General features: G+C 47.5%; 2 protein-coding genes across 4 annotated transcripts; both read right to left on the minus strand.

The window, feature by feature from the left end:
• Window positions 1-1,351: 1,351 nt before the first annotated feature.
• Window positions 1,352-35,961, minus strand: LOC115656167 (dimethylaniline monooxygenase [N-oxide-forming] 4-like). Of its 3 annotated transcripts, XM_030572553.1 has the most exons (10): window positions 34,718-35,961; window positions 34,463-34,507; window positions 26,320-26,457; window positions 18,992-19,171; window positions 18,302-18,464; window positions 16,772-16,917; window positions 15,509-15,708; window positions 12,836-13,188; window positions 12,323-12,395; window positions 1,352-4,054 (listed from the first exon to the last, which is right to left on the minus strand). In XM_030572553.1, the coding sequence occupies exons 3-10, from the start codon at window positions 26,449-26,451 to the stop codon at window positions 3,625-3,627; spliced, it is 1,677 nt and encodes a 558-aa protein (XP_030428413.1). In that variant the 5' UTR covers window positions 26,452-26,457; window positions 34,463-34,507; window positions 34,718-35,961; the 3' UTR covers window positions 1,352-3,624. The 3 variants fall into 3 exon arrangements, with proteins under 3 accessions (XP_030428413.1, XP_030428412.1, XP_030428414.1); XM_030572552.1 differs by lacking the exon at window positions 34,463-34,507; XM_030572554.1 differs by lacking the exons at window positions 34,463-34,507; window positions 34,718-35,961 and having other exon boundaries at window positions 26,282-26,356.
• Window positions 35,962-36,046: 85 nt separating this feature from the next.
• LOC115656168 (dimethylaniline monooxygenase [N-oxide-forming] 1-like) lies at window positions 36,047-51,516 on the minus strand. The gene is made up of 9 exons (XM_030572555.1): window positions 51,385-51,516; window positions 49,647-49,813; window positions 46,488-46,676; window positions 45,161-45,323; window positions 43,248-43,390; window positions 42,182-42,381; window positions 40,015-40,370; window positions 37,204-37,276; window positions 36,047-36,846 (listed from the first exon to the last, which is right to left on the minus strand). Exons 2-9 carry the CDS (start codon window positions 49,776-49,778, stop codon window positions 36,504-36,506), a joined length of 1,599 nt encoding a protein of 532 aa, XP_030428415.1. The 5' UTR covers window positions 49,779-49,813; window positions 51,385-51,516; the 3' UTR covers window positions 36,047-36,503.
• Window positions 51,517-70,662: the final 19,146 nt, after the last annotated feature.

The following is a 70,662-nucleotide window of genomic DNA, read 5'->3' on the forward strand; positions in this document are numbered from 1 at the left end:
CTCTGCTGTTTCTTTTATGTCGTTGAAGGAAATTGCCACAGGAAAGCAGGTCTCTTTAAGGAGATCAGGGACTACAGTATTACCTTTTTTGTTTGTTTGTTTTGGAACAGCTGTATCCATTCTGCTAAGGCCCAATCATGCAGATTTGAGGGCCACCATCTTGACTGACACTAGGGATCTCCATAGCTGAAAGGATAAGTGTCTACAGTTTAGGCCTTGAGCTAAAGAGCCAGGTTCTTTACCTGAGAGCTGTAACAGATCTATAGCCTCTGTGGATCGAGATCCATTCCACACACTGACCAGGGGGTTACACAGATATTTACTGCCAGGAATGATGTTTACTACTTCTCATAGACATTGTCTTCAGTGGAGATTTAACAGGCTGTGAACTGCAAGTCATTCACGCCCTTCAGACCTGCCACACCACAAAGCAGTCACCAAACCTGAAGGAGAGGGCAGGCCTGGAGTTAGCTTATGTTATGTTTTGCTAACACCAGGTGACTGCAATGAAAATACACAGCCACGCCCGGTAACAACAGTAATTGGTTAATGGTCCACCAATCTCTTCCCACAAGCCTCTGGGAACCAATCCCATCTCCTAATGTATAAAATGGGGTATAAGGATAACCCAGGGAATTATAGATCAGTCAACTTAACTTCTTATCCACAGTAATAATGAAGCAAATAAACAATCAGTTTGTAAGCACCTAGAAGAAAATAAGGTAAATAACAGTTAACATGGATTTGTTAAGAACAGATCATGTCAAACTGACCTAATATCCTTCTTCGACAAGGTAACAAGCCTTGTGGATGGAGGGAAGCAGTAGATGTCATAACTTGACTTCTAGAAAGCTTTTGATACTGTCTCCCATGACCTTCTCCTAAGCAAACTAGAGAAATATAACCTAGACAAATCTACTATAAGGTTGGTACAGAACTGGCCGGAAAACCGTACTCAGAGTAGTTATCAAGGGTTCACAATCGAGCTGGAAGGGCATATTGTGTTGGATCCTGCTGATTTCTGTCCTGGGTCTGGTTCTAGTCAATATGTTTATAAATGATTTAGATAATGGCACAGAGAGTACACTGATAAAGGTTGTGGACAATGCCAAACTGGGGTTGGGGGGTGGGGTTGCAAGTACTTTGGAGGATAGAATTAGAATTCGAAATGATTCTGACAAAGTGGTCTGAATTAAATAGGATGAAATTCAGAAAGGACAAATGCAAAGTATTCCACTTGAAAGGAAAAATCATTTGCACAAATACACAATAGGAAATGTCTGCCTAGAAAGGAGTACTGCAGAAAAGGGTCTGGCAGTTATAGTGGATCACAAACTAAACATGAGGCAACAATGTACACTGTTACAAAAAAAGCAAACATTCTGGGCTGTATTAGCAGCAATGTTATAAGCAAGACATGAGAAGAAATTTTTCCACTTTACTCAGCACAGATAAGGCCTCAACTATAGTAATGTGTCCTGTTCTGGGCACCGCATTTCAGGAAATGTGGATTGTAGTGAAGCAGAGTGCCCTCCTTCTGAGGCTGATGGAGAGGAACCACTCTCTGCCCCCTATTGGGCAGAGTTAGACAAGTCTCGCCTCTGTGCCAGAAGCAGGGGAAAGGAATGGGAAATATAAGAGGTAGGGTCTCTAGTTCAGGTGGGCCAGAGCCAGGGAAGGAGTCAGATGTCTCTGCCTTATGGCCAGCTCCTGGACCAAGGACTGAGCTGTGCCAGTCTCTGCCCCAGAGGAGAACCCCGAAGGAAGGGAGCTTCCGAGACTGCTGCCAGATGATTACCCCAAGAAAATTGAGGATCCATGAGCAACGGAGCCCTATAGGCAGGGGTAGGAAGTAGCTCAGGGAAGCCAGAAATTAATCCAGTTGTGTGGCCAGAAAATGAGTCAATGTTTTTCAGTAACTGCTTTGCTGACGTAGTGGTGGGACCACCCACCACTGTTAGAGGCCTGGGCTGGGACCTAGTGGAATGTGGTGGGCCCAGATCCCCTCAGGGGGGGTGGTGGCTTAGTCACCTGAGGTCAGCAGGCCTACTCACATAGGCTAAAGACTGCCTATTGCTCTGCCCACCCAGAGCCCCAGACAGTGTTTGCTGCCTGCTCCAGCGTGAAGATTGTAGCTAAAGGATCAGAGTTCTTAGACTGTCAGTTGCTGTCTGCCCAAGCCAGGAGGCCTTGGGCTAAAGACTGCTTGTTGCTTTGCCTGTCCTGAAATTCAGAGCCCTAGTCGGCTAATTGACACCCTTACTGACATAGTGAGACGGAGTAGCCTCCCTCTGAGCCTGATGGGGAGGGACAGCCATAGAATCACTACATGGACAAACTAGAGACTGTCCAGAGGAGAGGAACAAAAATCATTAAAGGTCTAGGAAACATGACCTATGAGGAAAGATTGAAATTAATGGGCTTGTTTAGTCTGGAGAAGAGAAAACTGAGGAGGGACATATTAGTCTTCAAGTATGTACAAGGTTGTGATAAAGAGGGGGTGATAAATTGTTTTCCTTAACCACTGAAGTCAGGACAAGAAGTAATGGGCTTAAAATGCAGCAAGGAAGATTTAGGTTGGACATTAGGAAAACTTCTTAATTGTCAGGGTGGTTAAGCACTGAAATAAATTACCGAAGGAGATGATGGAATTTCCACCACAGGAGGTTTTTAAGAACAGGTTAGGCAAACACCTGTCAGGGATGGTCTAGATAATTCTTAGTCCTGCCTCTGTCCAAATAACTGTAAAATGCTACTATAATCAGAATGCTAAAGATTTGCATCCTGTTTGTATTGTTGGACATTTATTGTATTTATTTATTTTGTGTATGCAATTTGACCAAGCCAAGTCACAGTGTTCTTATCAATGATGTTCAAGGCTTGAAGACCTCCAGGAAGTTGAGTCATCTGGCAGTCCTCAACAATATGTATCATGGTTTACGGCTGCCCATACTGACATAATGGACTGTCTATAAATGCCACCGAAATTCTGCTGTAGCACAAATTCCATGTCCAGTACAAAACCAATTCAGAAGGCTCCATTGCCTTTGTGGTAAATCAAACCCAGGTTAACGCTGAGTGGGGTATGAAACAAGATAATTATTTGTTGGAAATAACTACATACGGTGCAGGGCACCAGGGAGTGTGGCTCATCGGCTAAGGTAAGCACTACACCTGGTAGCAAGCACACAATGGGAAAGAATCAGAAAATGAAAGTGATTAGAAACTTATCTATACAACTTCTCTCTGTACAAAAGAAAAGGTGACTAGTCTACTTTCATAATCCAAGACAAACAATATGTAATCAGTAAACAAGCAGGGTCAATGGTGAAAGACAAATGAAACATCTGACATCTCAATTGTAATAATCTGAGGCATTGATTGAGTTGGCAATCCCTATAGTCTCTGTTGCTCTCTCTGGCTCTGCATTGTCTGGGCTTCCTCATCCAGCAGTTTACCTCAGGGCCAACTTCATATTAGTGGGAGAGCAAGTGTGTGTATTCGCAAAGTGCCGAGGCCAGGGGTGGTTTCTGGTGTCAATCTGATTGGGATGAGCTGGGCTGGAAGCGTCTGAATTTTTTTGGAACTGATGAATGGTTCCAGCTTAGAACCTTCACCAGCTACTCAGAGCCCTCCTTTCATAAAGCCCATTTTACATATGGGAAAAACACCTAATCTTACCCTGGGGAACCACAGCTGAGGGGAATATTTACAAATAAGTAAACCAGCACAAAGGAGTGCAGGAAGGCCAAGAATTGTAAGCCACTGGAAAACCAAAGAGTGATTGGAAGAATCATTGATGACTCGAGTTCTCAGGGGCTTCACAGCCCTGTGCCATTGGGTCAAGATGGTGTTCCTGGCTCCTACCCATTTTCCTGGTCCAGCCAGGCGATACTGGCAAGGAGTGCATGGGCCAAAGAAAACTTCCAGGGCCAGCTTGGGATCCTTCAGGAAGAGAAGCAGCACGTTGGGTTTTACACCAACACATGATGCAATTTCATCCATGTAGCCAATGTAACTCGTCTTGATTTTGCCCTCCTTGTTGGAAAGACCCCTTCATTAGGAAATAAAACAAAAAGGTTATTGTATTTCTGTGTAAACCCAAAATGCATGACTGAAACTCCTTCCGATTTCCCTGATTCATACAAAGCTCTGTGCAGAGCAAATGGTCAGATATACAAACCATTAAAGACATGGCTATAGAATAACACTGAAAACATAATGCCATCATATACATAATTTTATGCCCTTCATCTTTGTCATAAACATACAGCTACGGGTAGCATAAAATCCCTCCTTTACCTGTAAGGGGTTAAGCTCAAATAACCTCATTGGCACCTGACCAAAAGGACCAATAAGGGAAGAAGATCCTTTCAAATCTGTGTGGGGAGGTTTTTGTTTGTGCTCTCTTTGTTCTTTCCTGGCCAGAGAGGGACAAGGGCAGGAAAAGAGCATCTCCTAAACCCCTGCCTGAAATGAGCATCTAAGATTACAAAAATTGTAAGTAAGCAGGAATTGCGTTAGATTATCTTTTGTTTTAGCTTGTGAATTTTCCCTATGCTACGAGGGAGGTTTATTCCTGTTTTTTGTAACTTTAAAGTTTTGCCTAGAGGGGAATCCTCTGTGTTTTAAATCTTATTACCCTGTAAAATTACCTTCCATCCTGATTTTACAGAGGTGCTTCTTTTACTTTTTTCTCTATAATAAAGTTCTGCTTTTAAGAACCTCGTTGGTTTTTAGTGTCCTAAAAACCCAAGGGTCTGGTCTGTGCTCACCTTGTTTACCTGTTTGGTTGGTATAATATTCTCAAGCCTCTCCAGGAAAGGAGGTGAAGGGGCTCGGAGGGATATTTTGGGGAAACAGGAACTCCAAGTGGTCCTTTTCCTGAATCTTTGTCTAACTCACTTGGTGGTGGCAGCAATACTGTCCAAGGACAAAGAAGAATTTGTGCCTTGGGAAAGTTTTTAACCGAAGCTGGTAGAAATAAGCTTAGGGTGTCTTTCATGTGGGTCCCCACTTCTGTACCCCAGAGTTCAGAATGGGGAGACAACCCTGACAATCTTGGTTCTGTTTTGGCCACCTTGTCTGAAAAAGGGAGCAGCAGAAATAAAAATGATCCAGAGAAGGGCTATGAAAGTTAAGAGGGTTCCCCTCTGAGGAGAGTTAAAAAGATAAGGGACCATATCCTTCCACCTCTATCTCCTTGCTTTGCTCTGCTCAGGTCATTTGTCACTAGTTCATTAAGAGCTAGACTGAGATCATCTACTCGTCTCACAAGAGTTCACCATCAGCCATTAGTTAGGTGATTTTTTTGTCTCGATCACTAACTTGATCTTAATTTGAACCAGCGCCCAGGCAATGAGATTGTGAGTAGATGTGACAGTCACTGGGATGTGGAACACATCCTCACTCTTTCTGCATTAGGCCTTGTTGTCATGATATAAAAAAAGAGGTGTGTTAACTCACTGGAGTTAGTGAAGAGCTTGTCTTCACTGCAAAGTTCACTTGAGTTATTACTCAAGTGTTGCTTCTCACTTGAGTCCTGTTTGTGCAGGAAGTGCGGTGATGCTTTTAACTTGAGTTGGTTAGTCCCTATAGGCTAAAACTCATCTTAGTAAACTTGTCATCTGCTAACACAACTACTCTGTGGTGTGGATGCAGGCTAGCTCCCCTCAAATGCTGATAGTCCAGTGCCTTCCCACAATTCCCCTGTGTGTTCACACAGGACAGACAATTCTTCCACAATTCACAGAGCAGCTCAGCTTACTGCAGCACAAAGATATGTTCCCAGAAGTCATTGTGCCATGTATAGGTGTAGCTTCTGCCAGTCTAGGGCTGCAGCAGCACAGGGAGCAGCACAGTGTGGAGACTCAGGGTATGTCTACACTACGGGATTATTCCAATTTTACATAAACCGGTTTTGTAAAACAGATTGTATAAAGTCGAGTGCACGCGGCTACACTAAGCACATTAATTCGGTGGTGTGCGTCCATGTACCGAGGCTAGCGTCAATTTCTGGAGCATTGCACTATGGGTAGCCATCCCGTAGCTATCCCATAGTTCCCACAGTCTCCCCCGCTCATTGGAATTCTGGGTTGAGATCCCAATACAGGATGGTGCAAAAACGGTGTTGCGGGTGATTCTGGGTAAATGTCGTCACTCAGTCCTTCCTCCGTGTAAGCAACGGCAGACAATCATTTCGTGCCCTTTTTCCCCTGGATTGCCCTGGCAGACGCCATAGCATGGCAACCATGAAGCCCATTTTGCCTTTTGTCACTGTCACCGTATGTGTACTGGATGCTGCTGACAGAGGCGGTACTGCAGCGCTACACAGCAGCATTCATTTACCTTTGCAAGGTAGCAGAGATGGTTACCATCCCTATTGCACTGTCTGCCATTGTAAATTGGCGATGAGATGATGGTTATCAGTCATTTTGCACCGTTTGCAATTGGAAATTGGCGATGATGTTTATCAATCATTTTGTACCGTCTGCTGCTGTCATGGGTGCTCCTGGCTGGCCTCGCTGAGGTCGGCCGGGTGTGCGTGGACAAAAATGGGAATGACTCCCTAGGTCATTCCCTTCTTTATGTTTTGTCTAAAAATAGAATCAGTCCTGCCTAGAATATGGGGCAAGTCTACTAGAGAGCCAGAGAGCACAGCCGCTCCGGGTCAGAGCCCCAGAGATCCTGCAGAAATGATAAGCTTCATGCCATTCTAGGAGATGCCCCTGCAACAACCCCACCCATTGCTTCCCTCTTCCCCCAACCCTCCTGGGCTACCGTTGCAATGTCCCCCCATTTGCATGATGAAGTAATAAAGAATGCAGGAATAAGAAACACTGACTTTTTAGCGAGATAAAATGAGGGGGAGGCAGCCTCCAGCTGCTATGATAGTCCAGGCAGGACATTAAAGGATGAGGGGGAGAGGAGCACAGCCTCCTGCTGCTATGATAGTCCAGGGAGTACAGAATCTTTTCTTTAGACACAAAAGGGGACAGGGGGGAGGGGGGGGAAGAGCTGACAGAGCTCAGGCTCCAGCTGCTATGATGAGGACAGTTACCAAGCATTTTGTACCATCTGCCAGGAATGACGGAGTCATTCCCATTTTTACCCAGGCACCCATGGCTGACCTCACCGAGGCCAGCCAGGAGCACTCATGGGATGATGACGGTTTTCCACCATTTTGTACCATCTGCCATAGGGAAGGGAAGGGAAGGGGATGCTGCTGTTCAGCGCTGCAGCATCGCGTCTACCAGCAGCATGCAGTAGACATACGGTGACATTAAAAAATGGTAAGAAATGATTTTTTTCCCTTTTCTTTCACAGGGGCAGAGGGGGGGTAAATTGACGAGATGTACCCTGAACCACCCTGGAGAATGTTTTTGACCCTACAGGCATTGGGAGCTCAGCCAAGAATGCAAATGCTTTTTGGAGACTGCGGGGACTGTGGGATAACTGGAGTCCTCAGTCCCCCATCCCTCCCTCCATGAGCGTCCATTTGATTCTTTGGCTTTCCATCACGCTTGTCACGCAGCACTGTGTTGAGTCCCTGCTGTGGCCTCTGTCTATCATAGCCTGGAGATTTTTTCAAATGCTTTGTCATTTTGTCTTCTGTAATGGAGCTCTGATAGAACAGATTTGTCTCCCCATACAGCGATCAGATCCAGTATCTCCCGTACGGTCCATGCTGGAGCTCTTTTTGGATTCTGGGACTGTATGGCCACCCATGTTGATCAGAGCTCCACACTGGGCAAACAGGAAATTAAATTCAAAAGTTTGTGGGGCTTTTCCTGTCTACCTGGCCAGTGCATCTGAGTTCAGATTGCTTTCCAGAGTGGTCACAATGGTGCACTGTGGGATACCGCCCGGAGGCCAATACCATCGATTTGCGGCCATACTAACCCTAATCCGACATGGCAATACCGATTTCAGCACTACTCCCCTAGTCGGGGAGGAGTACAGAAACCGGTTTAAAGAGCCCTTTATATTGATATAAAGGGCCTTGTTGTGTGGACGGGTGCAGGGTTAAATTGGTTTAATGCTGCTAAATTCGGTTTAAACACATAGTGTAGACCAGGCCTGAGGCTGCCTTCTTACTGGCTTGTGCTGGAGGGCCCAATCATGGACATGCCAGACTGGCCCTTGTGTGACTTCGGCAATGGAGCACCCGTGCGGGGCGGGGGAGGGGGGAAGTGATGTATTCTCTTTGCCTGCATGGAGGGAAAGCCATTTTCTGACTCTCCTGGTCAGAAGCCTAAAGCTGACTCAGAGGCCCCACACTGCTCCAGGAAGCCTGAACAACCATAAACTGTGGCAACTCTTAAAAGCTGGAAGACAACAGAGCCCACAGGCCCCTGCTGCACTGGAGGCTGGAAATCAGATGTGGCTTGATTCGCGTGGGACGCCAACCAGCCAACTGTGAAATTGCCCACAGCGATGCCAGCGTGCCCCTTGATCTCCAGCCACACTGCGCGAACCGGGCCCACAGAAATTTTGGGAATAGCCATTGTTGTAACACAGGTCAGGGATCCATTTTAGTGCCATCCCCAAGTGTGTCTCCTGTTCTCCTCTCCTTCTTTTAATTCCCCCTTTTCCTGTTCCAGGAAACGAACAGTTGTCATTCTTATCTGGGCATCGTTACTACACTAGTTAGCTTATTCCTACAGGTCCTAGCAGTGTGGTCACCTTTACCCCCAGCCAGTAGGTGGAGACACCATTCATCAGGAACCAGATCTCATTGGTCCCAAAGGGGTGTGTGTCAAAGAGTACCCAATGAGGGAGGACCAAGCCCTCCACTGCCTTTGGAGATCGGGAGTGCACCAGAAGGGGGATTACAATGCCTGAGCACAGAGCCAATGTGATGACAGCAGCTAGTGGGTTATTTCAGTGTGGCTGCTCTCACTCAAGCCAGGCTAACTTGAAAAGAGTAACTCCAATGCAGATAACTCTGCCGTGAAGACACACTCTAACTCGAGGGGAAATGCTAGTGAGGAGAAGGCAGGTTTTAGTTTTCACCTGTGGCAGCAGGTCAAATTAAAGTTTAGGTTTTAAGTGTAGCTCAACCTGTTAACTCATGTGAAAACTACAAACTTCCTTATAAGAACATAAAGGCCTTACTGGGTTAGACCAATGGTCCACCTAGCCTAGTATCTTGTCTTCTGACCATAGCCATTGCCAGCTGCTTCAGAGGGAATGAACAGAACAGGCAATCATTGAGTGATTCATCCCTTGTTGTCCACTCTCAGCTTCTGGCAGTCAGAGGTTAGGGACACATGGCTAATAGCCACTGATGGACCTACGATTCAGGAACTTATCTAATTCTTTTTTGAATCCTGTTATAGTTTTGGCCTTCACAACATCCCCTGGCAACAAGTTCCACAGGTTGACTGTGCATTGTGTGAAGAAATACTTCCTTTTATTTGTTTTAAAACTATTTATTTCATTGGGTGACCATGTTTCTTGTGTTATGAGAAGGAATAATAACACTTCCTTATCACTTTCTCCACACCAGTCATGATTTTATAGACCTCTATCATATTACTCCTTAGTGATCTCTTTTCAAAGTTGGAAAAGGCCCAGTCTTATTAATCTCTCCTCAGATGGAAACTGATCATTTTAGTTGCCTTTCTCTGTACCTTTTCCAATTCTAATATTGTTTTTATCTTCACTAGGATTTTGCCTTGAGTTTGCTCTTGCTTGAATTAAGAACACGCCTTTTTTTTGTAATGAAACAAGGCCTCAGTCCTTGTGAAGGGGAGACAATTGTTGAGTTGATGGGTTTTGAAGGTCATAGATCAAAGTCTACAATGCCCAAGCAAATGGACCTTTAAAGATCATTCTCAGTGTCATGGATAGTTTATATTTTATGGTTCTCTCTAAGCCATGGGTGGCGCATGACTCCTGGATTTGGGGAGGCTGGGCCTGAGTGCCAGAAGCTCTCTAGAACTGGGTGGGCCACCGGTGCCCCGACTGTGGCTCCACGTCCTGCTCCGCCCTGAGGCTTGGCCCCAATCAGCATCCTCCCCTCGAGGTCCCACCCACATTCCACTCTCCCCTAGGCCGCATTCCTGCTCATTTCCCCTCCTCTAAGCCTTTCCCCCTGCCACTCACGTCTTTCTACCCCCTCCTTCAAGAGGCTCCCCCACCACTAGAACCTCTATCCACTCGCTCCCCTGAGGAGCTCCCTTCCCTGTGCCTCTCTGCTTCTCGGGGGCAAAGAGGCATGAACAGTGGGTGGGGGGCCATGGGGGTAGGGGAGAAGAGGCACAAGAGGCAGGCTGCGGGGAAGAGGTGGAGCGGGGATGGGAAGAGGAACAATGTGGGCAGGGTCACAGGGTAAGAGTAGGATGTGGGAGTCAGGGGTGGCTCCAGGCCCCAGCATGCCAAGTGCGTGCTTGGGGCAGCAAGCTGCGGGGGGCGCTCTGTCAGCACCATGAGGGCGGCAGGCAGGCTGCCCTCAGCGGCTTGCCTGCAGAGGGTCTGCTGGTCCCGCGGGTTCGGTGGACCTCCTGCAGGCATGCCTGCAGAGGGTCCGCTGGTTCCGCAGCTTTGGCAGTAGCCGTGGGACCAGCGGACCCTCCGCAGGCGCACCTGTGGGAGGGCCACTGAAGCTGCAGGACCAGCGGACCCTCCGCAGGCAAACTGCCGAAGGCAGCCTACCTGCTGTGCTTGGTGCGGCAAAAACCCTAGAGCCACCCCTGGTGGGAGTAGGACCTCAGGTGGAGCGTGGGTGGGGCCATGGCCCGGGTGCCCTTTCGGTCATAGCGCTCCAGAGGCAGCAGGCTAGTGGCATGCCTCCAGAGGGAGGCGCACCACAACCTGTTTGGGGAGGCTTAGCTTCCCCTGGCCTATTATACCTGCTGCCTATGCTTTAAGCCCATGAGAAGATTTTTGTTGTCTTTTCTTCCCTGCCACTTTCTCCCTGAGCTGGATTCTAGGTACAGAGAGGGAAGCAGTGAGAATTGCAGCATAGCCAGAAAAGCACAAGGACCAGAATGGGCATCCTGGAGCTCCAGCATGGTCATGAAAGGAAATTCCTTTGGAACTTAAATGGAGTCAGCTGATGGGATCCCCCCTCCAGAACTAAGGTGTGGTTACTAGAGGGACACTTTGTATGCAGTGTTATAATTGCCAGAGGATCACCCTGCAATCCTGGCAGACATTGTTTTAACAGGCACTAGTGTAGAATGCTGCACACACTGTTCTACCAGCAGCCTCATCAACAGGCCTGCAGTCAGAACTATTTCAGTTTTATAATCAGTGGTTGACTCTCACTCCTGTTTCCCCTGAACTAGAAAGAAGGGGAATCTAGGCACAGGAAACAGCTGCCATTCTTTTTAGCCACAAGATGGTGCCACAGCTCTAGAGAAAAACATTAACTTCAGGGTTAGAGCCGGATCAAATAAATCCCAGACTGTGCAAAGCTCACCTGGTTTTGTTCTGTTGCAACTTGAGACTTGGTCCAAGTTTGTCAAAAAGTTTGTGATCCCTTTGAGCTCATTTGGATCTGGTTCCCAGTAGAAATGGATCTATTCTGAGTGCTGTTGTGTCAAACTGGTGCCATTTCTGGGTGGTTTTGAATCTGTGTGAAACTCAGTTTCATTCAGTTTCAAAAACTTAGAAGAGGGCATGAATGAAACAAAAGAAATGTTTCAATGAACCCTTGTGAGTCCAGCCCCTCTCTATTCAGGAGCGTTTGTTAATGGCATTCTAGGGTCTTGTTAGCCATAGAAATGCATATGTCTCCCTGCGATCGGAGGCGTCAGTGTAGGATGTGTGGAGCTGGTACCAGTAGCAGTCAAGCTGCAGCAGCATGGGCTTCAGCGCAGTCTGTACAAGCCAACCTGGCACCCTGGATACCTACTTGGGAGGCTAACCTGTGCTGCTGCAGCAGATTACAGCTAACACGGTATGTCTACATGTCCTGTATTCACACCTCCGACTCAGTGGAAGGATGGTCCAGTGCTTAGAGTGTTAGTCTAGAACTTGAGAGAACTGAGTCCCTGTTCCTGTACAGACTTTCCATGTGAGTTTGGGAAAGACACTTGGTTTCTAGGGCCCAGATCCTCAAAGGTATTTAGGCCCCTTACTTCCTGAAAGGTCTAGCTGAGGTGCCTCAGTTTCCCCATCAGTAAAATGAGGATAACAGTATTGCCTTGCCTCACAGCATTGTGGTGAAGATAAATACAGCAACGTACTGTGGGCACTCAGAGTCTCTGGTGATAGGGATAGATAGAGGGGCTACCTTCCCCTGTTCAGCAGTGATATTACTGACTGGAGCACCACGCCCTGAATATGGAATAGAATAAGTAGCATTTCATACTGTTTAATTAGATGCTGCTGCTTCTTGGCAACTTCAGCCATCATCCTGCTGGCAGGAGGGAGCTGATTCAACCCTGGGAACATAAGAGAAACATACTAGTGCTTTGCACAGATTATCCCAAAGTCCTCAAACCAATCAGACCACTATGAGCTCCTTCACTGATTACATCGGAGGCTGGACATATTTAGCAAGAGCTGACCTAAGTATTAAAGGCCAAATCCTCAGCTGGCGCAAATCAACACCACTCCACTGAAAAAAGCAGAGCTAGGTGAGTTTACACAGCTGAGGCTCCAAATCATGTGTCGCAGAGAAGCTAATGTGTTAATACTTTGTGGAATTTCTGCTCTGTCTAGGGTCACGTTGACTGCATGACTCACATTCTACTAATGGCAACACGGGAGGTGGGAGGGGCTAGCTGAGACTGTACACAGGGGCCAGATCACATGGCCGTGGTTACACTGCTATTTTTAGCGCACCAGCTAAATCAAAGCTAGCGTGTGTTTGTCTGCCTACCTTTAAAGACCCTTGTGGCCCAACGAGCCTGGAGTTCTGTTCCTGTCATGATGGAGCCTGTTAGCTCTATAAGGCCTAGGACAGCCAGCGTCGGCTTCTCCAGAGGGGGTGGGAAGATGTATTTGTAAAGGGCGTACTTGCTTCTGCAGTTGTTGCGAACAGACTCTTCAAGGAAGGGAAAAGAGAAAGTGTATCCAGTAGCAAAGACCACCATGTCGATGTTCTCCTCTACGGTCCCATCTTCAAAGACAGCTGAGCTTTCCATAAACTCCTCCACATTTGGTTTTACCACAACTGTACCGCAGAGGATGCAGCTTGGCAGCTCATCATTCACAGTTAAGCTTAGGTTTGGACTGGCATATAGAAGGAAGGGAGAGAGAGATTGAGTGCAGTGTTTGCTCTGACATGGAGTATGATAAAGAACCAAAGCAGACCTGGAATTCTGGCTATACTACAATGAATTGTGAGGCGTGGAAGAGCTAATGGGGGAAGACCAGACATGGAGCACGTAGGTGCTCAGGGGTGAGGTGTGTAGATGGGGAAATGTGGATGGAACTTGCCCTGTTCTGTGGATAAGCAGAAGCAGTCAGAATCCAGAGCTGTCTGTCCAGTACCAGCTGGGACTACCATTTGTTGGCTAGATTCTCTCTTGCCCCAAGGTGTACTTCATGTAGAAGAGGATGGAGAATGGTTGTGGCTGATATAGCTTCCTGATCCTCAAGGCGCTGTGGCATAAGTTAGAGCAGCCTAATTTTGCTGTAATTCATGACAGCTGGGTCTGATCCCTAGGCACCACACTGCAACTGGGCCAGGAGGAACAGAGCTGTGCTCCACCCAACCTCAGGGGTGAAAGTAACTTAAAGGACTTACCAGTACTCCGGCGTCCTTGAGAGGGGGCGTGGCCTCTACCAGAAGAGGCAGGGCCTTTAAATCCCCTGACACTTTGAATCAGGATTTAAAGGGCTTGGGCCTGGGGCTGTGGTAGCAGCAGTTGGGAGCGCCGGGCTGTTTAAATCACCCCCAGAACTACCAGCTGCAGAAGCGGCTGGGAGCCCTGGGGGTGATTTAAAGTGATCGGGGCTCCAGCTGCTGCTACCACAGCGGAGCCCCGGGCACTTTAAATCACCATAGGAGGCCTGGCCTCTGGGGGAGCTTTAAAGGGCCCAGGGCTCCACTGCAGTAGTGGCAGCCAGAGCCCCTGGCCCTATAAATCACCGCAAGAGCCCTGCTGCCGCTACCCCAGGGCTCCAGCAGCAGGGCTCGGGTGGCGATTTAAAGGACCCCGAAGGGTAGCGGCGGTGGGAGCCCTGAGCCCTTTAAATCACCACCCAAGCCGCGCTGCCAGAGCCCCGGGGTAGCAGCAGCAGCTGATTTAAAGGGCCCAGGGCTCCAGCTGCCGCTCCCATCCTGGGCCCTTTAAATAGTTCCCACGGCTCCAGCGGCTATTTAAAAGGTCTGGGGCTGTGGCAGCCGCTACCATCCTGGCCCCTGGCCTCTGGCAGGCTCCAGGGACAATTTAAAGGGCCCAGGGCAGTAGCGGCTACCAGAGCCCCGCACCCTTAAATCGTCCCCGGAGCCCTGCTGCTGGAGCCTTGGGGAGGTGGTGGCAGGTCTCCAATGGCTATTTTAAGGGCCAGGGCAGTAGCAGCTGCCGCAGCCCTGGATCCTTCAAATAGCCACCAGAGCTCCACCGCCGCTACCCCAGGGCTCCGGGGACGATTTAAAGGGCCCAGGGAGGTAGCTGCTGGAGGGGCTTACTTTCACCTCTGCCCAACCCCCAGCCCACCTGGGTTGTGGGTAGGATGGTCAGTGGAGAAGCTGGCTGTGCTGGCTTCATACCCACTGAGAGTCAGCTGGCCAGGTGTAGTCAGCTTCCATCTTCTTCATGCTGCTCAGGCTGTGCAGAGGAGAATCTAGCCTTACAATGCTGTTTTTCTTGTCGATAGTAATGTTTCTTTGAGTGGAAAGCTGAGCCAGCAACTCATGTCATGTAGACAACCAAACAGCGCTCAGAACTTAGCGATCCTAAGTTCCTGTCACTGACCTAGGCTGAATTTGAACCAGTCACCTAGATGCTAAAGGGTCTTTGTCAGCCTCCTGAGTAGGGTGGGCAAATCACTCATTTTTCAGTTTGGAGGTTGAACAGAAAAATCGGAAAAAAAAAATTGGTTCAGGTTGAGCTGAAACAATTTTTTTTTCCTCAACAAAACAAACCTCATCCCAAAACGGCCCCCGAAACATAGTTTTGGATTGAACAAAACGTTTTGTTCAACCTGAAACAATTGTTTTCATTTTGTATTTAGTATGAGAGGGCTTAAATGTTTTTAATGTTCTTTTTGCATTGAAAAAACTGTTTGCATAAAAAAATTCACCTAGCTCTACTCTTGAGCTATCCAGTCTCCTGCCTTCTGTAGGGTAATGTTCTAAGTCCTTAAATTATAGATCCAGTCAGTTCCACTGTTATCCAGAAGGGGCAGCTGTCAATCTTACTGGGAAGGATCAATTCACACAAAGGTATGACATGGAAACAAATGTGAAAAATTGCCACCATTGGCAGATAGGTGTCAATCCCTAAACTAGAACTGCCTCTGAGCAAGGCAATGTAGGGCTTTGCTAGTCTGTAATTATTCCCCAAATGAAACGGGAGATTTACACAGAAAACAAAGAAAGCACCTTTTCTGAGGAATCAAGCCATAATTTGCATGGTCAAACCATGTATTGAACTTCTTCAGCCTTAGCCATCTCATGAGGGCTGATGGGAGGAAGTTTTCGAGACAGTTGTGAAAGCGAGTGGTGAGCATCATGTCAACAGGGAAGCCATGGTCTGAAATACGACTAATCACCCATGTGCCACTTCTGGTGCTGAGAAACACCTGGAAAATAATTGAGGCCTGAGAAACGTATTGCCTGGGAATTTGGGTTCCGTTTTTTGTTCCCACTGTCAAATCATATCTTGCATGTTTGCTAGGAGGCCTTCAGCATGGAAGGGTAAAGAGCGAACCAGAATATCCCAAGATCAGGAGATTGGGGCAAGGAACCAGGATCCAGATGAACAAGTCAGTTCACAGTGTCTCTCTCTCTGGCTCCTAGTGGCTGCAAAACCACCAATTTATCTGCTGAACTGATTTGCAAAACAGTCCAGGAAACTGAAGTGTATCTTTTTATAGCTTTTGATCTGAACCTCCGTGCACTTTGCAATGCCTAATCTCAGCATGTCCTCGGCTGCTAGTTTGTTCATGCCATTCTAATATTGCCTGGCATCCTTCCTGAAGCACTTTCCACGGGTAGTAATTAGGGTTTTTGAAGATCTCAAGATACTAGCTATGTTTCCTGACTTGGGGGATGGGTGGGAGAATAGTCCCAGGTCCTACTCATGAGTGCAGGACTATCAGTGAAACCTTTTCAACATCCTGCTTTCCATTTCTTTCAAAGAAGGCTCCTTGGCAGCCTACATGAAGGATTTGGGGGCACATCTAGGACCTGAAGGTGCCAGGTTGCATGTGGCTGATCTGGAAACAGCAAAGCTACTTTGAAAATGGAACTGGGTAGGTGGAGACCAGTGTGAGATGGAGCAAAAATGGATGGTGGAATTAAAGGAAGAAAACTGGCAGGGAGGGGATGACTGGTGGTTACAGGAAGAGGTGCTTTCTGTCCAGGAACCTCTGATCTACTTAGAATTCTTTGCCAATTGCATATGTTCCGCTTTCAAAAGGGTGGCATGTGTACTTGGGACAACTCAATATACAAGTAGTAACAGTAGATATTGTAGTTATAGTGTTCAGAGAGAAACCACAATCAGCATGGCTGGTGCTCCCCAGGATTTGATCTGCCTTTGCTTGTGGTCTGTTGGACTATTATTATAGCCACCCCAAAGTGACACTGTGTGTGCATGAGAAACTCAGACTCCCAAATCTCTACACCATCCCAGAGCTGTACCTGAGCAGCCACCCGACTGATCTCCACGGCGATATCTCCTCCAGAATTCCCAACACCGAGCACAAGGACTCTCTTCCCTTGGAAACTGGCAGAGTCTTTGTATTCCCAGCTGTGGAGGTACTGGCCTCTAAAGTGATTTTCTATACCTGTGAAAAAAACAGGGAGCATCTCCTGCTATTAGATAAATGTGCTTGTTTCATTGAGACAATTCCACCTGGACAGCATTGCTTTTGACCCTTAATTCCAGTTTAATTACTTTAATCTTCCCACTTCGTGTCCACCATTTTTCCTTAATGTCAGATTCAAGTGCACTTGAGATCAATAGGAGTCTTGACTTCACTGGGTGATGTGTGGAGCCTGAATACTCTGAGAGGATCCAATATCCTATCCTCTGGGCCCATTGGTTTTTATTCCTATGTCAAGAAAATGCCATCTTTTTAAATCTGGAGTTGCTAATATGATGACATCAATGTTTCATTTTCCTCATGCTCCTCTAGTGTGGAGTAGGTTCAGCTCAGGCATGGGAGTTTGCAGAGATCATGAAATATATACAAATAATAACAATGAATTGTCTTAGCTTACATATTAGTATCAGAGGGGCAGCTGTGTTAGTCTGTATCCATAAAAACAACAAGGAGTCCGGTGGCACCTTAAAGAAAAACAGATTTATTTGAGCATAGGCTTTCATGGGTAAAAAACCCCACTTCTTCAGATGGAAGTGGTTTTTTTTTTACCCATGAAGCTTATGCCCAAATAAATTTGTTCGTCTTTAAGGTGCCACTGGACTCCTCATTGTTTTTCTTATATATTAGTGCTTTCCATCATCATCTTTCAGAATATTTTGCAAATTCTGTGCTAGGTCCTCAGCTGATATAAATCATCATAGCTCCATGGACTTCAATAGCTACACCAATTTACACCAGCTGAGGATCTGGCCCTCTAGATTTTCATCTTGTCATGAGAGAAGGTGCCGCCAATTGCCTTCCTTTAAGGGGCTCTGAAGCCTCCCCCCCCCACCCTCCCCCGGGGATTCTAAGGGTGGGGCTTCCCAAAGTGAGGCTGGCAGAAAACTCAGGGAAAATGGGTCAGACTGATTTTCTCCTTAGTTGCAAAGCTATACGCTTTCTCTCTGTAGATCTGGGAAGTTGCGTATTAGCTCTACTCAGCTATGTCATACTCAGGCAGTCAGTTTCAGTTTATGCTTCACCTGCATCACATTAAACCACCCTCACAGCTGGGGCTAATTAATAACCTCATTGGCAGTCTCATTAGCGAGGCAAGGGCTGAAAGGACCTTAGGAATAAAATACCCTCTTACTACAGAGACCATCTCTTCTAGGCAGATCAGAAGGACACAGGCAGGGCACTGTAGGGAAGCACACAGGGAGTCGTATTCCAGTCCATATGTGAATTCACATTATTCACTAATGCTGGAATTCATCCCGCCACAGACGGCTTCACCAGGGCTGAATTTCACCCCACGTGCCGTGCGGCTTTCTGTAATAAATTCAACCGTAAATGCAGGACTTACCAGGGAAAGAATCCAGTGGTAAATGGGGCTCTGCATAATGGCCACTGCAAACCATAACAGCGTCAAAAACGGCCGACTCAACCGTCCCATCAGTCTCAGTGACAACATCCCACTGGCCAGTGGTGGAGAAATCTGGGCGTTTCCTTATACTTTGAACTGTGGTCTTACAGGAAACCACATGAAAATCAAAACATTATTATGGATTGTTCTTTATAGTAAACCGGTTCCGTGTGTGAACGGTTAGACTCAGATCCCCGAAGATACTTGGGGTCCTAAATCCCACTGGGAGTTAGGCATCTACCGACCTTTGAGAATCTGGGCCTCAGTGCTCAGGTAAGCATGGAGGTACAGATATTTCTTTCTTCTGTAAATATGCAAGACCCCTGCTCCAGCCCCTTTGCCCCAAGATAATGATGCTAAGGAGCTGAAAAGGATAGCTGAGGAGTGTGACCTGTCACCAGCCACCATATATTAGGGCAGCCTTGAGTCTCCTCTCACTAGCAGTGGGGGTCAGACTGCCAGCCTGGCTAACTCCAGGATTCGGGGAGCACAAAGGTGACATTAAATGTTCAGCCGTCTTTGTCCCCACACCTCTTTGGGTCCTGCACCAAACGTTGCTTGGCCAGACCTGAAGGCCTGGCATGTCAACTGCAGCACCGCACACACACAAACCTTTGACTCCCTTCTTACCTTAAAGCGTATGTATCTGAGAAGGCCGAAGTGCTTGGCGTACATTCTGAAATACTCCAGGAGCCTGGAGTGGTTCATGTAGTTGGGGAAATCCTCTGGGAAGGGGAAGTCGCTGAAACACATCATCTCCTTGGAGGTGTTGGTTATCACTGATCTGTAGACACAGATCCTCCCCGCTTCCTGTGTCAAATGCAAAATATGCAACCATGTTTTCCAAAAAAGACTGACTGAGAGGGGTTTACTTGATTTGGTTCATCAGAGCAGGGTTAAACAGCCCACTGGTACACAGAACAGACACATGGGTCCTGCACCATCACCTCCAGACTTGTCTACACTGGGAAGTTATTCCAGAATAAGGTGAACAGGGGCTGCTAACAGGGAGTTTCGCAAGGGAGTTTAGAAGGGGAGTAGGAAGGGAGCGGGGGTCCCTTGTCAGTCCTATCCGTGACCCGTTAGTCCCTTGAAAACCTATAAATCAGACTACATCCAAAACCTTTCTCTTTAAAGCAGAGCAGAGCGGACAGGGAGCTGCAGACAGGGGAGTTTGAGAGGGAGTTTGACAGAGGAAGGCTTACGATGGTTAGGAAGACCCGCAACACCTGTGGCAGCACTGCTTCTGTCTTCTCCACCTGCACCTGTAGCCAGACAGAGCACCAGAGCATGGATGCTTCTACCCAGATACTGGTGTGGTTTTGCAAAGACTGTAACTTGCAATTTCCACTTACTAATATCCAGGTTGGTGGGAGGCATCCAATGTGAAAGGTGCCTACTGGTGGAATCTCTCAGGCAACAGGTGGGAGAGCTACAGAAGGAGGTGGCTAGGTTGAGGAGCATCCGCATCCACGAGCAATTCCTGGACAGTGTCCATGTGGAGACAGCTGAGGTAGCTGTCCCAGTTCACAGGACTGCTGACACACCACTGGTGGAGGAGGAGATGGCTCAGGGTGGACACAGGCAGCTGGTTACTTCTGGCAGCAGGCAGTGCTCCACCCCTGCTGTAAACCCTCCTGCCGTGGTAATAGGTAACCGTTATGCTCTTCTTGATACAGGAGAGAAGGAATCATCCCCTACAGTAAAGGAGGAGAAGCCTCGTACCCCTAAGACTGGGAGGTCTGCTTCCACCACTGAAAATAGGAAACGTAGGGTAGTGGTAGTTGGAGACTCTCTGCTGAGTGGGATGGAGGCGCCCATCTGTCGCCCTGACATTTCATCCCAGGAGGTATGCTGCCTGCCAAGGGCCCGTATCCGAAATGTTACAGAGGCATTGTCGAGGATTATCCTGCCTTCTGACTACTACCCCATGCTACTCATCCATGTGGGTACAAATGATACTGCGAGGTGTGACGCTGAGCGGATCAAGAGTGACTACAGGGCTCTGGGAGTGCGGGTGAAGGAGTTTGGAACGCAGGTGGCATTCTCTTCGATTCTTCCTGTCAAAGGTAGGGGTCTGGGCAGAGATAGATGCATAATGGAAGTGAATGCCTGGGTGCGAAGATGGTGTCGCCAGGAGGGCTTTGGCTTCCTTGACCACGGGATGCTATTCGAGGAAGGACTGCTAGGCAGAGACGGTGTTCACCTTTCGAGGAGGGGAAAGACCCTATTTGCACACAGACTGGCTAACCTAGTGAGGAGGGCTTTAAACTAGGTTCGACGGGGACAGGTGAGCAAAGCTCACAGGTAAGTGGGGAACATGAAGACCTGGGAGATGGGTCGGAAACAAGAGGGAGCGTGGGCTATAATGGCAGAGAGAAAGGAGTGTCAGGGCAAAACTGGGAGGCAAGATCAAACTAGTGTCTTAGATGCCTATATACAAATGCGAGAAGTATGGGTAATAAGCAGGAAGAACTGGAAGTCCTAATAAATAAATACAACTGTGACATTGTTGGCATCACTGAAACTTGGTGGGATAATACATATGATTGGAATGTTGGTGTGGATGGGTATAGTTTGCTCAGGAAGGATAGACAGGGGAAAACGGGAGGAGGTGTTGCCTTATATATTAAAAATGTACACACTTGGACTGAGGTGGAGATGGACATAGGAGACGGAAGTGTTGAAAGTCTCTGGGTTAGGATAAAAAGGGTAAAAAACAAGGGTGATGTCATGCTAGGAGTCTACTACAGGCCACCTAACCAGGTGGAAGAGGTGGATGAGGCTTTTTTTAAACAACTAACAAAATCATCCAAAGCCCAAGATTTGGTGGTGATGGGGGACTTCAACTATTCAGATATATGTTGGGAAAATAACACCATGGGGCACAGACTATCCAATAAGTTCCTGGATTGCATTGCAGACAACTTTTTATTTCAGAAGGTTGAAAAAGCTACTGGGGGAAAGCTGTTCTAGACTTGATTTTAACAAATAGGGAGGAACTCATTGAGAATTTGAAAGTAGAAGGAAGCTTGGGTGAAAGTGGTCATGAAATCATAGAGTTTGCAATTCTAAGGAAGGGTAGAAGGGAGTACAGCAAAATAGAGACAATGGATTTCAGGAAGGTGGATTTTGGTAAGCTCAGAGAGCTGATAGGTAAGGTCCCATGGGAATCAAGACTAAGGGGAAAAACAACTGAGGAGAATTGGCAGTTTTTCAAAGGGACACTATTAAGGGCCCAAAAGCAAGCTATTCCGATGGGTAGGAAAGATAGAAAATGTGGCAAAAGACCACTTTGGCTTAACCACGAGATCTTGCATGACCAACAAAATAAAAAGGAGTCATATAAAAAATGGAAACTAGGTCAGATTACAAAGGATGAATATAGGGAAATAACACAGGAATGCAGGGGCAAGATTAGAAAGGCAAAGGCACAAAATGAGCTCAAACTAGCTATGAGAATAAAGGGAAACAAGAAGACTTTTTATCAATACATTAGAAGCAAGAGGAAGACCAAGGACAGGGTAGGCCCACTGCTCAGTGAGGAGGGAGAAACAGTAACAGGAAACTTGGAAATGGCAGCGATGCTTAATGACTCCTTTGTTTCGGTCTTCACTGAGAAATCTGAAGGAATGTCTAACACAGTGAATGCTTATGGGAAGGGGGTAGGTTTAGAAGATAAAATAAAAAAAGAGCTAGTTAAAAATCACTTAGAAAAGTTAGATGCCTGTAAGTCACCAGGGCCTGATGAAATGCATCCTAGAATACTCAAGGAGTTAATCGAGGAGGTATATGAGCCTCTAGCTATTATCTTTGGAAAGTCATGGGAGACGGGAGAGATTCCAGAAGACTGGAAAAGGGTAAATATAGTGCGCATCTATAAAAAGGGGGGGAAAAACAACCCAGGAAACTACAGACCAGTTAGTTTAACTTCTGTGCCAGGGAAGATAATGGAGCAAGTAATTAAAGAAATCATCTGCAGACACTTGGAAGGTGGTAAGGTGATAGGGAATAGCCAGCATGGATTTGTAAAGAACAAATTGTGTAAAACCAATCTGATAGCTTTCTTTGATAGGATAACGAGTCTTGTGGATAAGGGAGAATCGGTGGATGTGGTATACCTAGACTTTAGTAAGGCATTTGATACGGTCTCACATGATATCCTTATCGATAAACTAGGCAAATACAATTTAGATGGGGCTACTATAAGGTGGGTGCATAACTGGCTGGATAACCGTACTCAGAGAGTAGTTATTAATGGCTCCCAATCCTGCTGGAAAGATATAACAAGTGGGGTTCCGCAGGGGTTTGTATTGGGACCGACTCTGTTCAATACCTTCATCAACGACTTAGATGTTGGCATAGAAAGTACGCTTATTAAGTTTGCAGATGATACCAAATTGGGAGGGATTGCAACTGCTTTGGAGGACAGGGTCAAAATTCAAAATGATCTGAACAAATTGGAGAAATGGTCTGAGGTAAACCGGCTGAAGTTCAATAAAGACAAATGCAAAGTGCTCCACTTAGGAAGGAACAATCAGTTTCACACATACAGAATGGGAAGAGACTGTCTAGGAAGGAGTATGGCAGAAAGAGATCTAGGGGTCATAGTGGACCACAAGCTAAATATGAGTCAACAGTGTGATACTGTTGCAAAAAAAGCAAACGTGATTCTGGGATGCATTAACAGGTGTGTTGTAAACAAGACACGAGAAGTCATTCTTCCGCTCTACTCTGCGCTGGTTAGGCCTTAACTGGAGTATTGTGTCCAGTTCTGGGTACCGCATTTCAAGAAAGATGTGGAGAAACTGGAGAGAGTCCAGAGAAGAGCAACAAGAATGATTAAAGTTCTTGAGACCATGACCTATGAAGGAAGGCTGAAAGAACTGGGTTTATTTAGTTTGGAAAAGAGAAGACTGAGAGGGGACATGATAGCAGTTTTCAGGTATCTAAAAGGGTGTCATCAGGAGGAGGGAGAAAACTTGTTCACCTTAACCTCTAATGATAGAATAAGAAGCAATGGGCTTGAACTGCAGCAAGGGAGATTTAGGTTGGACATTAGGAAAAAGTTCCTAACTGTCAGGGTAGTTAAACACTGGAATAAATTGCCTGGGGAGGTTGTGGAATCTCCATCTGTGGAGATATTTAAGAGTAGGTTAGATAAATGTCTATCAGGGATGGTCTAGACAGTATTTGGTCCTGCCATGAGGGCAGGGGACTGGACTCGATGACCTCTCAAGGTCTCTTCCAGTCCTAGAGTCTATGAATCTGAAGAGCTATAGCTGTTCTGGAATAACTCTCTATGTGGACACTCTTATTTTGGAAGAAGAGTGCCTTTCCTGGTTTAGCTTAATCCACTTCCAAAGTGGATTCAGATAACACAGAAAACAAACAAAAACCAGACAACAAAAACAAACCAGACATGCTTATTCCAGAGTGAGGCCTGTCTACACTACGCGTTTATACCAAATTTAGCAGCGTTAAACCGAATTAACCCTGCACCGTCCACACAACGAAGCCCTTTATATCGATATAAAGGGCTGTTAATACCAGTATCTGTAATCCTCCCCGACGAAGGGAGTAGTGCTGAAATCAGTATTGCCATGTCGGATTAGGATTAGTGTGGCCGCAATTCGACGGTATTGGCCTCCGGGCGCTATCCCACAATGCACCATTGTGACCACTCTGGACAGCAATCTGAACTTGGATGCACTGGCCAGGTAGACAGGGAAAGCCTCGCGAACTTTTGAATTTCATTTCCAGTTTGTCCAGCGTGGAGCGCCGATCAGCATGGGTGACCATGCAGTCCCAGAATCCAAAAAGAGCTCCAGCATGGACTGTATAGGAGATACTGGATCTGATCGCTGTATGGGGAGACAAATCTGTTCTATCAGAACTCCATTCCAAAAGACGAAATGACAAAGCATTTGAAAAAATATCCAAGGCTATGATAGACAGAAGCCACAGCAGGGACTCAACACAGTGCTGCGTGACAAGCGTAACGGAAAGCCAAAGAATCAAATAGACGCTCTTGGAGGGAGGGAGGGGGGACTGAGGACTCGAGCTATCCCACAGTTCTCGCAGTCTCCGAAAAGCATTTGCATTCTTGGCTGAGCTCCCAATGCCTGAAGGATCAAAAACATTGTCGCGGGTGGTTTAAGGTATATGTTGTCAATTTACTCCTCCTCCCCCACATGAAAAAAAAGGGAAAAAAATCATTTCTCGCCTTTTTTCAGTGTCATCATATGTCTACTGCATGTTGCTGGTAGACGGGGTGCTGCAGCACTAAACAGAAGCATCCCCTCCTCTCCTCTCCTCAATGGCAGATGGTGCAATAGGACTGATAACCGTTGTCATCATCATCCTGTAAGTGCTCCTGACTGGCCTCGGTGAGGTCAGCCGGGGGCTCCTGGGCAAAGCTTCTTTAAGCTTTGTCTCCTGGAGATTCAGTCCTGTCTGGAATATCGTAGAAGCTGGAGGCTGCGCTCCTCTACCCCGCATGCTTTAATGACTAATGGAGATTCAGTCCTGCCTGGAATATCATAGCAGCTGGAGGCTGCCTCCCCCTCTTTTTATCTCAATAAAAAGTCAATGTTTCTTATTCCTGCATTCTTTATTACTTCATCACACAAATGGGAGGATAACTGCCACGGTAGCCCAGGGGGGGTGGGGGAGGAGGGAAGCAATGGGTGGGGTTGTTGCAGGGGCACCCCCTAGAATGGCATGCAGCTCATAATTTCTGAGGGATGTCTGGGGCTTTGACCCGGAGTGGCTGTCGTCTCTGGTTCTTTATTAGGCTTGCCCCATATTCTAGGCAGGACTGACTCTACTTTTAGACAAAACGTAAAGAAGGGAATGACCTGTGGAGTCATTCCCATTTTTGTCCATGCACCCCCAGCTGACCTCAGCGAGGCCAGCCAGAAGCACCCATGACAGCAGCAGACAGTACAATAACCGTCACTACCAATTTCCAAAGCAGCAGACGGTGCAATAGGGCTGGTAACCATCGTCACCAATTTCCAAAGAAGCAGACGCTACAATAGGGTTGGTAACCATCTCTGCTACCTTGCAAAGGCAAGTGAATGCTGCTGTGTAGCACTGCAGTACTGCCTCTGTCACCAGCATCCAGTACACATACGGTGAGAGTGAAAAAAGGCTAAACGAGCTCCATGGTTGCCATGCTATGACATCTGCCCGGGCAATCTAGGGAAAAGGGCCCAAAATGATTGTCTGCCATTGCTTTCACGGAGGAAGGATTGAGTGACGACATTTACCCACAATCACCTGCAACACTGTTTTTGCCCCATCATGCATTGGGATCTCAACCCAGAATTCCAATGGGTAGGGGAGACTGCGGGAACTATGGGATAGCTACCCACAGTGCAACGTTCCGGAAATCGACGCTAGCCTCGGTACACGGACGCACACCACTGAATTAATGTGCTTAGTGTGGCTGCATGCACTCAACTTTATATAATCTGTTTCCAAATACCGGTTTCTGCAAAATCGGAATAATCCTGTAGTGTAGACATATACTACGTGTGTCCACATGGGGAGCTATTCCAGAATGTTTTTTTCTGCAGTAGCTACTCTGGTCAATTTCCCCATGTAGACAAGCCTTCAATCTCCTCATATCTCTGTCTCTATAATGATGTTATTGAGGGACTGGATACACCTGATTTCCAGACTCTGGTGCATTGCTCCAGTGTAAGTACTGACTTTACTGGGGAAGAGTAGATATGTGTATGCCAGAGACTATGGCTCTTGTTGTTTCATCTCCTTATCCTCGTGAAGTCAGAAAGGAAAGCCAAATCTAGTTTGAAAATGTGCCTAGGTCCATGGGTACAGTCTCTTCCTTGGCTGCGAATGTAAACTATGGTAATATTCAAAGCAACACATAGCCTGGTCCAAAATAAACACCTTGTTAAGAAGTGACTGGATAGGGAAATCCCACTCACTGTGAACCTCCAGAGGCCCCCGATGTCATGACTTTGCTCAAAGCAGGTGGGCTCCAGCCCCTCATCCAGACAGCACTTGATGGAGGCCAGTCCACTGGACCCAGCTCCAATGATTGCCACCCTCTGGACCATGCTTTCCTGTATCAGGAGAGAGTCACGTTAGTGTCAAAGCAGCAAAGAATCCTGTGGCACCTTATAGACTAACAGACGTTTTGGAGCATGAGCTTTCATGGGTGAATGCCCACTTCGTCAGATGCATCTGACGAAGTTAGTTAGTGTCAAAGTTAGTGTCAAAGTTGCTCTCTGGAACTCCTTCAGTGCCTTGCATTGTAGGAGCTTAAGCTGGAGTATGGCAGGGAAATAAATGATGAAGTAGTTGGAATTTCTGCAGCCCAGTAAAGGAGAAAGGTTAATACATATGTTAAAATTTGTATTGCTGGGCTGCTGCAATAACAAGGATTTTTCAGGGCAGGAAGTAGGGCCAGCCATAGGGAAAATGGTACCATGGGCACAATGGAATTTGTATTTTGGTGTTCCTGGACCCCATGGGCATGGTGATGCACCCCATTGCCCCATGCCCCTGTGGGCTCCTCACCCCCCCTGGCCCCCACAGGCTCCCCACCCCACAATCCCCCGCTGCCTCCCTCAGTGCTTTATTTGTATTGAAAGAGGTGCTGGGACTGAGCCCCAGCAAGCCCCTGCACAAATTAAGAACTGCTGGGCGGCTGACAAGTGGTGGCTGCTGGCTGGGTGCCTAGCTCTGAAGGCAGTGCCACTGTCAGCAGCAGCAGAGAAATAAGGGTGGCATGGTATATGGTATACTGCCACCCCTACTTTGTGCTGCACTGTTCCTTCTGTACTCCTGACCTCTTCAATCCTCCACATACCCCTAACCCCTGCACCCATGTGGGGAAACCGACCTGGATGCAAGGAGCGGCTGGCATTGCTGCTCGCTCCCCTCTCAAATGCTGCTCCTCTGTGTCCCCCTAAGGGGCTGTGAGCGAGGAGCAGTGTCAGGGCTATTTGAATCCAGGTTACTTTCCCCACCTGGGCTGCGTAAGGGAAGGGCAGCAGCTTCCGATGCTCGCTTCACAGCACGTTCCACGTGGGGAAGTGACCTGGATGCATGGAGTGCTTGATGTTGCTCTTCACTCTCCTCCTTTTCACAGACCCCTAGGGAGCGGCATGGAATCTGTGGAGTGGGGAGAGCAGTATCTGTGTCACCACTTGTCCCCCCTTCCTATTCCATGGGGCAGAAGCAGAGAGAAATCTGGGCATCCCCCATGTGTGTCGCCTCTGTGAGTTTGTGGTGCTCCCCTGCCAGCCAGCAGTGTGTGCCTCTGTACTGCTGCATGGCATCCTCCTGACCATGGCGCCGTGGGCTGCCCTGGCAGGGAGAATGTCTTTAGGATTAAGGGCAATGCCCATCTGTGACCAACAACTGTGGTTATCTTAACATCCCTGTGTTTCAGCAGCACCAGGCACTGGTGTCTTTTAAACCTTTGCCAAAATGTTCAAGTCTGGCTTGCCTGAAGTCAATCTCTTGAATCCGTAAGTGGGGCTCAGCAGCAAACTAAGATTTATGGATGAAATCCTGGTCCCACTGCAGTCAAAAGCAAAACTCCCATTGATTTCAGTGGGGCCAGGATTTCACCCTATATGGCCAATTGATAAAATTATGTTTGAGGATTTGTGCGAAAGGCAAAGGGGTGGAAGCTCTTTTGTGGAGGAAACCCTTCCCAAGCTCTTTCAGACCCAGCCACCAACTCAGGGGATGAAGTAACCATTGGGGTGAGACATGGCCCTTAAGATTCAGTGATAGTTTGGAACTGCTCTGCAATAGTTCATGAATGCTGTAGGCTGACCTGGTTATTTGGAGGGTCACTGTAGGACGATAGTGGGTTAGTCTAATAGGGGCCTGTTAGAAATGACAAGCAGAATGAGCAAGAATGGCTCAGGATAAGCCACCCCTCAGTAAACAATTAAGGGCTTTTAGAATCAAGGCCCAAACTATTAGCTTTGAAGATTCTGCCTCCTGACAACCTATTGAACTGGTTGGGACCATGGAAGGAAAGGGTCATGAGTACAGAAGACCAAAGGAACTTTCTCTCCAGAGGCAGAGCAGTAGTTGTTTGGGAGAATCCAGCTGAGAGCCAGTTACCCCCTGAGGGGTGCCTGAGGAAGTGAAACCTGCCTAGTGTAACCGGAGGAATGGCTATTGTGGGGAACTTTCCTGGTTTCTGCACTACCCTGGTGAAATTGGCCAGCGAAAGGATCTGAGTTCTTGCTTCCACTCCCTTCACTCAGAGGCCTGCCTGACATCGAGGGCTGCTCTGCCACTCTCCTGTGTGGCAGAGTCCTTGTAATCCTGACAAGGCTGGGCCCAGACTTCCTGTGGGGCTCGACCCCCAATCATGTCGTGGTCAATCAGGAGAAGAATGGAAATGGTTAAAGGAAGAAGCTCCCCCTCTCCCCCAATGGGCACGGAGAACACCATGAACAGCAGTGTCTGAGACATAAGGAAAGTTCACAGCCTGTTCCTCACACCTCCCAGGCATCCCTACCAGGCGCTGGCAGCACTGTGGTGTTACCACGGGTCAGACACTGCTCTGGTGGTGGATACATGCCCTCAGCCTCTAGTGAGATCTTTCTCCCTAGTGTTGGCCCCTTCTGTCCAGGGCCATGTCCCTCCTCCAACTCCGGCCTCAAGGCCTCTTGTCTGGCGACATCTCCCTCTGCTGGGCTCCCACTGCCCAGGGACCCCCCCTTGCCCTCCTCGGCTGCTCATCTCTCTCTGCTCCAGTGTTACTTGTGGCCCAGTCGGCGGCTGCTCTCCGGTTCTGGCTCCCACTGCAGCTCAGCCCTGGCTTGCCCTCGCTGTGGCTGGTCTGCACTGCCCCAGCTCCTGGCTCTGGGCTGCTCCAGGTCTTTCTCTAGCTTATTTCTGCCTCCAGCCCAGCTCTGCCCCCACAGCTCAATGCTGCTGCTGCTGTCTCCAGCCAAGCTCCAGCTGCTGCTGTCTCCTTGGCTCTGTTCTGCTCTAGCAGCCCCAGCTCACAGGGAGGGGACCCAGGCTATTGACTCACTCTTTGGCCTGCCCATCCTGTCAAGCTGGCTGATTTGGAGAACGAGCCTCTTCCCAATGGCCCTGGGGATTATGAGTCTCAGGATTCTGAGTCCTCTTTGGCCTTTTCCCTTTCTCCTAGTAGGGGAGAGGGCTAGCCAAGGTCTCACTAACTCACTAAGTTCCAGTAGGGGGCTGGCAGTCCAACATTAGGTTACCATCCATCACATAGGATCGACTGCCAAGATGGACGTGTGTAGGCTGTTTTCAATCCTTTTTCTCTTGGGGCTTTATTCCTGCTCCAAACCAGACGATGATTTGGGTGAAGCTAACGCTCTGACTGTATACACCACTGGTCACAGATTCCCAAAGGGAGGGACCCCAGGTGCTGAACTTAGTTGGTCCTGTTGGGTAAACGTGGTTTCATAAAGGGTGCTGTAGCCCAGCGCCCAGTCTCAAGAGTGGGTGAAACGGCTGATTCCACCCCAGGAGTGGTGTGGGCAGGAAGCCTGGTGCCTGAGGGGATACATTCGGAGAGACCAGAAAGGTGAAAGAGCGGCAGCCAGCCCTGTAACTGGGGCCTTGTCTACACTACAAATTGCAGCGCTGATGAGGTGGTTACAGTGCTGCAACTTAGGATGTGTACACACCTGCAGGGCATTACCAGCGCTGCAACTCCCTGTTTGCAGCGCTGGCCGTACACCCGGTCGTGCCTCGGGTGTAGAGGATCCAGCGCTGGATCACCAGCGCTGGTCATCAGGTGTAGACACTCACCAGCGTTTTTGTTGACCTCTGTGGAATAAGCAGGTATCCCAGCATACCTGAGGAAGCCTCTCTGGTAATTAAGCAAACTCCACTGCCTTCCAAGCAGGTCTCCTTCCCCGCGGTGTGCTCTGGCGTTCCCCGACCCCCCCTCCAAGCAGGTCTTCTTCCCCGCGGTGTGCTCTGGCGTTCCCCGACCCCCCCTCCAAGCAGGTCTCCTTCCCCGCGGTTTGCTCTGGCGTTCTCCGACCCCCCCTCCAAGCAGGTCTCCTTCCCCGCGGTGTGCTCTGGCATTCCCCAACCCCCCCTCCAAGCAGGTCTCCTTTCCCGTGGTGTGCTCTGGCATTCCCCGACCCCCCCTCCAAGCAGGTCTCCTTCCCCGCGGTTTGCTCTGGCGTTCCCCGACCCCCCCTCCAAGCAGGTATCCAGCCTCGCGGTGTGCTCTGGCGTTCCCCGACCCCCCCTCCAAGCAGGTCTCCTTCCCCGCGGTGTGCAACAGCGCTGCAGCGTGGCCACATCTAACACCACTTGCAGCACTGGTTGCTGTAAGTGTGGCCACTCTGCAGCGCTGGCCCTATATAGCTGTACTAATACAGCTGTAACAACCAGCGCTGCAAAATTGTAGATGTAGACATACCTTGGGATATCATCTAGTATGACTCATAGACCTCTCAAACTATGGAGTAGGCTGTAATCTCCTGGAATGCCGTTTGCCTGCCTTGACATAGGAGGTCGTTAGCTAAGCAGAACACCTATGTTAGGCAATAGGATAATGGATTCCAACTGGAATAGCAGGGCTTCTTTTCCACTTAAAACAAGAAACACTCACACAGCAGGAAGCCAGCAAGGACAGACTGTCAGCGGTTACCAAGGTGGGGCACAGAAGGATCTTTGCTTCTAAGAGAATGAAAGGGTTCCTGTAACAGCCCAGCAGCAGGCCATCCTGGGGGGGCCTTGGGGCCAGGCAGCCCTGAGCAGTGCTGAGTGTTTGTTTGTTCCCATGTTTGTAACTCTTTACATAAAACTTGTGTGTAAGAACTGGCTTGTCTTGGACAATTTACACAGTTTTCTGTCTGAGGAGAAAGGACTCCTCAGGAACCCTCATGCAAAGGCCTGCAAGTTAACAACATAAGCACCTGCTCTTGTTTCAGTCCAGAAGAACAGGGAACATAGTAGGAGTGAGATGCAAAAGGCAAAAGCAGCAGAGAGGAAGAATAGCTCAGTGGTTATCTTGCTAGCCTAGGACTTAGGAGACCTGGGTTCAAGATTCTGTTCTAATATAAAAGCAGCAAAGAGTCCTGTGGCACCTTATAGACTAACAGGCATATTGGAGCATGAGCTTTTGTGGGTGAATACCCACTTGGTCGGATGCATGTGGGTGAATGTGGTGCATGCTCCAATACGTCTGTTAGGCTTTGGCTACACTGGCACTTTACAGCGCTGCAACTTTCGCGCTCAGGGGTGTGAAAAAACACCCCCCTGAGCACTGCAAAATACAGCGCTGTAAAGCCTCAGTGTAATCAGTGCCGCAGCACTAGGAGCGCGACTCCCAGCGCTGCACGCTACACCTGTAAGGGATGTGGTTTACGTGCAGCGCTGGGAGAGCTCTCTCCCAGCGCTGGCGCTCTGACCACACTCACATTTCAAAGCGCTGCCACGGTAGTGCTCCCACAGCACTGCCGCAGCAGCGCTTTGACATTTCAAGTGTAGCCATACCCATAGTCTATAGGGTGCCACAGGACTCTTTGCTGCTTTTACAGATCCAGACTAACAGGGCTACCCTGCTGATACTTGTTCTAATATAGGCTTCCTGTGTGACCTTAGGCACCTCCCTTAGTCACTCTGTGTGTGTCATTTCCCTCTCTGACCAGTGGGGAGAACAGAACACAAGACCTCCCAGGGTATTGTGAGGATGAATACATCAAAGATTGCGAGGTGCTTAGATTCTACACTGATGGGGCACTGTATAAATACAGCTTTCCATCAGGCACCTGAAAGATCAAGGTGAAACAGGCTGCAAAGGTCACATGTGACTACATAGAAGTATCTTGATTGCCAATGGGATCCGTGGACCTCAGCATTCCTGAAAATGTGCGGTTCTGATTATTTCTTTTTCATCCTATGGATTCACATTTGATCCTTCTCATTTGCCTTTGTTGAGATGGTTTTGTTAATAATTTGTACTCACAGAGTCAGGGAAAGGGAATTCCTTCACCCTTTCAAGTTTTTCACTTGATAACTAGAGAGAAACTGGAATTTACAGTGAAGGTGCCAAGAGAGAATTGTCTCAGATGGCATTCTGGGGTTTACTAGTGACAGAGTTTAGCAAGTTTAATCAGCCGTGTCTGTAAACAACTAAATCATGAAGACATCAAGAGAAGACAACTGTGGCTTGGGAAAGGGTTAATTGAAAAGGCAGGGTTCAGACCATGATAGAAATTGTGCTGCTGTGTTGAGATGGGAATAAATTGCACTCCTGCATCTGAATCTGCCTGGAGTTTGGATCTGAATCAGACCTTGGTGGCTAACTCCTCTCTATAACAGGCCAAACCAAACCCCTGACATTTGGGCAGACTGAATCCAAACTTGTCTTATCTCCACCCTCATAGTACGGTCAGCAAATGGAGAGCTTCTGATAACATAATGCTTCTTACTGGAGCTTCACTGACTGTGTCTGCAGCTATTTGTGCAGGATGGAGTTGTTTGAGTAGCTGAGCACTTTTCCTCCAGCAGTTGCAGTTCACTGCAGCTCTCATTAAACCCAGCTATTAATTTTCTGCTAGGACAACACCCCATAGCACAGTGTTTCTCACGCGGTAGGCCACCAGCAAGCCTTTGTTGGGTTCCCCGATGCTGTTCCTGCCGCCTAATGCCTTGCCTTAGCCTGAGAGAGTTGAACACTGGTGTATACAGGTACAAGGAAGTGGAGGAAAGTGCAAAGCACAGGAAGTGGAGGGTCCCTGGTTGCAACAGCCTGGCTTTTTAATTAGCCTTGTAGTCCCAAAGCCTCTTCCCAGCATTCTGCCGGATTTTTTAATTTGTTCATTTAAAAAAAAAAATCCTATATCCAATAAACCATTACATAATGTGTCCCAAAGCCTACTCATAGCCCCAAGGAACTGTACTGATTGGCAGAGGATAGCCCCTCCTGTTTACCATAGCCACACCCTCTGCTACATGGTACCAGAGACAGAACTGGAGCTGCTACCACCCTGCACCACTGGAGGTTCCCCAATGCTGGAGGAATCAGCCCCTGACCCTTTAAGCCAGGTTTAAGGCTGCTTTGTGTTGCTGCATGAGTATGGCTAAGAGTGTGTCTTTAAAGTAAGGACTCACATAGTGCCATACTGACCCAGTGCTGGACTGACCCAGAGGGTCTGCTCCAGCCTGGAGACCTAAGTGAAGGCCAGGCAATAAAACTGTTAAGCTGCCGCAAAGGATGAGAGCATGTATTAGTGATTAAAAGGTTAAGTAACACGGCAAGAATATTGTCATTATTACAAAAAAAGCCACAAACATTGGAAACCCAGGAAATTCAGAGTTAAGATGAAATAAAACTGGACATTCCATGTTCTCAATTGTTTGGGTTTCTGTTAAGGCACCCAGTAAAGAAATAAACAAAAGACCTTGTGGGGGCAAAAACATTTAAAATGTGTAATTTTTGCGTATGTAGCAAATAAATATCTGTAATCCAGTACTTCCCAAATGCTCAGTAAAAGACAAAGTCTCATACCCTATTGTGAGCTTCCCAGGGGTCAAACAAATTGGTTAGTTCAATCAACAGCTGGAGGGAGATAAGAAGTAGAATGATTTATTTGACGCTTGCTAAGCAATCTGAGACATCATGAGAAAATTCAGGAGGACGTTTATTACTTTTCTATCCAGAAAGTTAGAAGGCAATTTTAAAAAAATGGAGCATATAAAGGAAAACTGCCTACAACTTCAATTACTTCTTGTTCTATAGGAACTATGGCCATTTTGAACAATTTTATTGAGTCCCATTTTCAAAATGAGGAGCCTAAATCTGTTTGAAAGTCAATAGAACTTGGGCTCTTAAGTGTCTGAGTCACTTTTGAAAATGGAACTTATTTTACTTCATGTTTTGTATACTTTAGCTACACACATATTATTATAAACTATATTGGTATATGTCATTGTAAGAACATAAATGCCCTGCAGAAGCGCTCCATGAAGTTCGAAAGCTTGTCCCTGCTACGTACAGAACTTGCTGCAATAAAAGATATGTCCTCACCCATTTTGTCTCTCTTTTATGAAGAGAAGCACTAACAAAGAAAAAGAGGAAAAAAAGCCGCTTACATTTATCCAAAGTCACAGCAAAGGGTACTCTTCTGGATGTGTGCCCTGAGAATTAATTAATACAGAAATGTTGCTCTGTATGTGTGGAACTAGTAGTTTTCAAACAAAGCATAACATTTCCCTATCATACATTTCTTTCACACTTGCTAATCACAGTTCTCCCTGGGGTTCTGGACACACACCAAATTTGCAGATTGATTGTTGAAAGCATGAAAAATGCAGTTGAGAATAAGGACTCTAAGTAAAGAAACTCACCTTTTTGGTTCAATGTGGTGTCTTTTTTGTTTTGCATTCGACTGGGTTTTGGGTGAAGTTTGTCTGGTTACAGATTACATGAGAGAGTAAAGTCCAGACCTTACAGCTCACTCTCATTCCTCAGCTCCTCTGACCTTTACATGCTCCCTCCCCACATCTGTGTAGCATTGAAATTCAAATGCATTCCTATTCACTCTCAAGAAAAAGAGAAAAATGCACTAATTCTGAATGGCTAACCATAGTAACCAAGACAACTAAGCCATGCAGGCAGATCAGGCGGTTGCTTGGGTCTGCAAAATATTTAAGGCCAGATTGTGGCTGGGGGAAAGGAATGGTGAAGTCACAATGTGCATGCCTGCACTCCCTTGCAGCTGCGGTGAGAGCATGCCTATGGCCCCATCTCCATCCATACTGGCCAGCAAACCTGCATCAGGATGAGAGTGAGAGGAAGGAAAATGTATAGACTGCACCCCTATGAAAAAAGAGTGTTGTCTAGAGGAGTTCTGGCTGGGTCACTCCCACTTGGTGTGGCTCCTCTCCACAAATACACTCCACTTGACATCTGAAATGTAGCCATCCGAGACACACCCTTGAATTTTTAGTCACAATGCCACAAATATTTATGTATTGTCCACACTAGAACTTACAACTATAGAGCTAACACACGTGAAAGCACCACTAAGACAAGGTAGGTATGAGCTAAGATTTTTTTATTGCACCAGCTTCTGGTGGTGATAGAGAGACACTTTTGAGTTACATAGAGAAGAGCTCCACGTTGCTTGAAAGCTTGTCTCTTTCGCCAATAGAAAGTGGTGCAATAAAAGATATTACCTCCCCCTCTTTGTCTCTCTCATATCCTGGGATCAATATAGCTATGACAATGCAAAAAGCATGATGACACCTTACCAGGTATACATACCATAAATGACAATCTTGTCTAAATTGTGACAGGTTGTCTATGGCAGACAAAACAAAAAGCCCACAAGTTCCAAGGGCTAATGCTACAGCCTGTAGTAACCTAAGGTACTTAAATGGCATCCATTGCTGTAGCGTCTGAGCACTTCAGTCTTCCATGTATTTTCCTCCCCAAAGCCCCTGTGAGGCTGGGAAGTGTTGTTATCTTCATTGTACAGATGGGGAACTGAGGCAGAGAAAGGCTTCCCAAGGTCACACAGGAAGTCTGAGAAGGGACTTGAACCCAGGCAGAGGAGGGAATTGAGTGTGGGTTTCTCAAATCCAAGCCTAGCCCCTGGACCTTCCGTTCTCACACAAAGCACATGCACAGAAGAATTGGCAACCAACTCAATAAATTCAAAGCAAACCTTCTGGAAGAGCTGACATGTTTATTACTTTAAAGAGATTGTTAATAAAGGAACAGAACTGAGCCAACTGCACAAGATCTTCAGCACCCAAGACTTCCAGACAGGAGCAGTCATCATTGCCATATGGATGAGTCTGCTGGTTAACTAGCCAGGCCTCAAAAGCAAATAACCAAAGATTTTTCCCTGGGAGGTGTGTGACCTTGCACTCTGATTTTATGAAAGTATGCTGATGAGTATGAATATAATGTTAAATCTGTGCAATGGTCTCAGGTAGACAAGTCTTGGTGTGTAGTTTAGTTAGAGGAGAAATGTTTTGACATTGGTTAAAGTTTGATTTGTTTTTCTTAACTTTAGAAACCCTTCTGTTCTTACAGGACCTTTGTATGTATTGCTTTCCTGCCTCCCCATAAATATTGTCTAGCCAGAAAAGATTTATATATGCAGGCTTGTACATCACACCAGGACTACTTGAAACCAAGAAAAATGGCAGCAAAGAGAGCAAAAAGGCTGATTAGTTTAAGCAAATTGAAACAGAAGTTTGGAGGCTCTTCTACAACTCGTGTTCTCGTGGGCTTCACTGTCCGGTCCCATTGGGTCAGGATGGCATGTCTGGCTCCATTCCACTTCCCCGGCCCAGTCAGGCGGTACTGGTAGGCTGTGCATGGACCAAAGAAAATTTTCATGGCCAGGACTGGATCTTTCAAGAGCAGAGCCAGCACATTGGGTTTTGTGCCGATCAAGGAGGCAAGTTCGTCAATATACACGAGGCAATCAGTTTTCAGGATCTCATCATAGGACAAACCGAACCTTAACGAATCAGAAAAGAAGGGGGAGGGATGTCATTCTGATCAATAGGTAAAACAGAGGAGATGCTATTGAAATTCACTCCCTTGTTTTTATTTGCAGTTATTCTGCTTGATCATCAGTGGGTTTCTTTGAATAGATATTCCAAACTTCCTGTATAATTACATAGCTGCTAGCTAAAAGATGGACTTCAAACACACTAGACATAGTAGACTAATTGAATCCACATCTGGATTTTAGACAGCCCTATAAAGAGATAGGGAACAGCTGCCAAATTTGGAACTGCATTCTGATACCTCCCAAAGTTCAGGGGTTTTTAAATCTGTCTCAAAGTCTTTTGCATTAGGTGATATGGCTTACCAGCGAATTTTGTTTTTCTTCGTCTCGTTGATCTCTTCCACCATGGTGCTCACTGGAGGCAGCTGACACAAGCCTAGAAACCAGAAAAGGGATTGTTGTCATGAAGTGGTTGTCTTGTTCAACTTCAGGTGGGATTTTAAACCAATTTAGTTACACTGGTGAAAAGGCTGGTGTGGACACTCTTATTTCAGCTTAAATCAGGCTTATTTCAATTAGCTTACTTCAGTTAGGAGCAGATTTAAACAAAGCTGAAATAAGCCATGAAAATCCACACAGGTGTTTGTGCCCATTTAGCTAAACTGGTGCCAATTTGTGTGTAGACAAGGCCTGAGTCATTTGGAGCTTGTTCTCTGATTGGAAACCCTGGCTCCTGCTCCCCAAAGGAGAGAGACCTCATGGCTTGTCAGATGGACAAGTGACCTAATTGTTCTAATGAATCATCTCAAATCACATCCACTCTTACACCTTGTCTTGACTTAGCGTGACCAGATGTCCCGACTGTATAGTGACAGTCCTGATATTTGGGGCTTTTTATTATATAGGCTCCTATTACCCCCCACTCCTGTCCCGATTTTTCACCCTTGCTATCTGGTCACCCTATCTTGACTAGGATTTAAAGAGGTGCTCTCTAACCTTCTGGGAGAAAGCTGAAGCCAGACACATTCCAATTAGATATAAGACAATATTTTAGCAGTGAGAGTGAGTAACCATTGGAACAAACAAAAGGGAAAAGGTGGATTCTTTATTTCTTGATGTCTTCAGATCAAGACCGAGTGCCCTTCTGGAAGAGATGCTTTAGCCAAACACAAGTTATTGAGCTCAGTATGGAGATGGGGGTGAAATTTAAGGCCTGTGCTATGCAGGAGCTTGGACTGGCTTATCTAACATCTCTCCTGGCCTTAAACTCTTTGAATCTATGAACATATTTGAGAAGTCTGCTGTTCAAACCTACACTGACTGGTTTACAAGAGCTAAAGTGGCTGAAACTTAGTTTCCCCCTAGACCAGTGGCTCTCAACTTTTCCAGACGATTGTACCCTTTTCAGGAGGCTGATTGGTCTTGTGTACCCCCCAAATTTCACCTCACTTAAAAACTACTCACTGACAAAATCAAACATAAAAACACAAGTGTCACAGAATCTTACTGCTGAAAAATTGCTCACTTTCTCATTTTTGATCATGTAATTATAAAATGAATTGACTGGAATATAAATATTGTACTTACACTTCAGTGTGTTTTTCACTTGTGAGCCTTGTCTGACATCTGAGCCCCAAGCGGCAGGGCTGATGCCCAAGCCCCAGGTGGTGAGACTGACACATGTAACTCAGCTTCATGGAGCCCCTTGTGGCATGGGGCCCTGGGCAACTGCCTTGCTTGCCACCTCCTAATGCTGGCCCTACACTTGCAACCCCCCCCAACCTGTGCTATAACCCCCCTAAAGGTTGCAGCCCCTAGGTTGGGAAACACTGATTTAGATGAGTTGAATACCCCCTGGAAGATCTCTGTGTACCCTTGCTTGAGAAGCATTGCCATAGACTACCGGTATCACCAGGGCTGTGTCTGCACCAGACTCCTCAAACATGTTAGTTGGAACGTGTTAGCTAGTGCCTTCTAACAACCTCCTCTATTCTAGTCTAGCCACTGCTTTGAAGACTTTCCCTGATGATTGCAGGGCTGCCTGGGGTGGAGGGGCAAGTGGGGCAATTTGCCCCAAGCCCCGGGCCCTGCAAGGCCCCCCACAAGAATATAGTATTGCAACTTTTTTTTATGGAAGGGGCCCCCGAAATTGCTTTGCCCCAGGCCCCCTGACTCCTCTGGATGGCCCTGGATGACTGTGATTTGAATCCTTATCTGGAGGAATCAGGGACCAGAACATGATTTCAGACACACAGTGTGATTTTGGAGTAACCCTGTTATAGTCCATGGCATTTACTCTGAAATTACACTGGCATAATTGAGATCAGGAGCTTCCGCAAAGGAGCAACACTGGCATGGAACGAGTGGATGTGAGATCAGAATCAGGCCCCAGGTTGTCCTGAGTGTAACACTGTTCTCTCTGGTGCTGAGAAACTGCCTCCCTCCAAAAGGCAAGGACGAACCAGCTGCTGGATTCTGCCTGGTCTTAGTGCAGCAGTGGGGAATCCTGTTTATTACCAGCTCTGCCTGGTAAAACAAAAGCTATTCCATTTTTCCTGTCCCTAAAGGGATATAGCTGCCTATCAGTGGGTCAGGAACTGCCTTTAAGGCCCAGAACTGTGGTGGGGGCTATGATGAGCTGCACAAACCCAGGGAGAGCTCTCAGAAGCATAGCACCTCAAGGGGACAACAATGCCTCCTGAAACTCTAGAATGAGTGTGGCAACTGCACCATCCACAAGAAACTGATGGAAGTGCTCATGTCATGGCTTCCCAATTGTTACAAACACAAGGCCCTCTTTTCTCACCACTGAATACAAATAAACTCCCCTCTTCTTCAAGGCAGTTACCTGTATCCTAGAGGAAACAACAGGGCTCTGGAATTCTGTTCAGACAGATCCAGCTTAATATTTCTAAGATGGTTCTTGGGGTATTTCGCTTGTTCATGTAGTAAGGATGTCACTGGGTTGTAAAATGTTCTATAAGACAGTGAAGTGTGGAGCAACCCAATTTAGATACCAGTCTATGAGCACTACCTTTCCTAGTCCTGGATGAATCCCTTTGTGGTCTGCGTTGCTGTGGGGCGACATACCCACTCGCTCACCACCTGTGTCTGAAACACTGCCTTTTTCTTTGAGGAAGTTCTCACTTCATACTAACCTTCCTGCCCACCTACCCTTAAAGACTCGTGTGACCCAGCGAGCTTGAATTTCTACAACTGGCATGACTGCACCAAATGGCTTGATGAGGCCAATGACGGCCAGGGTTGGCTTCTCCAGATGAGGGGGGAAGATATATTTGTACAGGGATGCCTGCTTCTTTTCGACTTTGACAACAGATTCCTCAAGGAAAGGGAAGGAGAACTTGTATCCTGTGGCAAAGACGATGATGTCAACAGGCTCCTCTGTGGGGCTATTTTGAAATATGACTGAGTTTTCCTTGATCTCCTTCAGACTTGGTTTTATGGTGATTTTCCCAGTGATGATACAACCAGGAAGGTCATCATTCAGCACAGGCTCCCGTATCACGTCTCTGCATTGAAACAAACAGAAACACAATCAGAATGCTGGGGTAGCCGAGGCAACCCCATGCGCTTCAGCAAAGAGCTGGAGAATGACCTCTCACCTGGAAGACTCAGAAATGGGAAAGCATGGTCCCGTTTCCCACCCAACTCCAAACGAGGCTCCAGGGTCTTGAAGTCTTTAATTAAAGTCATTCCTCCTGCAACCTGCTTTATTCACATCACTGTCACCTCCCTGGGTTCTGGTCAATTCATGCACAGTACTTTTACAGAGTCATTTTTCAGAGCAGAAATGCACTTCAAAAACTGTCTGACTCTTTATGAGTCTCTACATAATTAGAGCTTAGTGAGCAGGACTAGTTCCTGGCCATAGGAGTGCCAGAAGGTCCCTAAAAGTGGGGGGCCACTGGTGCCCAAACCATGGCCTGGCCCCCTGCACTGCCCCTTCCTCCTTCCCCGAGACCCCTCTCCTGTGTGCCTCCCCTTCCCCCACTCCCAAGGTCCTGCTCCCATGTGCCACCCTTACACCCCTGAGGCCCTACTCCTATGTGCTTACCCTTCTTCCCTGAGGCCACACTCCCATGCCACCTCTTCTCCCAAGACCTCACCCCCCTACTCACTTCTCTCCCCCCCTCTTCCCACATCACTCTCCCTATGGCTGGTAATAAGTGGGAGGGCCATGACTCTCTGGGCTCACCCCCTTCCAGCACCCCTGCCTGGGGCTGTACAATGTTAGTGTTCCCCTCCTCTACACAGAGCAGATCAGGAGACTTGCTTCTTCAGCTGTCCTATGAAAATCTAGCTGATCAACATCCCTAACCCTACTTTCTGGTGTAGACTTATACATTCCTATGTTACACCTAGGGTTGCCAGGTGTCTGTTTTTCAACCAGAACCCTGGTCGAAAAGGGACCCTGATGGCTCTGGTCAGCATTGCTGACTGGACTATTAAAAGTCTGGTTGGTGGGGCTGGCAGGCTCCCTACCTGGCTCCGCATGGCTCCTGGAAGTGGAGACATGTCCCTCAGCTCCTGGGCAGAGGTGCAGCCGGGGGGCTCCCTGACCTTCCCCAAGCACAGGCTCTGCAGCTCTCATTGGCTGGGAAACGTGGCCAATGAGAGCTGTGGGGGTGGCATTTGTGCGTGGAGGCAGTGCGCACTGCACAGAGCTGCCTGGCCCCTCTACCTAGGAGCCGAGGGACAAGTCACTGCTTCCAGGGAACCCCCCCTCGAGGTCAGCACCACCCAGAGCCCACTCCCTGCACCCACTCCTGCATCCCCACTCCCTTCCCCAGCCCAGAGTCCCCTCGCCAAACCTGCCCCATCCCCTCTCCTGCATCCCAACCCCCTGCCCCAGCTTGTAGCCCCTCTTGCACCCAAACTCCCTCCTGGAACCTGCATCCCACACCTCCTTGCATCCCCTACCCCAGACAGGAGCCCCTCCCGCACCCTGAACCTCTCATTTCTGGTCCCACCCAGAGCCTCATCCCCCTCCCGCACCCCAACCTCCTGCCCCAGCCCGGCGAAAATAAGCAAGTGAATGAGGGTGGGGAGAGTGAGTGATGGGGAGGGGAATGGAGTGAGCGGAGGTAGGGCCTTGGAAAAGGGACGGGGCAGAGGCAGGGCCTCAGGGAAGGGGTGGTGCAGGGCAGGGGTGTTTGGTTTTGTGTGATCAGAAAGTTGGCAATCCTAGTTACACTCTCGACATGTGGGTTTGCATTGCTCCTCTAACACATTGTACGTCATTGGCTAGGTGCATTTTCCTCTTCCTTCTCTAACTCAGTAACCAATATACGACCACATGGAACAGAAATGCAGGATATACCTGTCCTTAGGTATCAGGCCGTAGTTTGCATGGTCAAACCACTGACTTGTCCTGTGCGCAACCAGCCATGTTGTAATGGGCCCAGGGAGGGAATTCCGGATCACATTCATGAAACGAGTTAGGAAGACCATGTCCCATGGGTAACCATTGTCAAACACCCGACTGATCACCCATGCGCCTCGACCAGTGCTGATCATCACCTAGAAGACAACAGAGCAGCAAAGCTTTGGAGGGTGAATTGCTTTCCTTGAGTTTATGAAACTAAACCCAGACAAGGATTGTCCCCTGACTTTACCCACCTAGCCAATAAGCAAAGACTTTGAGGTCTCTCAGATTTATGTGAGGGAGGTGTAGGGGTAGGACAAAGCCACCTTTAATCCTTAGTCCAACTGCCTCGACCTCGGAGACCACAATGCCATAAAGACACTGTTGGGTTATGTTAAAGGACTAGACACTGTTGGGTCAGGTAGCACTTTTCTTTGCCTCATGGGTCTCTGAAAAAGCAATATTCCCATTCTGTGGAAATAACCTCTAGAACAGTGGTCCCTAAATGTTGAGGGTCACGCCCCCCTCTTATCCCCATCCGCACCCCCCTGGGGCTGGGAGCAAGCCTGCAGCTCAGGGGCGGGTGATGTGGACAGGGGTAAGGGGGTTGAGGGTAGGGCTACAGCTGGGGGTGGGTCTGGGGCCGGGAGTGGGGCCAGAGCAGAGGCCAGGGGCTGAAGCTGGGGGTGGAGCTGCAGCTTGGCTGCAGTGGGGGCAGGGCTAGAAGCCCAGGACACAGCTGTGGGCAGAACTGGAGCAGAGCTGAGGGCGGGGACGGGCTGGGTGGCGTTCCCTCCTGATCCACTGTGTGGGCTGGCCCAGGCTCTGCCATGCCCCCCCAGGGTTCCTCCGCAGCCCCACAGTTTGAAGACCTTTGCTCTAGAATCAGGTTCTCGGTTCCTTTCTCCTGACAGTTCATTCTGTGTGGCTTCTAAATGGCTTCATTGCTGCCCATCACTGCATATAACAAAAATTAACATCACCCTCTCTGCAGATTTGAAAGGAGCTGGAAGAACTGTACCTTTTTAGCCACACGACTGGCCTCAACGGCGATATCCACTCCAGAATTCCCCATGCCAATCACAAGGACTCTCTTCCCCTCAAACACATCTGGATGCTTGTAATAGCGGCTGTGAAAGTACTCGCCTTGAAATGTCTCTATCCCTGTGAGGAAGAGGGGAAGGGTATCTGGCAAATATCACTTAAATAATAGTCAGTTATAATTCCAGGCCATATCCTGGAGTCCATTGGTGTTAATGGGAGGTGTATTTTGGTGGAGAGGACAGAAAAAAAAATGACCTCAGGATTTGGCTTGTTGCTGTTATATTTTTCAGGGGATAAACGGTCCTAGTAATCTTAATCTTTGCCCTTTCTTGGAGACTTGCTTCTGAAGAGGAGAGGGGGCCTAATTCCTAAGTCCCAGCCAGAGAAATGGAGTGACTTCTTTAGGAATACGGGAGATTCTCCTATACTTGGAATCTTCCTATGCAGTCTGGACACCTTTTTAAAAGGGAGGCTCTAGTTCCAGTTCAAGTGATAGGCTGGTGCAGACAGTGTCTGGGAGAGGTTCCATGGCCTGTATTATGCAGGAGGTCAGACAAGATGACCCTTTTGGCCTTGGATGCAATGAAAAGTAATAGACGGGCTCTCCCCTCCTTGCCCTGCAGACACGGTTGTCAGCAGAGCTAAGGAGGGGAAAACAGATAGAACTGTCCCCACCCTGCTTCTCCTCCCACAGAAACCAGAACTAGGAGAATCACCAAGAGTCACGGTGGAGTCTCCATCACTGGCAGTTTTTAAATCAAGGGTGGATGTTTCCCTAGAAATTATGTTGGGGAACTTCTCTGGCTGGTGCTATACAGTAGGCCAGGCTAAATGATCACAGTGGACCCTTCTGGTCAGGGAATCTATGACTGGAGCAGGGGAGAGAAGGAACTACCATCTCCTGATCCCTCAGCCCCCAGCAGTGAGTAAAGCAAACGGGATATTTTAAAGTGATTTGTATGTCTCTGAGAGTGTGTGTGTAACTAATAGTGCTGGAGTTACTATACCTTTAAAAAAGTGCTACAATAGAGACCTGACAGCACTACAGTATTCTGGACAATCACACTAGAGCTACTGTAGAACTATGCTTGTATGGGCAACTGGTTCAGAAATAAACAAAACATTCTAATCCATGGCCAGCCATGATTTGGTGATGGGACTCATGTCCCACTGCAACCCCCTTAGGAATATACCACTGGAAACTTTGTTGTCCATTCCTCCCCCTCCAAAGTGAGCTCTGTGGTTAGAAAATCTGAGATAATGCAACTGCAGCCAATGTTTAAAAACTCTAATGGTAGCATAGAGCAACAGCCAGTTCCTCCTGGTGGTCCAGAGAGATGACTGTGTTTAAAACACCAACTGGGAGAATCCAGGTTATTTAAAAACAACAAACAGTGAAACCTGCTGTGAACTTTTCCTCCTCATTCTTGAGAAGCCCTTGACGAAATTAAATGGTGGCGAAAGATTAGGGAAAGGCCTACAACTTCTGTCTGGGGATTATGGGCCAAATTCAAACGCTGCTGTAATCATGTGTAACTCTGCAGAAGCTTCGTCTACTTTCACCACAGATAAATTTGGCCCAGTGCATTTTTGTTGCCCTAACCCACACCAATAACACGCTTTCTAACTTGTTAGTGCAGCCAGCTTCTCTGAATAGCCTTCTCAAGAGAACTGATCTTGTCCCTTGCAAGCATGCCTATCAGTTAGCCAGACCTGAAAAAGGGACAGCTGGAAAACAAAAGCTTTCCCCTAATTACGCATGTCAATATGACGTTAGTTGCCAGATCCAGGAAATTAGAACATGGAAACAAAAATGTTTCCATCTGTGGATTTGTCAGTCTTCTTGCCAAACACAGAAATGCTTAATAGTAAACACAAGACATCCTGTACCAGGAAAAGACTCCAGCGGCAGGGATGGATCAGAGAGATATCCAATGCAAACCATAACGGCATCAAAGACAGATGATTCCTGCTTCCCATTAGACTCCGTGACAATAGCCCACTGGCCAGTGGCAGAGAAATCTGGGCATTTCCTTACACTGATGACTGTGGTCTGAAACATTGAACCAAACAAATATCATCCATCAGCTTGAGATCTGATTGTAACGAATATAAGTAGAGTAAACAGTCTATGACAATGTGCACTTGGGAAAATTTGCTGGACCATTTTCCAGCTAGGAAGGGGGACAGCCCTGACTTTGGACTGGAGGAAGATTTATTTAAACTGGGAGTAGAGCTGGTCAAAATTTGCCACTTTTGCAAAACCAGAATTCTCCATGAGAAAGTTTCCATTTTGCAGAAAAAAATTGATTTTCTGTTGGGAAAATGTTTATGACAGCCCTGGCTGCCTGCCTGGAATTGCTCTTATCAATTTAACGTTCTGCTGGTGAAAGAGACAAGCTTTCCTGGAGGGCTGCTCTTGGCCTCCCTGCTTCTCCCCCATCCTGCAGCTCTGGGACCCAGAGATGGAGGCTGAGTGGCTGGGTTCTCTTACATCCCCAGGGGAGGGGTCTTGTTAATGTCAAGTGAAATTGACAAGAGTCTTCCAGATGGTCAGCTGGGAAGCTGCAAAGTTTTCAATTTTGAAATAGATTTTTTTCTTGAAAACTCTTCCTGCAACATAATAAAAAATTGCATTTCTGACATTTTGTCCCAGTTTGGGACTTCCCCCCCACCGCAAAGTCACCACATTTTGTGTGAGGAGGGGCTTCCATTTTTCAGCGAACTCTGATTGTAAGTTCCTTGGGGCCGGGACTGTCTTTTTGTTGTATGTTTGTACAGCGCCTATCACAGCAGGGCCCTGGACCACATTTTCAAGGGTATTTAGGCACCTGAGGATGCAGATTGGCACCTAGTGGAGTTTTCAGAAGTGCCTAACTCCTGTTGATTTCAGTGGGAGTTAGGTACCATGATGCTTTAGAAAAATCACATTAGATGCCTCTCTGCATCTTTAGGCACCTAAATACCTTTAGAAATCTGGCTTCTCGTCTGGGTGGGGGCTCATAGGCACCACAATACAAATTATACATATTAAATAGCGTGCCTCGGAGACGTGTCTAATTCTTTTGATCCTTGTCTGACACCACCCAAGCTCAGCACTTTCAGTGTCAAAAGCATGAGCCTAAACTGCTTATGTGAAGAAGTTACTCCATCAGCTGGCAGCTCTGGTAGACTGTTATCCTCTCATGTGGACCAGCTGCTACTTTCTATAGCTCACCTTGAACTGGATGTGCTTCAGAAGGCCAAAATGCTTGGCATACATCCTGAGATACTCCAGGACTTGGGAGTTGGACACAAAGACGGGAAAATCCTCAGGATACGGGAAGTCTGTGAAGGCCGACATCTCCTTGCAGGTGTTACTGACCATGGATTTGTAAAGGCTGGGCCTCCCATCTTCAACATCTTCCTGTCAGCACAGTGTCACAGGGAAGAGTGAATGCATTCACACATGCAGCCAGGGAGATAATATGCCTATCAACCCCTTTTTGTTCATAGCATTTGGTTTCCACTCATGGCAGGACACAGACAAGATTAGGAATTAGAATTTGGCCCAGGCTGTTGCACTCACAACAAAATTAAATTGATCTATCTGGGGCCAAATCACATCTGATCTCTTCACAAATGTCATGGAGGGGCAACAGCAGGGCCCCTTTCCTCTGCCTTGTGCAGCTGCACAGAGGGCAGGGGGGACGTCAACACTGGCATTCCCTAAAGGCCCAGTGCAGAGGGAAGCACTAGACACCCAAGAGGGAGCACTGCCTCTGGAGCACTACTAAATGAGTCATCTGAGGCCAGCTTAGTTTAGTTCTCTTGAGAAGGCTATTCAGAGAAGCTGGCTGCACTACCGAGTTAGAAAGCGTGTTATTGGTGTGGGTTAGGGCAACGTTAGGGGGGCATTTGGGGATTGGTCCTGCTTTGAGCAGGACGTTGGACTAGATGATCTCCTGAGGTCCCTAATAATCTATGATTCTATGATCAGCTAGCACTCTGCTAGGAGACCGTCCTACAGCCTTTTATTATAGCTGCGTCCATGGTTGCACTCTGCCTGCATCACCACTCCATGGGCAGAATGCCTCCTCCAGAATGCATGTCTCTGCTGTCCTATTGCTGCTGTGGCTGCAGCACCTACCAGCTGAGCCTTAATGTTGGGAAGAAACATTCCATCGTGGCACATTGACAGCAACCTTAAGGGAAATTTGTTGCTGATGGTTTCACTTAGGCTTGCACAGCTGAATTCTGTTGCATTGCTTGGCACTTTGTCACACCGGCTGCTCGGGTCAATTACTAGTCAGCTCTGAAGACATTTTGCCAACTCCAGTTTTTAGGAAGAACTTCCAGGAGGGGGAGTGGATTAGAAGAACAAACATGGGACGAGGGAGTCAGGGCTCTTAAAATTCTATTCCTCAGCTGCCACTAATTTACTGGTGTGACCTTGGGCACATTTTAACTTCTCTGTGCCTCAGTTTCCCCACCCATCAAATGGTGTTAATAATATGGTGGATGCTGGTTATTAGCAAGCTTGATAAAGACAACTTGTGGTTGTTAGCAACATTTTCCCTGAGAACCGATCCCATCCCCTTCACTTTAATGTTAACGGCTTTCAGATGTTAGCAACTGGATTGTTGCTTATCGACGATTGTTTTGGAAGAGACGTTCGTTCCCCTTGTAATGAATTTTCTGGCTTTCAGTCTGCAGCCCACACAGCTGGTAGGGAGATACTGTGCAGCCCCATGGGCCCCCAAGGACCCTCATAGTCCATGGAAAACCCTGGCTGCAGCCAGGGAAGGAAGCACTAGGACATGCCGAGCCCAGGTTCCTGATGTCAGGGCAGGGTGCAGGGCAAAGAGCGCAGGAAGAAGTACTGTGCAGCCCCACCATTCCCCAGCACCCCTGCTCTTGCAGAAAGCCCCAGCCTCCGCTGTCACAGCTTGCATGGGACTTTCGCTTTTATTCAAAAGTTGCCAGTAAGCTGCTTTTTGCTGTGAAATGAGTAGTTGCTAATGACCAACATTCACTGTGGCTGTCTAACTCACAGGGGCCTCTAAGGATTAATTAGTTACCAGTATGACCGGTTGAAGATGCTAAGTATCATTGTACAATAAGGACAGACTGGGATTCAGGGAGTTAGGACCTACTTAATGTAACCCCCTTCCCCTGCCCCCGTTACAGTGCTGGGAATATGTCCATGTATGTTTCTGAATTCCATTTGATTCTATGAACTCCATTTTCTACTCTAACCCTCAATGTGGAATAAAACTTTTGTTTTGTGGCACAATACAGACCATGTTTGAAACTGGGACAATGGCCCAGTGCCAGTAGCCCCCCAGGGGAGAAAGAGGGAATGGAAAAGCCCCAGCGTGAGAAGAGAAGCAGGAAGAGGTGTCAGGCCTTGCTTTTAAAAGAGACAAGCTCCCTAACAAGAAGGCAAGAGCTCATTGCTAGATGCAGAAAACTGAGCAGGAGGAGGGGCAGGCTGAAGGGCTCTATCCCCTGAAGAACGCTGATCAAACCCCAAAGAGAGTAGTGAGGTTGCTAAGGGAAGATATTATATACAGGTGTTACTTGTTTCCCCATAGATCTGTATCTTGTATGTGTTCAAAGGGTATGTCTACACTAGGGCAGGGAGAGTAATCCTCATACTTATGCTAGCTCAGTTTGAGCTAATACATGAATTACAACAATCTAGCCATGGTGGCAGAAGTGGGGACATGGGCTAGCCATCCCAAGTATGATCCCATCCATGATCCTAGGTATGTATTTGGGTGATTAGCCCTGCCCACGGCTCATGCACCACCTCTCCATTGCTATTTTTAGTACGCCAGCTCTCCCAGAGCAAGGGCAGAGCTGTCTGCCCAAGCTGGAAATAACAGTTCCAGCTCCAGTGTAGAGATACTCTGAGAGTAAAGTGTGTGTGCTTAAGGTGTTCCTTCTCAAGGGCTGAATTCCTCACTTTATCTGTCACATGTCCCCAGAGAGTTAAACTTGAGTGCCCATGCGGGCGGAACTCTGGGGAGAGCGTGCATAAGTTACGTGAGGGGGGCCAGCACTGGTCTTGGGGCCTAGGGCAGCATGGAGGGTGCCAGCCAGCATTCCTGGCACTGTGTCTGAATGCTGCTCAAACCTAGGGGGCTGGGGAGCATGCAGGATCCAAAGGTTGCATCCAATACAGGGGCCTGGTGACTGCCACGCCCCAGTGTCTGAACGGAACACTGCCATTCTTTGAACAAACTAGTTCTGTTTAAGGCTGCTGTTGAGCTGGATTGACTTCATTTCTCGGTTAATAAATAGTCTCTTCTGGTTACTGGCCTGGGACACACAGATGTAGCTAGTGACATGTAAACAGCTGACTCCATGGGCAACGAACCCCCTCACTTACTGTGAATCTCCAGAGACCTCCGATGTCATCACTTCTCTCAAAGCAGGAGGGCTCCAGCCCCTCATCCAGGCAGCACTTGATGGAGGTCAGTCCACTCACACCAGCTCCAATAATTGCAACTCTCTTCACCATGGTCTTCTTTATTGGGGGGAGATCATGCAGTCTTGCTGGTGGGTAGAATTCAGGGAACAGAGTTGGTATCACTTCAGTGAAAAGTATCAGCAATTTATATTATAAACAAAGATGAGAGTGTTATGGAGAAAGTAATTACTAGTTCGCCTCAGATTTAACAGGCACATCTGCCATTCCTGTTCGTTATACAAAAGGGGTTGGATGATCTTAAGTAGCAGATGCTCATGTGTGGTTAAAGAGCAACAGAATTCAGTTAGTATTTGTGATACTGGGACTGTGCCTTTATGGGCTGAGTTTCCCAGACAGAGAGCTTGGGGGGGGGGGGGGAACGGTGAATCTGTTGTTATTATGCACAGCCATTTGGGACCAGAGTAATGGTTGCCAGCCCTCCAGGATTGTCCGGGAGTCTCCAGGAACTAAACATTAATCTTTAAAGATTAGGTCATGTGACGAAACCTCCAGGAATATGTCCAACCAAAATTGGCAAGAGACACAGACTAAAGTCCCTCTTGCAAGTACTAAGTGAAAATTGCAGTGATAGAGTTCTCCTCCGAAGATACAGAAATGGACCTATTACACTGAATATTGCAACAAGAATGTGGGATTTTCAACATAGCTATTTTTATGCAGGATAATTAACAAACATTTAAGGCCAGAAGTGACCACAATCATGATCTAATCTGACCTCCTGCATAAACACAGAATTTTACAATTTTATCCAATAATTCCTCTGCATTGTGCCCAATACTTTGTGGCTGAACCAGGACCTTTTTTAGAAGGACACGGAGGCTTCATTGAAAGAATTCAAATGATAATGATAAAGGCTCCAGCACACACTTTGGTAAGTTATTCCAATAGTTAATTACTCTCACTGTTAAAAATGTGCAACGTATTGCCAGTGTGAATGTTTCTAGCATCAACTCCCAGCCACTGGAATGCCTTATATCTCTCTGACAATGAGTTTTTGATTAATAAGTTCAAGTTTTAGGAGAAAACAGATTTTTTCCCTTTCACATTTTTTTTTGGTAAAAGTCCAATATTTTTCATGGAAAAATTTCAACATCCATGAGGTTTGGGTGTTTTTGCTTGTTTTCATTGACTTTTTTTAGGGAAAAAAAGATCATTTCCTGACCAGCTCCATTGCTTCGGTTCCTACCTCCTAGCAAAGAAATCTGAATGTATACTTCAGAAATACATCCTGTTTATCTGCTCTTATTTACTGAATTAGCACTTTTTCTGCCCAGTAATTGCACCTTTTGGCATCCATTTGTATTAAGGACTCTCAAGCCATCTGCTGTGAAGCAAATACACATGTCAAAACTGAACCAAGTTTGCATAAGGCACATCCTAGCTTCTATTGTCTCACTTGCTTTGAGGCTTGCTTGTCATAGAAGTTCAGCGGCACATGGGAAAAAAAAATCTGCTTCCAGCTGGTCTATTAGTCAATGCAAAGTTGCAGAAGTGATTCTAAAGCAAACCAAATGCATTACAGGAAAATCGTCCCTACCCATCTGTACTAGTTAAACAGCTGTGCCTATTAACTATGTCCCTGTTATGTGGTGTCCACTTTACCCTCTGAATGCATAGGTTAATTTAGTTCCCTTACCTCACATCTGTGTCTTGTTTGTTGAAGCCACGTCTCTTCACAAGCGTGTCTGGGCAGCTAGGGAAAGCATCACTCACTGTAATTCAACTTGCACAGCACTGGAGGAATATTGGACACACAACAGGTTCGGGGAAGTAGGGAGTTCTCTTAATGTGGAACCGCCCCCTTTCCCTTGGCAGTTACATAACTGATCCTTGCTGGGATTGGCAGGAGCAAAGTTCTCAGATGTGGGAGGCTGTCTGATCGCTTTCCAAAATCATCAAAACAAGGGACCTGTGCAATCTGAGCTGTGAGACTAGATGGAGACCCAGAGACAGCAAAGGCTGAAGACTGCTTATCGCTTCAGGTGGAAATAGCTAAATAGTTTCCCAGTCTCAGCAAGACACAAGTTTGGCAAGAAGGGATGCCGACTTGCAAACTGGTTCCACAACCTGCATTGCACTGCGGAGCTAAAGGGCTTTGAGCAAGCTCCTTGCTACTGGTGACATTGGGCCCTGCAAAGGAGAAGCTGAGCTTTTGTTTCCAAAAAGAAGAGAGGTTCTGATTTTCTGTTTCAGCTGAGCCTGCTCAGGTTAGGAAATGTGGGGCAGCAGAAGAAGGCCCAGGAGACTTTGTCACCTTGTGTCTCCCTGATTGCAGACCAGGCCCCTAGCGTACATTGCAGCACCTTCAGGGCTGCTCTAACTTACATAAGACTGCCTATGGCCCCAAGAGCCAGGCTACAGCAGGACTCTGGTCATGTCACTGTGTTTGCTACACCATGGGTTGTAACGGAGAGCCCAGAGCCCTTATGTTGGCTGTGCCCCACTACTGGAGTGGATGAAGTGGTTGGATTTTCCATCACAATACAGCCCCTAAGTCTCTAGCCCTTTTGCCTATCTAAGGCAGCCCTGGAAATGAAACCCTATTGTCATGGTATCACAGTTCAGGGCAACTGCCCCTGTGTTTCCCCTCCCTGATCCCTTGAGGGCACCTATTCTAACCCCCTGGCTCCTCAGCCACCACCTCGCTTGTACAGAGACTTACATCTCTCCCCATTCTGACCGGGGTCTTTCCCACACTGCACAGTTCCCTGGCTACAGTGCGATATCCCCAGCAAGCCAGACTGCCTGACCACATCAGCGTCTGCACTTTGCTTTCTCTCTGTGGGTTCTGAATAGCTGTAATTGCCAGCAGTCACAAGTTCCCACCCAGCTCTTTTAAGCAAGCACGTTTATCCTTAAGGTGAAAGCATGACAGAGAAAACATACAAAAACATTAAGAGTTTCTGTACACATGCTATGCACACATATATGCAAAGGTTACTAGAAGCCACCCTCAGTCTTATGGAGCCTCAACAGATGAAAGTCCTTCCAAACCTTCCCAAGAAGGATTGGGTGACCCCTTGGACAGAAGATCCTGTCCATTTGCTGGATCAGCACTGGTGTCAGTTTAAACTCAGACTATTACTGCAAACATTCTGTTTTTGCCTGTTAGTCTCTGGAGAATCCAGTTGAACCAGTATAGGTGAGAATCTCCGCATGGTGACGCCTCCTGTGTGAATTTGCCTAATCACCTCCACCATTCTTAGTTCCTCTCCCCTACAGAATTACATACAATCACTGGCCCACGGTACATAAAGCTAATGCAGTAAACACTCAAAGACACTGCAGGAAATTGCCATCTCTGTCACACATGGTTCCCGAGGTAACTGCACTGGCCTTCCTTCCTGGCCTCTTTGAGGGCATCCCACTACGGTCTCCAGCTGGTAGTCATCACCTTTCTCAGGTCCGTCCCAACTGGTGAATTATGCTGCAATTTACTGTGATCAAGTTAGAGTAGTTCAGCACCTGCCATCCTGTTCTGTGGCAGGGGCAAGGACAGAGTTAACCAGCTCTCATGATGTAAGGTATTATTTATTCAGGACAAAAGCACAATGGAGAGAACATATATCAGAAACAATAAACGGCTTCCATGAAAACCTGTCTGACCAGGTGTCACTCATCGGCCACATGAACACCTTGGAAAGTTCCAAAGTCCTTGAAACCCTTGCTGCACAATATGTCCCTGTGTGTTTGTGCACCCTCTTTGAGTTATTCCTTACTGCCATCACTCCTGCTCTAAGACCCGCATCTCTCCAAGGACCACGGTGTCCTCTTCAGTGACACAGCCCTCTGGCCATGCCACACATTGTGCTCCCCCCTTCCAGGGGACCTGCAGTCTGCTGTTCAGCCACTTCCCTTAGTGGCTACTGCAGCAAATTGTCTGGCCACTTCCTTGTGGTCCCTGCATCCTCTTTGCCTTTGTCTGAGAGTCTCAACCTGCAAACACCAGCAGCCAGCCAAGAGTTGTCTCTCACTCCCCTGGTCCCTGCTAGCAGCACTGATCTGTCCAGGGCGCTGGCTGTCTCTGGAGGGCTGAGAGAACTCAGTCCTTCCAGCCTGGGCTCCCAGCAGAGAACTGCCTTCCTCTGCCCGTCAGCTCCCTTTTTAAATGGGCCTGCTTGGTCCTGATTGACTACTCCCTTCAGCCCTTCTCTGATTGGCTGCATCCTGTGCAGCCTCCCTAGGGCTCTATTAACCCCTTAGAGCCCAGTGTGTCTCTCTTGTCACTGTAGCATATCAGGCCTTGGAGAGGGGTAGAGTGACCCCTCTCCCTTGCCAGGCTGGTCACTTTATCCCATCCTCTGTTCTTTGTTTGATGTCCTTCTTCAGCCAGTTCCAATCATGATGTGTAGTTCCCTCTGTGTGTGTGTGTGTGTGTGTGTGTGTGTGTGTGTGTGTGTGTGTGTGTGTGTGTGTGTGTGTGCGCGCGCTACCTGCGTTTGTGAGATTCTTAAAAAGAGGTGCCAGAATTATGGGATATGGAGGGCATTATGGAATGGGAAAAGTTGCATGGTAGGAACTTGCTCCCTGCATTCAGAGATCCCTAGATTAGTCCCTTCTACCCTTTGGCCCACTAAGAAAATTTCCCCAAAGACATTGGACCAATGGCAATGCATGGCATACTGGGACACCTGTTCATGGTGCACCACACTTCACATCAATAGAGGCACTTCTGGGGACTACCTGCAGTGCTGACACAAGGAGCAAAGTATGCATATGCTTGAGAGATGTACAGGCTTTGGTGACTATGCGCTGTGATAACTTGTGTTGACTACAGTTTGTAGTGTAGACATGGCCCTAGGGCGGAAATCAATTCTTGCCCCTCACTAGGTAGTGATTCCATGGGGATAAGTTCAGACTAGTCAGGCAGATAGTTCATTAAAATATTACAGACAATTCCCACATTTGTCACAGATGTATAGACGTCTAATATGCCTTGGATATTTTGGTAGTGAATTACTAGGGCCCAGTTCTTCATGTGTAATTAGGCACCTAACTCCCATTGAAATCAATGAGAACTAGGCGCCTAACTCCCACTGAAGAGCTAGGCTTATGTCTCTCTCTCTCTCTGCCCCTTCAGTCAGGAAGCAATCCCTCTATTCTCCTGTCCACAAGGAGGATTTCAGTAATAACCTCTTTGCTAATTCCATGTTATCTCCTGCTAAAGAAACTTAAGACAATGAAAGATCAACACCCACTTCCCAAACTATGAGACATATTGTCGAAGAAACCTCCAGATCCTCAGATAAGAAACAGAACATAAAAACAGGATGTGTCTCTTATTTTATTTCAAGCCCTAAAGGATGTGAAATGCTTTATACATTCTTTGATTATATAAATGTATGAACGAGGTCCACTATAATGGATTCTTGCTGATTTTCTTTCTAAATGATGGATACACTCAAAAAAATTATTGGACTTCTTTAACAGAAGGAGGAAAAAAGACTATTGAAAGACATAAGCAACTTTTGAAATATTAAATGAAATTGCTTGACAAGCAGGAATGGGAGAAATTCCAGTTAATAGTAGGCATTAATAGAGAAATAGAATTCTTGAAATGCAAAGATATGAAAAGTATAGAAGAAATTTGTTATACATCAATGCCATCAACAAAAGCTGCAGAGAAACCAGGAGAGCAGAAATCTGAGAGCACATTCGGCAAGTGGGCAATAGAAACAAGAGGATTGCCCTCCTCCGCCAGACCCAAAACAGGGTATATAAACTGAGGTCAGTGTGGTAAGGGTCAGAGTGTGCTGAAGCCACATGGACAGTCTCTTGCCACCTCCAGGGCCACAGGCTCAGAAGAATTTGCTGAACCCACAAAAGCAGCAGAACCCAGGAATGCCACCAGACATGTGGACCCGCTGTCTTTCTCAGAGCTTCTAGGCCTGAGAGGTGGCGAGACTCATTTCAGGGATTGTATTTCTCTCTCTCTGTTCATTAAAATCAGTAGAGGAAAGTCCCCTTGTAGAGTCAGCTGTCTTTCTAGCGAGAGGCAGGGCCGGTGCTTCCATTTAGGCGACCTAGGCGGTCGCCTAGGGCTCCAGGATTTTGGGGGGGTGACATTTTGCCGCCCTCAGTGGTGGGGGTCCTTCCATGCTCCAGGTCTTTGGCGGCAATTCTGCGGCGGGTCCTTCACTAGCTCTGGGACCCGCCGCTGAAGTGCCCCGAAGACCGGGAGCGCGGAAGGACATCCCCCCCGCCGCAGAATTGCCACCTATCAGGAGCGTGGAAGGACCCCCGCCTAGGGCGCCAAAAACCCTGGCGCTGCTCCTGGCGAGAGGCCAAGGAACCATATCATGGATTTTAACGAACTACTCCTACCTGCATCTTCTCCTTCGTAAGTCCAACTACATTGGCCGAAGAGAACTGGGAACAATAACTTTAAGCAATTGCTTTTGATGTTTTAAACTTGTTTCTTCCATACTGAATGTTAGAACAAGCAGGGATCACATTTCTAAGAGCGCCTTAAGGTAAGTGCAGCCTCACGCCTTGGAGAAGTACTGGAAGTGTGATGATATAGACACTAAAGGATTGATAATTGATGATTATAAGGAAATGTAATAAGAAAACTTGGTGCTTTGTATTGCTCTGGTGGGCCTTGGTGCTATTTATGTCAACTGGTTGCATGCCAGCATGTTATATTCAGTGTATAATTCTCAAAAGCAGCAAAATGACTTAAATACCTAAGTCCCATGTTTACTGTAAGGCACAGTGTACAGCATACACAAAAGGGAGTGCTAGGATCTCCTATTCATAACTGATGTTTTCACAGCAGTTGAACTTTTTGGACTCCCCTCCCCCGCTATGTTCCCTCAGATTGTCAGTTTGAGACCCTGGCTGGCTGGGGTTGTCGTAGCATAGGGGCACGCAATTAAGTTGAGCCCTGGTCCATCCATATCCCTGAGTCTTTCTGCTCTGTGTGCTAGAAGTTTATGCTTTAAAGGGGTTGTGATAGGTGCTCTACACACCGCTGGACAGCGCTGCCTCCTGGCAATTCTGGGGATTAGCTCTGCCCGGCCAACACGCCTTCCTGCGGTCACACTCCATCACTTTCTCCCTCTCTAGGCTCACGCCAGGAACTGCAGCCTCCTCTTTGCGACTCGGCCATCTGTCCAGGTCACTCTGTGGTTTCCCCTTCCGGGGTAGGACAGTCTTTTGGGCAAACTGTCCCAGGCAGTCCACTCTCCATTGCCTGGTCTGTGCCACTTCCTCAGTGGCGGGTAGGGGAGCCTGGACCCACCCTCTACTCTGAGTTCCAGCCCAGGGGCTTGCTGATCAGCAGCCTAGATCTGCACTTATGCCTTGCTGCTTTCCCCTGAGCCTTCCCTACCTTTCCGGCTCTCTCTCGCTCTGGGTTTGCCAGCCCTACAACTCCCTCCTCCCAGAAAGCAACTGTAGGGTACTTGTCTCTATAGCCTGAACACACTTCCCTTCTCCTAGGAAGTGACTACAGACTCCTTCCCTGCAACCCCTCTCTGCTATCAGCTCCTTGGCTTTATACAGGCCTCTCTTGTTCCTGTCCACCTGAGCCTCATTTAAACCAATCCCCACTCCCTGGCTCCTCTTCCAGGGGCAGCCTAGGGAGTAACTGCCCCCCCACACCCCAGCCCCGCCACCATAACCCTTTTCAGTCTTGTGTGGGTGGACACCCCAGCACAGAGGTCTAAAACTTCTATTGCTTAAATATAAAATGGTTCAAAGTACTAGGAATATGGTGGTTACTGAAAATAAGTTGCAGTTTTACTCTGTATTGGGCCCGGCCTTGACCACTAGGTGCTATACAGGAGCAGAAGAGTTTAAACCACGTGGCCCACTGTGGTGCTACTGAATCAAGCTGTTGAGCCACGTTAAACTGTCTTTGAGAGACTTTAGTTTGACCTCTCTTTCATCCAGGCTCCCTGAGCTTCTCTGTGCTCTGCACTACAGGTGTTTGTAGTCTCAGAAGTAATATAGAATCCTGTGCCTTCAAAGAACAGGCTCTGAGTCTGAAGAGTGTTACAATAACTCCCTTCCCTGAGTCCTTGGAGGTGGGCTCCTGAAGGTTGCTAGTCTTTTAGCCATCACATGTCATCTAGATCTACTTTCAACAGGGTTAGACGAAGTGATAACATTGCTGGCAGCTGGACTTCTCTAGCATTCCCACCATTTCTGGCCTGGTAGCGACAGTGGGAGAAACTTGCCTGTTTTAGCAGAATCTGGAAGCAACTTTTCAACATGTGATCTCTGCTGGATCTGCTATGTTCAGCCAGAACTGAAGGGGCGGCAGGACCACGGCTGCTGGACTGAAGAATTGGATGGTTCTGCACAGAAGCCACTAAAAAGGAGCTGGCCAAGTGATTTTTCTTTCATGAACTAGGGCAAAACTGACTTGAAAATTACATCTCTCTGACAGGAGGAATTCTGTAAGATGTCATCTTGGTCTCCTGTTTCTTGAGAATGACAGCCACAATGCTGCACTTGGAAGGGAATGTACATAACTCTGAAATATAAAATTAACTCCTCCTTAAGCTGTGATGCAATGCAGCGTAAACTCACTGTAACTCATTCTGAAGAGAAATTTTGTCTGCACGGGTAACCATAATTCTGGCATTGCCTAACTCTTGCATGCTTGATTGTGAAGCCTTTATATTCTTTTAATGTGGTTTGTTGTATGCAATAGCCGAGCATACAAACAGAAATGCCATCACATGGAACCATATTGACTGCTACCTATTTTTACAGTGGGGTTAGAACCTTTAGATCCAGTGCACATATCTTTGCCATGAGCTAACAGAGTTAACTGGTAGCAATAGTAAGTGGTGTCATGTGGATTGCACAGCTATGTACTGCCAGCCCAGGAATCCTGGGTTCCAGTTCAGGCTCTGAACAAAGCATGTTGCAGACCTTTCTGCTCCTACCCACCCCAAGACTGACCCTTGCTGCTCCAGCCCCTCTAGCCTGGTCCCTATCTCCTTGATCAGTCCCAATCTCCCTTTCCCATCACTTCAGCATAGCTCCACTCTTTTGTCTCCTATTTCCTGTCCCCACCACTCCCCTTTCCTTGACCCATTCTCCCTCTTCTCCATCTCCCCTGAGATCCTGGTCTCTCCCACTAGCCTCCAGCATGAGCACCCCGAGCATGCCATGGCTGCTTCACTTCTCCTGCCTCCCAGGCTTATGGGGCCTAAGCTAATTGGCGCCGCAACCCTTGAAAGCGGGAGAAGTGAAGCAGCTCACCCCTGCCCCGCCTCCTCCCCGAGCGCGCCATCGCTGCTTCACTTCTCCTGGCTCCTAGCGTTGCGGCGCCAATTAGCTTAGGCGCCGCAAGCATGGGAGGCAGGAGAAGTGAAGCAGCCACGGCATGCTCAGGGAGGAGGTGGGGGGGGGATGAGCTGGGGCGGGGAGTTCCCCTGCGTGCCACCTCCCCTTACTTGCTGTATGCGGCCCTCCCCACGCTCCCCTGCCTCAGATCCCTCCACCTAAATGCCAGCAGCGACTGGGGTGGCTGAAGATCCGGCCACCGTGGTTGCCGCCGAAGAAAATGGCGCCCCCCAAATCCTAGTGCCCTAGGCAACCGCCTAGGTCACCTAAATGGTTGCACCACCCCTGCCTAGAGGCCCAGCCTAGACTATGAGTAAGGATCTCCAGGGAAGCCTATTACAGAGTCAGCTGGGCCCCATGGCCCCTCACTGCACTCTGGTGTGGGCGTTGCCATGACCAATTTTTCTTGCCACTCAAGCAAGCAGAGACAGCTCTGGACCCAACCAGGGACTGGTTGGTTGAACAATATGGTACCATTTTTACATAATCACTTTTCTGACCATGGCTACAACTGAACCATGATCAAATATGAGACCCTTACCCTTAAGGACCCTTGCAGCCTAGCAAGCCTGCAGCTCTGCCATTGGCAGATAGACTCAGGTGGCTGTGTGGGGCCAACAGCAGCCAGCACTGGTTTCTCCAATTTGAGGGAAAATGTATTTATACAGTGAGACCTGGTGTTATTGACTTGTCCACCAAGTGCAAAGAGGAGTTGTGTCCTGTGGTGAAGATGACAATATACACCTTCTCCTCCACAGTCCTATTTTCTAAGATGGCAGAGGTTCCGGTAAACTCCTTCACATTGGGCTTCACCACCACGCTACCACAGAGGATATGGCTGAGACAGTCATCGCTGACCACTGCCTCTTGGTTCTGCAGTACAGAGGCAAAAGCGAGACAAGAGGACATCCTGTTATCCAATGGGAGTTGGATGGAACAAGTCAAAAAACAGGCCGATTCCTGGCAACCGCTTTTCTCTGAAGAGAAATCAGGGTAAATGGCATCCAGCTATTGCCAGGGTCATGAATTCCTAACACAGCAGTCATCTTCAGGCATTTTTTAGTGCACTAGGCTGCTTGATGGCTGGGTGAAGGGGGCATCTTGAAGGAAGCAGTTTGCAGAAAGACTACCCAAGATTGCTGGAAAAATCCTGCTGGGTACATAGGCTATAATGAAGGAGATTTACTAAAGTGAAGCCTAAAGGATGATGATGTCAATCAGCATCCCTACTCTTACATTGCACTTGTCAGCCAGTAGATCTCAAAAGAGGCCAGGATCATCATCCCCCATTTTACAGATGGGGAAATGGAGGCACAGAGACTTGCAGAAGGTCACCCAGCAGATCAATGGCAGAGCTGGGACTAGAACCTAGCTCTTCTGAGGCTCAGGCCAGGGCTCTAACCATCAGGCAACAGTGCTTTGCAGAATGTACCCCCATAATGTGGGAAGCAACAGGCCCCCTTCTGGATATTTAATTATGATTTTTTCCACTCTCTGTCTTGTAATTTCTGATTCAGAAGGCCAAGTCCCTGTAGTTGGAGAGAGAGGTCTTCCACCTTCAGATTCAGCTCTGCACGGCTCCACCAAAATATCCTTTGGCCAAAGATTAGGCTATGAGAAACTGAACAGGAACATATTGCAGAAATGGTCCAATACTCTGCATGGTCCATTATCTAGCCCTTCCCCAGTTGCACAGTGGGCCTGCTGGCCAGGCTAGTGGAAAACGGCTGTCTTGAGGCATCAAGCCGTAGTTTCCATGGTTAAACCATTGATTCATCTTCTCATTCATCCAGCTGAACAGGGGGAAAAGGAGAGTATTCATGATGACATCAGTCAGGTGGGTATTGTACTTCGTCTCTATGGGGCAGCCATGCTCAGAAATGCGACTCATCACCCCCGAGCCTCTGGTGGTGCTGAGAAATGCCTGAAAGCCAAGCCAGAATTCAGCTTCCAACAGTGAGTGTAATTCTCTCACCCAGATTCAGTGTGAAATTAAACCAAAGGAAGCAAACCTCTGTCATCTCCAAATGTTCCTCTCAGAGGACAATGCCATTCTTCGGATCTTTGATGACGCTGTTTGGAGACTTATGGATGAGACTGGCAAAGGAGGACACCACCTACTGGGCTGGCAACATCTGGTCTGAGCTCATGCTCTGCTTCCACCTGTTGCTGTCTCTGTTCAAAAGCTGCCCTCTGGTTATACTTTGATTGTATTCTTAGGGTTCAATTTTTAGAGTGAATTTGGAGTCCCTGGAGGGTTCTGGGATTGACAGCCCTGAAGACAGGCACAGCACAGGAAGCGCCTGTCCAAGTTTAACCCTCCCTGCTCTGCCATGGTATCTCAATCCCGAATGGAAGGGGAAGGGAAGACAGGAGACAACTGGGTAACTGATTTTCCAGGCCCATTTGGCCACACTGTCACAGATTGCTACTAGAGGAGGACATCTCTGATGGTGATTTATAGGATTCGGACATCACGAGCATTAAAATATGGACTGAAACCACCTACTATGTCATACAGGTCTGCTGGCTGTTTGACAACGGCAACTCCTGATCCTGAATCTGGGCTGCAGTCAGAAAAACTATGGGAAAGACTTGTTGGGTCATTAGTCCAAGCCTCAATAAAAGCTCTCCCAGTATAATGACGTTTTGGTGCTTGATTTGGCAATAGATGAATGCATAAGAATATAAACATTACCTCTCTCCAGTAATTCATAAGCAATTTCAGGAATTGTACCTGTTCAGCTCTCTGACTTAGCTGTACAGCGATATCTGCTCCAGAGTTCCCCTGTCCAACCACAAGGACTTTCTTCCCCAGAAATCCTTCAGGGTTCTTGTATCCCTGGCTGTGAAGGTAGGTGCCTTTCAACTCGTTCATACCTGCAAGGAAAATAGTAATCTCAGTTGGCTTGGTTAATGAATTAGCAGTGATGCCTGGGCAGCACAAGACAGCAAGTCATTGTTGCTGCATGAGAAATGGGCACTCTGGAAGGGAACAAGTAAGCTCAGGAGGAATGGCAACAAGTAGACATTCTGGGCTAACAGATGGAATACTGAGGCATTGTCATTCAGAGGTCAATGGCCGAGTGACAATTTGGCCAGACGTTGGTGTCAAGCCCTGTGGAATCTAGGCATTCTGTAGCTACACAACTCGAGCTGTATAATATTAGCAGGTGCAAAGTATGCGCATGATACATGTTGTTAGCCAGTGGATTGGCAGTGAACTCCTGCAGTGCTGACAAGAGCTGGTGCTGGTTTGCAAGAAGTTTTGGCATTTTAAAAGGCTGCCCAGCATGCTGGGGAGCCACTGGGGGCTGGGAATAGGGAAGTGTTGGAGTCTGGCACTGGGGGGGTCCATATGGTAGGGCTACGCCAGAGCTGATCACCCCAAGTGCAGCTCCATGGCAGAGAATCTGAAAGACCTGACACTGAACCCCAGATTTCCAGGCTCAGAGCCCTGGTTAGAGTCAGGGCTTCTAGGCCCTTTGCTGTGAAGCTGAGAGCCCAGAAGTCCTGAGAGCCCAGGCTTGAGTCAGGTTTCCCAGGGCTCCACAGCCAGGGTCCACAGCCAGGGGTCACCTGCCCCAGGGCAGTCCTCATGGCATGGCCCCCAGCAGCCTGCTAGATGAGCTGGCAGGGACATAAGCTAGGATTGCTCTCCTGTGCAAAAAGAACAGGAGTACTTGTGGCACCTTAGAGACTAACAAATTCTTTTGAGCATAAGCTTTTGTGGGCTACAGCTCACTTCTTCGGATGCATAGAATGGAACATATAGTAAGAAGATATATATACATACAGAGAACATAAAAGGATGGGAGTTGCCACATCAACTCTAAGAGGCTAATTAATTAAGATGAGCTATTATCAGCGGGAGAAAAAAAAAACTTTTGTAGTGATAATCAAGATGGCCCATTCCAGACAGTTGACAAGAAGGTGTGAGGATTTCACTGTGTTAAGTATCCTCACACCTTCTTGTCAACTGTCTGGAATGGGCCATCTTGATTATCACTACAAAAGTTTTTTTTCTCCCGCTGATAATAGCTCATCTTAATTAATTAGGGTGTGGCTACACTTGCAGCCGTACAGCGCTGCCACAAGAGCACTCCCGTGGCAGCACTTTGAAGTGCGACTGTGGTCGCAACGCCAGCGCCGGGAGAGAGCTCTCACAGCGCTGCAGGTACTCCATCTCCCCGTGGGGATTAACTTACAGCGCTGGAAGCCACGCTCCCAGCACTGGGGCACTGGTCACACTGGCGCTTTGCAGCGCTGTAACTTGCTGCACTCAGGGGTGTGTTTTTTCATAGCCCTGAGCCCGAAAGTTGCAGCACTGTAAAGCACCAGTGTAGCCAAGACCTTAGTCTCTTAGAGTGCATATGGCAACTTCCACCTTTTCATGTTCTCTGTATCTATATATATCTTCTTACTATATGTTCCATCTTATGCATCCAATGAAGTGAGCTGTAGCCCACGAAAGCTTATTTTCAAATAAATGTGTTAGTCTCTAAGGTGTCACAAGTACTCCTGTTCTTTTCGCGGATACAGACTAACATGGCTGCTACTCCGAAACCTCTCCTACCCACAAACTCTTTGCCTGTGACATTAAGAGGGCAAATCTGCAAGCCGTACTTATCCTGAATAGTACTGACTCCTGGAAGCAGTCCAGCTGTGTTCACGGAGACGGAGTGAGTACTGCTATTCAGGCCCTACATAGACAATAGGTCAAATCCTGCAAAACTCTCCTTTACATCAGCGGGGCCAGGATTTTACCTAATATGACTGTGATTTACCTTGGAAAGTCTCCAGTGAAATAGGAGACTCTACATGTTGTCCAGTGCAAACCACAACAACATCAAAAGTGGCCAGCACCTGCTTCCCATCAGTCTCAGTGACAACTTCCCATGGGCCAATGGCAGAGAAATCCTGGCATTTTCTTACACTAGGGACCACAAAACTGCAAAACAAACAACTCCTCCCCCCAAAAAAAACTCAAAAGAAAATTATGGATTAATCATATCTTTAAAACCAGAGGCCTAGATCTCTCATCTCTTAACCTTGAAGTGCTGTACATTCTTTAGGAGGTTCAAGTTAAAATAATCAGAATGCACATTGCTTTGCTCTTCTAAAGCCCCTTTTATCCAAGGAGGCCAGAGTACTTTACAAAAATTAGTTAAGCCTGTAAAATAGTATGACCACAATTGGGGAAACTGAGGCACAGAACAATTGAGGCCCAGCCATTTAGAAACCCATGAATATTCTTCTGCACATGAATTGCAATTGCAAAATATCTGACGCATGTGCAAGATGGGAATCTGCATTTATGTAAATTTTTGCATGTCATCCCGACTTGCATGCAGGAACCAGGTGTTTTGTATACACAAACTTTAAATAAAAATCTTGGCCCAAGTAACTTGATCAATATTAGCCATTGGCAGACCAAGGGGTTCTGACTCTGCAGTGGCCTTGATTTTGTAGTCTGACTTGTTGACATAACGTTTTAATGTACTGCATCTTCACAACTACGTCTTAATATATTCACATCCTTCCTTGATAACCTGGTGGTAAGAGACACAAGACCAGCCTCACCTCTCGTGGTTCAGGTTCCTCAATTCTTGAGTGAGAGGCGCAATGCTTAGAAGACTCTAGGGCTAAGAGGTATCAAAGCTAACTTAGAGTTTACTTAACTAACTTAAAATTAAAACCTAATAAAACTAAGAACAAACGCTTAGGGAAACCAAGCTTAGCCTAGTCCCTTCGGAACTTAGAAAGTTTGCTAAAAACAAGTACAGCCTACTAATAGAAGTAGTTGTCATAGATAGATAGCTTTTCTAGCAAGGTGAGTCACATCTTTTATAGGGCACAAGTGCCTGAAATCCTTCCTCCTATGCCCAAACATCATTCCTCACCAACAAAAATGTTAAGGTACACTGACTCCATAGGCTAGTATGTTTGTACGTATTAATGACAAGTACATACATATTCATGACATTAGATCATACACACGTTATTTTTGTTCTGCGGTTATTTTGTTTTTTTCCTTGTGGTGTACCTGTTAAGTCTGTGGGTACAGATTTAGAAACTCCCTTTGCCATTCTTCCATAATCTATCTATCTAGGTGAAAGGTCTCAGACATATGTGTGGGTGTTCACTTGCTATCTGGGAGAAAGGTCCCAGACATAGAGAATGTCCTCACTACAGGATTACTCCGAATTTACAGAATTTGATTTTGGGCAATTGATTGTATAAAGTCGAGTGCACTCGGCCACACTAAGCACATTAATTTGGCGATGTGCATCCATGTACCGAGGCTAGTGTCGACTTCCAGAGCGTTGCACTGTGGGTAGCTATCCCATAGCTATCCCATAGTTCCTGCTTCTCCCCTGCCCATTGGAATTCTGGGTTGAGATCCCAATGCCTGATGGGGCAAAAAACATTGTCACAGGTGATTCTGGGTACAGTCTCACCCCTCCCTCTGTGAAAGCAATGGCAGACAACGGTTTCGCACCTTTTTTTCTGGGTGAACTGTGCAGACGCCATACCACAGCAAGCATGGAGCCTGCTCAGCTCAAGACAGCAGTCATGAACATTGTAAACACCTCGCACATTATCGTGCAGTCTATGCTGAACCAAGACCTGAAAAACCAGGTGAGGAGGCTGTGGCTACGGCTGTGTGGCGACGAGACTGATGAGACATAGACACAGAATTCTCTCAAATGGCGGGCCCAGGCGCTTTGGAGATCATGCTGTTAATGGGGCAGGTTCTAGCTGTGGAACACCGATTTTGGGCCCAGGAAACAAGCACAAACTGGTGGGACCGCATAGTGTTGCGGGTGTGGGACGATTCCCAGTGACTGCGAAACTTTCGCATGAGTAAGGGCACTTTCATGGAACTTTGTGACTTGCTTTCTCCTGCCCTGAAATGCCATAATACCAAGATAAGAGCAGCCCTCTCAGTTGAGAAGTGAGTGGCGATAGCCCTGTGGAAGCTTGCAATGCCAGACAGCTACTGGTCAGTCGGGAATCAATCTGGAGTGGGCAAATCTACTGTGGGGGCCGCTGTGATGCAAGTAGCCAGAGCAATCACTGATGTTCTGCTACCAAAGGTAGTGACTTTGGAAAATGTGCAGGTCATAGTGGATGGCTTTGCTGCAATGGGATTCCTTAACTGTGGTGGGGAGATAGATGGAACCCATATCCCTATCTTGGCACCGGAGCACCAGGGAAGCCAGTACATAAACCGCAAGGGGTACTTTTCAATGGTACTGCAAGCACTGGTGGATCACAAGGGACATTTCACCAACATCAACATAGGATGGACAGGAAGGGTTCATGACACTTGCGTCTTCAGGAACACTAATCTGTTAAAATGGCTGCAGCAAGGGATTTACTTCCCAGACCAGAAAATAACCATTGGGGATGTTGAAATGCATATAGTTATCCTTGGGGACCCAGCCTACCCCTTAATGCCATGACTCATGAAGCCATACACAGGCAGCTTAGACAGTAGTCAGGAGCTGTTCAACTACAGGCTGAGCAAGTGCAGAATAATGGTAGAATGTGCATTTGGATGTTTGAAGGGACGTTGGTGCACATTACTGACTCGCTCAGACCTCAGCCAAACCAATACACCCATTGTTATTGCTGCTTGCTGTGTGCTCCACAACCTCTGTGAGATTAAGGAGGAGACGTTTATGGTGGGGTGGGAGGCTGAGGCAAATCACCTGGCCACTGATTACGCATAGCCAGACACCAGGGCGATTAGAAGAGCACACCAGGAAGAGGTGTGCATCAGAGAAGCTTTGAAAACCAGTTTCACGATTGGCCAGGCTATGGTGTGAAAGTTCTGTTTGTTTCTCCTTGATGAAAACCTGCCCCCTTGATTGACTCATTCCCTGTAAGCCACCCACCCTCCCCCTTTGATCACAGCTTGCTTTCTAAGGAAAGAAAGTCACTATCATTTAAAAATCATGTATCCTTTATTAATTGATTATAAAAAGAGGGAGAGAACTGACAAGGTAGCCCAGATGGGGTTTGGGAGGAAGATAAGAGGGAAGGAAAAGGCCACTTCAGAAGTTCAAAATAATGACAGTCTTTTGATTGGGCTGTCCACTGGGGTGGAATGGGCTGGTGCACGGAGACCCCCACCACATTTTTACATGTCTGGGTGAGGAGGCTATGGAACTTGGGTAGGTTGGAGGGCGGTTATACAGGGGCTGCAGCGGCACTCTGTGATCCTGCTGCCATTCATGAAGCTCCACCAGACGCCAGAGCATGTCAGTTTGATCACGCAGCAGCCCCAGTGTTGCATCATGCCACCTCTGATCTTCCTGCCGCCACCCCTGATCTCGAGCGTCTCTCCTCCCTTCACGTTTGTCCCTCCTGTCCTCACGTTCACTGGCATCTTTCCTGTACTTTGATACCGCGTCCTTCCACTCATTCAGATGAGCTCTTTCATTGCGGGTCGATTCTATGATTTCAGAGAACATTTTGTCTCTCGTCCTTTTTTCCCACTGCTTTATCTGAGATAGCCTTTGGGATGGAGGAGGGAGGCTTGAAAAATTTGCAGCTGCAGGAGGGAGGGGAAAAAAGGGAGAGAAGTATTTAAAAAGATACAGAACAATGCTTATACTCTTTCGTGGTGAAGAACACTATTCACATTACAGAGCACATGTGATTTCAGTACAAGATTGCATTTTGCATTTTAATATTGAGTGCCTGCGGCTTTGGTGTTAGAGATCACAGATGCAAGTTCAGGCAACAGAATTCAGTTTGCATGCGGTCATGGTAAGCCATTGTCTTTCTGCTTCTGCAGCCTTCATAAAACCATTGCCCTCCTTTCCCATATACTAAGCGAAGCCCGTTGAGTGCTGCGGCTTTCCTGTTAACATGAAGCAGAAGAAACCGAACTAGCCCTCCATTCCAATTCTCTGGGATGATTGCTTTACCCCTCCCCCTACCGCATGGCTGGTATCAGGGAAGATCCCTGCTAGCCAAAAGTGAAAAGCTCAGCACCAATTCCCCCCCCCCCCCCGCTTGGCTAACTGCAGGGAAGGATTTCTTTTCAGCCACAGGCAAACAGCCCAGTAGGAACAGCCACCTCTGTCCCCTTAATTAAATTCCTGTATTTCAACTAGGTTACCATGAACGATATCACTTTCCTGAGGATAACACAGCGAGATAAAGAACGGATGTTGCTTGAATGCCAGCAAACACCGGGACCATATGCTGCCAGGCTTTGTCATGCAATGATACCAGATTTCTTGCTTCTAGCATGGCGTGGTCAAGTGTCCTACCATGGAGGACGGAATAAGGCTGCCCAGCCCAGAAACCTTCTGGAAAGGCTTTTGGAGTACCTCTAGGGTAGCTTCATGGAGATGTCCCTGGAGGATTTCCGTTCCATCCCCATACACGTTAACAGACTTTTCCAGTAGCTGTACTGGCCGCAAATGCATCCCAAGTCCTCAGGGCAAATTAATCATTAAAAAAAGTTTGCTTTTAAACCATGTTTTATATTTACAAAGGTACACTCACCAGAGGTCCCTTCCATGGCTTCATGGTCTGGAATACTGCCTTGGGAGGCTACTTCAGTCAGGCTGAGAAAAAGCTCCTGGCTGCTGGGGAGAACGAAGTGCTGTGTGCTGTCCGCAAACTTGTCGTCATCGTCCTCCTCCTCCTCCTCATCTTTCCCATATGCAGAATCCTCAGGCATGGCTGAGATTACCCCCACCTCGGAATCCAAGGTCAGAAGTGGGGTAATGTTGGTGGCCCCCCTAGAATTGCATGCAGCTCAGCGTGGAAGTGGCATGTCTGCGGCTCTTACCCAGACCTTCCGTTTGCTTCTTTGATTTTCTAGTAGGCTTGTCTGAACTCCTTAACTTTCAAGCAGCACAGTAGTGAGTCCCTACTCTGGCCTCTCTCCATCATGCCGCATCTTGGAGATTTTTTCACATGTTTTGGCATTTCGTCTTTTGGAACGTAGTTCTGCTAGCATGGAATCCTCTCCCCATAGAGCGATCAGATCCAGTACCTCCCATACAGTCCATGCTGGTGCTCTTTTTCAATTCTTGGACTGCATGGTTACCTGTGCTGATGAGCTCTGCATGGTCACCTGTGCTCTCCATGCTGGGAAAACAGTAAATGAAATCCAAAAGTTCGTGGGGCTTTTCCTGTCTATCTGGCCAGTGCATCCGAGTTCAGTTTGCTGTCCAGAGCGGTCACAATGGTGCACTGTGGAATAGCTCCCGGAGGCCAATACTGTCGAATTAAGGCCACACTAACCCCAATTTGAAATGGCAATGTCGATTTCAGCGCTACTCCCCTCGGGAAGGAATACAGAAATCAATTTTAAGGGCTCTTTATATCGAAGTAAATGGCTTCGTTGTGTGGATGGGTGCAGGGTTAATTCGATTTAACTCTGCTAAATTCGAACTAAACTCGTAGTGTAGACCAGGCCATAGATATACTAACTTTGCCTTAGCTCAACATACAGGATATGGCCTGTAGGTCCCTTGCATTACAGCCAAACTTACTTTAATATAAACCTATTACAATAAATCAAATACTTAAACTATAAGAAGATATATATATATATGCAAGCAAGCAGGTTAATCCTATAGGCTACAGCCCAGGAAATACCAGCTCATACTAATAATATCTTATCCAAAGATAAAATAAAAGGAGATCTTCTAAAGGCATCCTCTGCACCATGCCTACAGTTCAGCCACTGCTAACTGAGAAACTGTGGCTTCAGGTTTTGCCCCCGTTGTTTTCATTCTGCCCCCCTACATGCACAAGACAAGTTGGTGGTCCAGTCTGGGTTACAAATCCTACAGGCACAATCTTTTTCTCGTTATATTGAGGCACTTCAGACCTGGTTGCAACTAAGAAATGTGGCATCCTGTGACAATGAAGCCTTGAATTAAAGTGCAGTTGGGGTTGAGTTCTGGATTATGTTTGGGTTGGCTGGCATTTTACGCCACACATTTCACCTGTTTCTAGCTACAGCACCACAAACCAAAGCTTTGTAGCATATAAAAACATACTACCACATGTATCTATTGAATAGCAGTAATACAATTGTAACTTTGTAACTTAGATTATTTTACCATTTAATTACTACTTCATTTATCTTAATAAAAAGTCTTTAAGGCTATATCTGTCTCAGTGTGAGCTTCCGTCATACTCCCGAGGACAGGGCCAGTGCAACCATTAGGTGAACTAGGCAGCCGCCTTGGGCACCTAGTGGTTGAGAGTGCCTAAAAGCCAGCTCAGGGGAGGAGGTGGAGTGGAGGTGAGCTGGGGTGAAAGGGGTGCGGGGAGGGCTGCCCGCAGTAATGGGGTGGGGGGAGGCACACAGGGGAACTGTTTCCCACCCCAGATCACCTCCACTCTGCCTCCTCTGCTGAGCACACAGCCCCTGCTCTAATTCTCCTCCAATCGGCGCCGCAAGCCTGGGAGGGGAGGAGAATTAGAGTGGTGCTGGCATGCTCAGCGGAGGTGGCGGAGTGGAGGTGAGCTGGGGCGGGCTTCCCAGGTGGTGTTAGCTGCGGGGGGGGGAGTAGCTACTGCTGGGGGGGGGGCTGGGTTAGCTGCTGCTGGGGGGGGTTCCTCCAGT

Source organism: Gopherus evgoodei, chromosome 8 (genome assembly GCF_007399415.2).
Source record: "Gopherus evgoodei ecotype Sinaloan lineage chromosome 8, rGopEvg1_v1.p, whole genome shotgun sequence".
NCBI lineage: Eukaryota > Metazoa > Chordata > Testudines > Testudinidae > Gopherus > Gopherus evgoodei.

What these genes read in the sequence shown, in the direction of transcription:
- LOC115656167 (XM_030572552.1), bottom strand. Translation starts at nt 26,451, where the DNA reads ATGGTCCAGAGGGTGGCAATCATTGGAGCTGGGTCCAGTGGACTGGCC. An exon ending in TCAGTCGGGTGGCTGCTCAG is followed by an intron (nt 15,709 to 16,771) that starts GTACAGCTCTGG and finishes ATTATTTTCCAG; the next exon opens with GTGTTTCTCAGCACCAGAAG. An exon ending in CAGCAGCATCTAATTAAACA is followed by an intron (nt 4,055 to 12,322) that starts GTATGAAATGCT and finishes TTCCTAATGAAG; the next exon opens with GGGTCTTTCCAACAAGGAGG.
- LOC115656168 (XM_030572555.1), bottom strand. Translation starts at nt 49,778, where the DNA reads ATGGTGAAGAGAGTTGCAATTATTGGAGCTGGTGTGAGTGGACTGACC. An exon ending in GAGGTCTCTGGAGATTCACA is followed by an intron (nt 46,677 to 49,646) that starts GTAAGTGAGGGG and finishes CTGTGCTGACAG; the next exon opens with GAAGATGTTGAAGATGGGAG. An exon ending in CCAGTCGTGTGGCTAAAAAG is followed by an intron (nt 42,382 to 43,247) that starts GTACAGTTCTTC and finishes GTTGTCTTCTAG; the next exon opens with GTGATGATCAGCACTGGTCG.